We start from the raw sequence: 63,592 nt of genomic DNA, 5'->3' as shown, positions 1-63,592 counted from the left end.
TAAAAGGACAGAAAGAGTCATCGCCCCAAAGTGCAAATACTGTGTATCCTCATCAGTGATATCCAGCCTGTGCCCCCTCAAGCTTTTCAACCCTCCAGGAGGGAAATTCCTGATCAAAGGGGTTTGGGGTTATTTAGAGGGGAAGGGGCTCCCCTGTGTGTGACCTTACATATAATGGCTTTATAGCAAATAGCAGCTGTGATCATCGCACCCTGCCAAACGCCCACTGAGATTAAGGATAATCCCCCCCCACTGCACAGAACATCTGCTCACTGTCATATATCCCCCCCCCCACACACACACACCCTTTACTTCTCTGAACAGCAGACGTGGGTGAGACGGGCTAAAAGAGACAAAAATCCATCCCCGTGTAACACATTCCGTATTAGACTTTACTTGCCTCCTGTTACTCACACAGCACTGCCTCAATACCAACCTCACACTTCAACTCTCACACTGGCCACAGACATGTACCCAAACACTGACCCACTGGGACACATTCTTCCCCACGTTGCCCACTTCTAACATTCACCACCCACCCACCAGAGCACCCTTTTAAACTACTCCTGCCTCCCCTTCCTGTAACTGTACCCCAATACTCACCCATGTGTCTCCAGTGTACCCTTCTCTCTGCCTCCCCTTCCTGTAACTGCACCCCAATACTCACCCATGTGTCTCCAGTGTACCCTCCCATTCCCTTCTCTCTGCCTCCCCTTCCTGTAACTGCACCCCAATACTCACCCATGTGTCTCCAGTGTACCCTCCCATTCCCTTCTCTCTGCCTCCCCTTCCTGTAACTGCGCCCCAATACTCACCCATGTGTCTCCAGTGTACCCTCCTCTACCCTTCTCTCTGCCTCCCCTTCCTGTAACTGCACCCCAATACTCACCCATGTGCCTCCATGTGAGTAGCCGCAATCCTTCAGCTGAGTATTTGTAGAAAGTTGCACACGTCACTCCTATGGTAGAGGGCACGGACATGATTTCCCAACAGTTTGTTACCCCATTGAGGTATCTCCGTGGGCCCCGGTGGAAGCCAGCCCTGGCATACAGTGAGATACTCTGCACCATCACACACAGTTGCTGTTCAACTTCTCTTTATTTACACAATTGTAATTTTATACACATAAAAAAGCAAAGTTGCTGTTCCTGCAATATGTCTACTTACTCTCTAGCCTACAGATATATTGCCTGACCCGACACCCCATTATGTATAACCTTACTGACTCCACTACTTCATTTCACCTACCCCCTTCTTCCCAGCCCAATAAAGTGTAGCCATGCCCGCAGGCCCTGCTCCATATTCTGGAACTACTGCACTCAAAGCTTTGCCAACAGGACCTTTGAAACTCTCTGGGAAGCCAAATGTTTTGGTGGTCCAGGATTTTAGTTTTTTGTCTTGGTACCAGTAGGCTGTTTTCTGCTGTACCAATACCATCCATAACTGGATAAGACTGTACATTATGCTGATTGGTACCAATAAGATTGAACTGGGTCTTTCTGTATAACATACAGAGTGGATTCATTTGGCTGGTTGGATGGAGAATGTTGTCTTTAGTATTGGATATAAAGGTGGCGTGTGTGTGTGTCTGTGTCTATAATAAAGCAACATTACACAGGAGCTATTTGGGGGTTTGAAACTAGCAGACTGGGAGGTACATAAGTCCTGTGTGAGACATAATGCATTTAGGGGAGCGTGCCCTGGGTATGTGAGACTAGCAGACTAGGCCTATATCCACCCTTTGGGATAATACTGATAAATGTTGTAGCATTTACATAGAGACGGTGGGCTTTTGTATTTCCATAGTAACCAGTGTAGACACTGCTTTTACAAAGGAGAGGCCCCCTCGATGCAGATTACATTAAGATCTTGACTTTGCTCCATTCTCCCAATATGGCTTCTTAGCTTGGAACGTTCATTGTCCAGCAGTCCTTATGTTGCCCTAAACCTTCCATATTCTCATGAGTGCCCTCTTGGGTCTGTGTGTAGGGAAGAGAGGCTCTGGTTTTACATGGGTTTAATGCAGCAAGTTTCAAGGAGAGGTTTCTGCTGCCATCATAACAGGTTTCTGGCAGGACTGCTGGTAGACTGAATTTTATGGAGAGGGGAGAGGCAGACTCCTCTGGGAGCCGAGTATATTCTGATTTTCCTTCATGGAGTGTGGCTCCAGGCAAGATGAGACCTGCAATTGTAAGAATGGAAGGAATGATGAAAAACCAACCACTCTCTGGCCCTCAAGGCCATAGTCTAGACCAGAAAGCTCAATGAGGAACTGGAAGCCAGTAAGGGGTTTATGGTGAAAGAGAGACTACAAGCTAAGCAGGAGGGGTTAGCTGTACTTCTAATAAGTCAGGTAGAATTTTAGGAGACCCAAGAAATCAAGGATCCGGTATGCCGATTTGTAGTCAGAAAAGGTAGACTTGCAGAGAAAACCATATTGAGGTGCAAAGAAAGCCAACGTAGAATTCTTTGTGGAGACTCTGCATGTAGAGGAGCAGAAGCTTGAGAATTAGAAAGACATTTTGATGCAAAAGCCCCTCTTGGAGATGAGGACATTTAGGACTGAGAGAACTCACTGTTGTGGAAATATAGATATCAAGTACACTGGAGACACGGAAAGCTCCCACGGGAGCAGATATGGCAAAGTGTACTTCATGGTGAGGGCAAAAGTGTTGCCTGGGGATAGGTACACAGGGGGCTTATGGGTAGTCTGTCCTGCACAGGAGCAAATCTGGGAGTGTATAATATATAACAGGGAGTTTACAAGTCAGAGGGGCAGCTTCTCAAAATCTGTTCTTGGAAATGGGGACACAGGAGCCACTAGGGTTGCCACCTATATATTTATAATTTTTCCCTATTAATAACATTGGGATCAACCATCATTATACCAGCCAGGTGGCAACCCTAGGAGCCACAGGAAGACATCACATGATTTGCACTTTGTGCCGCATATAACGGGATTCAGATGGATGGATTGTGTTGGCTGGCTGTTTCATTACTTGATGCCTATTTTGTATCTGTGTAATTATTGCACATCATTGTCTCAAGAAAATCACTAATCATTTATAGTCCATTTATAACAAAAATATCAGAGGAAAGGCTCAGAGGAAGGGTTGATGGAAAGGAGAGCATATGGAGAACATTCACTCCATCTCCTCGGACTTGGTTTTATAAAAAGACTCATATTGGCACAAATTACTTTCAGTAGCTCAGCCTTTGTTCCTTCCTCTTCTGGCTAATGGTTCTTCTAAACACTTCTGCAAGATGACTGCAGCAGCATCATTGTTACCAGTGGAACTAGAGTGGTGGTTCTTCAGCCATTCTTGTCTGGTTCTTCTGCCTACCTCTGTCCTGAGTTCTGACTCTTACAGCCAGTCCATTGTGCTGATACCATGGTGCCTCCACCAACTCTATGATGATACCATCATGGCAACCAGTCCTCGATCTTGCATTCCACACCCTCTCCTGGGATGCCAACTATCTCATTTACTGGACTGAAAGTTTTTTGTTTTTTTTTCTATTATGAAACATTACGGAGTACTTAATGTACCTCTGAATCCTTAGTTCCATGGTTTGATGTTATCCATACCAGACAGGGGCATGCCTCTTTCATCTTTCCTTAGACATTGTCTCCTGTTTTATTCTGTGCCACCACTTGCCACCCAACTAGTGATCCATTGTACCATTGATGGGTTAGAAGGTATTCTAGGCCTTTGCCATCTTTGGTTACTTTTACATTTGAATCTCCACCTCCAGAACCGTCAAAACACAAGAGGCATTAGATTATAATAAGGTACCTGCAGAATTAAACCTAGTGGGTTTGCTTGGTGTGGAGACCTTGATGTCATAACCACCTCTAGTATGAAACCCCTACCCACACCACCTCTGCTTATGTCAGTAGTTAAAATTTCCTGCTTTGGTTTAGGGAATGTTCGGGTTTGTTCCTACATAGGAATACACCTGAATATATTTCCTGCCTGGTTCAGGTCTCATCTTACATATTGGAAGGTAATTTTGGTTTACTCACTTCCACATCTGGGCTAAACACTACAGATCCCTTGCGTAATTGCCCAGCCGGCCTTGGGGCGGATACAGGAGACTGTGGGGTGACTGAACCACTGACTGATCGCCCAGAAAAGACCAGAGACCCTGAAGGCTGCTGTTGTGGGTGAGCTGAGGGCGATGACAATGATGGCCTGACTAACATTGCAGATACAGAGGGGGTGGATTTATTACTGGCAGCCCCTGCTGCAATTTGGAGCATAGAACCATCCTGCTGGTGGGTGACCTTGTTGGGCAGAGAAGGCTGAGAAGCTGACAGGAGTCGGACATCTTGTGAACGTCTTCCAATAGGAAGTCCCTGTATGCTCCTGTATTTGACCAGTTGCTGAGGGGAACTGGCTGCCTGCTGCATCAGCAGAGAAATATGAGAGCCACTGGCTCTAGACAAACTGTAGTGCAGAGTCCTTCCAGAAAGTGAACCTGGGACTACAGAGGAGCTGGTGGGTCCCACCGCCTGCTGCAGGACAGAGGTGGATGCCGATGCTCCACGTGAACGAGATAACTGCACCTGCGATGGGAGAATAGGTGGCTTTGCTACTGATTGGGGTTCCCCTCTCTGTGACTGGCTCAGCCGTACAGGAATTTGAGGACACTGACCATTAATGCTCTGTTTTTGCACCCCAGAAGGGGAAGATGGAGAAACACCAGCTGGGGTTTGCAGGTGAGACTGAGCCCCTGACGGAGAACTGACAGAGGAGGGATGGGATCCTCGTAGGCTGGGCTGAGACCGCCTGGCTTGGCGACTCATGTAGGCTGTTTCTGGGAGCGATGATGGTGGCAAAAAAACATTGGCTTGATGGTTCTGCTGGTGAGTTAGTGCGATGGCCACACTGGTCGTGGCTGCTGCAGTTTGTAATGGAGCGTGAACAAGTTGCTCCCAGATGAGAGTCTTGTTAGGGTCCCGTGTGGCTGTCAAGGACTTAACATCCTGGATATTGTAAGCCATGTCACGATCATGCTTCACAATCTGCTGAATTATCTCATTGTTCACAGATCCTGTGCTGTTCTCTGCCCTCTTACGTAAAAGGATGGAGTTCTTCCTGCCTGCAAGGGAAGAGCAACAAAGAGAGGAGGTTGATGGGGAGGGTGGAGCATATAGGGCAAGAAGGGGTTACAGAGGCCAAGGTAGTAGAGAGACCCATTGGGACACTATAGGTAGGTCAAGGCAGCAGAGATAGGGAGCAGACATGAAGGTACATATGAATACTTAATGGATACTAGAGGAGGCAACAGGGAAAGTGTGGCTGATGGAGAAGGTAAGTGAAAGATTCTCATTTCTGAGAGAGAGAGACCCACCAATCCTGTCCAGGCGATCCATGGCCACTGTCTCAAATGCGCGCCTCATCATGGGATATTCTTCCAGGACTTCATTAAAATTATCCACAGAGAGAGAATACAAGCGGCAATATGTGTCTGCTCTCACGCTCGCAGTCCGGCGCCCACGGGTAAGGAGGCAGATCTCTGGAACATAGAAGACACGTTGGTGGATTTTGAAAGTTTCAGATTAATGGGTGGAGGCAGGTTGGATATCACTGGCGCAGGGTATCGCATTCTATTTGTTTATGCCCATTTGTAACCCATGAAAATGTGCACCAAGGAAATCCAAGTTGCCAGTTTATCTAATCTAAGGGTTCAACTTTAAAGGTTCACTGGACCCACTATGTGTTCATTCACCCTCTCTCGGGTTCTCACCTCCAAAGTAGGAGCCGTCCGAAAGTTTGGTCTCCTTGCTGCCCCTGGTGAGAATACTGACCACTCCGTGCTGTATGAAATACATCTTTTTACCCACAGTGCCCTCACGAATGATGTAATCCCCAGGTTGGAAGACCTCGAAGCGCAGTTTGGTTAACATGGCCGTCACAAAATTTGGGTCTGCGTTGGCGAAGAGAGGCATGTTTGCAACAAGGTTCCGGCAGTTAAAGTTGACAATCTCCTGTGGGAAGAACATATACCCAGACAGTGCTTAGACTCATTTCAGGTACTATAATAGACTCACTGGGTAATATATAGTGAATTACTGTAAAATATAAAGATATCAGAAACCAACGAGGCATACCATGACCATGGAAATACATATACAGGTTATGGAACTTTGAGGTGACAGTATCCTCAATACTTTACAACAGGGTACATTATTTATTATAATATGCATGTTTCAGGTGGTACGATTGGTACCCCAAACCCAGAACAAAACCCAAAGTCCCAGTCGCAGTTCAGTCTTCCACTTTTAACTGCCACCTTTCACTTCGGGAGGAGCCCTCTGCTACTCGGGTGCTGCCAGGTCTTAGGGGCAAATTCACTAAAGGGCGAAGCGCCTAACGCTAGCGTTAATTCGCTAGTGTCGGGCATTTTCGTTAATTCGCCAATTCACTAACGGACGCTGGCGTAAATTCGCTAGTGTTACTTCGCACCCTTACACCTGGCGAATTTGCGCAATGGACGTAACTACGCAAATTCACTGACGCGCAAATTTTTCTGAACGCTACCTTTTACGCCAGACTTCCTTCGCCACCTCAGACCAGGCGAAGTGCAATAGAGTAGATAGGGATTGCTTCAAATAAGTTACTAATTTTTCTAAGTCCCAAAAAACGCTGGCATTTTTTCTTTTTTAGAAAAAGATCGAAAAAATGTTTGGGGCTCCCCTCCTTCCCCCCTACATTTCCTAACTCATGGCACCTTAACTATACAGTGGGCACATGTGTAGGGCAAAATAAACATTTTATTTGCTGTTTTGAAGGTTTCCCAGGCTTGTGTAGTGATGCTACATATACCTCCATTGTAACTTCAATTTGGCGCCGTATGCAAATTAAGCATCGCTAGCGTAACTTCGATTTGCTTGGCGAATTAACGCTAGTGCAACTTCGCAACCTTACGCTTCCCCTGAGCGCAACTTTGGATTTTAGTGAATTTGCATAGCGCTGGCTAAAATACGCCTGGCGAAGTGCGGCGAAGCGGACGCTGGCACAACTACGCATCTTAGTGAATTTGCCCCTTAGTGTAAGAGGACCAGGGGTAGAGTTCTGGGCAGGCAAGGGAACCGCACATGGTACAAGAATGGAGAACAAGAAGCGTAGTCAAGGGACGGGTCAATACCAAACAGGAGCAGCAGTTCAGATACAGCAGACGGAAGAGTAGTTAAAGTACAAGCAAGGTCAAAACACGGCTTAAACAATTTGGAATAGCCCACAGGAACTAGCAAACAGAACCTATATTGGGCACTGATACAGTGCAAGGCAGGGTCTTTATAGGCAGCCTAATGGCTTACACTGATCACATGGACCAGATCAATAACAGCTGAAGAAGCCAGGGCTTAGCTGTCTGCTCACATAGAGCAGTGGTAACTCAGAAACATCAGGTCCCTGGTCCAACTCCAGGCAGGATATTACATCAGGGAGTCATGTGACAGAAATGACATCACTAAGCACTGATTATAACTGATGACATAACTAAGGGAAGTTTCTAAGGATAAAATGTACAGGATATTGGTGTCTCTTGTGTACTCTATAGAACTAATGTAACTCACCTCGTTCAGGGGCTCACTGAGCTCCCCCAGGATGTTTTCCTCATCAAACATCTTCCCCTGGTAGCGATGCTCATAATACTCATGGATCCTCTGGCGTGTGTCTGGGGGGAGCTTATGGAAGGACATGTACTGCTCCACTTGTTTGTACTGTGGGAAAGAGCAAATGGAACAATTACTTCTCTCCATATGTTCCAGAAGCTGCCCTTGCCATAAAAAGACCGACCCATCTCCAGACCTGCTGTTAAACCATCTCTCAACCACATCTGGCACTGACCCCCATCTCTGCAAAACCTCAGAGTGACACCATTGTCCTTCAGACCTATCACTAATGAACTTCACAGTGACCCGTCTTTTCTTCCTGGACCCCTGTCTTCCCAAAACCTTGAATTGGCCCTCCTTTACTGTCGATCTAGCATTGTCTTCTCCCTCTTTCCACCAAAGCTCATATTGACCCGTGCAAAACCAGAGATTGTCTCCTTCCTTCCCAAGACACCCCCCCAGTGCTCACCTTCTCTTGGTACTGCCGTCGAGAGGAATCCAGAGATTGTATGAGAGCTGTGGCATGGCCAATAAACATGGCGTAGCATGTGGCCCCAACAATCATACTGAGCATGGTGAGCCAAACGTCGGTCATTCCTTCGGGTGCTTGTTGGCCATACCCGATGCAGAGCATGTGACTCATGGCCTTAAACAGAGCATGAGAATATTGCTTTCCCCAGGACTCATTCTGGTGAGGGAGAGACCAGATTAGTGAGAGAAGTGCATTGTGGATCTGTGCACCCCTGCGGTATCTGTTACTCCACTTTCTTTGGCTTCTAACTAGAGGGTTCAAACCTCAACCATATCTCCCACCCAGGCCCTTCTAGTGTTGTGACAAAATACCCTGAAAACAAGTGCCATAATGTCTTACAATGTGCAGGCTCCCAGTGCACTATAGGATTATAGCCTCTCTTTGCATAATGTGTGCATCTCAGCACCTCAGTGCATTGTGGGAAGGCAATTGGATCCTTTTGGAGTTGATATAAATATGGAACAGACCCAACCCTGTCACAGGCAAATACTTATTTCTATATGGAAGATCTAGTGGAACTGAATGGAAGAGCATGATGTTTCTAAGCACATTCCTGGTTCTGTTGCAGCACTGGCCGTTGGGCGTTGGACAGGCTTTTATGCATAGGACACGTGGTCGCCATTAGTGCACATACATTCCCGCAGGCAGATCTAGAGCAGCCAACCTACACCTACAACAGGGGCTCATTACTCACCTATGCGCCAAATTGCACAGGAACAATCCGCAGTTCCCTTTGAACAGTCTACTACACTTTACAAAATAAAAGCAACAATCTCATTGGTTGCTGTAACTAACGGCATTGCTGTAATTTAGCAATTATATTTGTAAATCAACTAATGCACGTAACATACAGTAAGTAGTAACGTTACATATGATATTGTGTGTTCCTGTAGATGTTGCATGAGTATTGTTCTCTGAACGTTTTCCATACTTTATCCTACACATGTTGCATACAGTTAGAATAGTCTGCACATTTCATATGATCCTGTACATGTATCATCACTTATTATAATGTATGATATGCTAAGGGTGTTCCTGCACATGTCGAATCACTTAAGAGTCCTCCTGCACATGATACATACAGTGGATCTGACCAGCCCCTATTTTACATAGGATTCCTGCACACATAAGGCTAAGTGTCTCTGCACATGGCGCATAAGATTAAGTGTTCCTGCACATGCGCATAGGGCTAAGTGTCAGCACATGGCGCATCAGGCTAAGTGTTCCTTCACATGACGCATAAGACTAAGGTTTTCTTCATGTGGTGCATAAGATTGTGTTCCCACCAATGCTGCATGCAGTTCCTGCACATGGTGCATACCATTAGAGCATTCCTGTACATGCTGCATACAGAAGGAACGTTCCTACACATGTTGCATGCAGAAGAGATTCTGGCCCACGCATGCTTTTGGCTGCTTCCTTCAACAAGGCATGCAGCAAGTTTGCCCCTACTATTGGCATGCTAGCCTTCATGGACTCGTCAACCAGGAATCCCTACGGAGAACTTGGCTACAGTACTTGGCTGGACATGTGGCTGCCCCATCCATTCTCCATGTGCAACTGCGGCCGGCTACAAACACGCATGCTGAGTGCAAGAACAAGTCACCATACCTACAGCTGACATGAAATGGGACAAACCTTTGCACCGCTGAGCTCTGAAAAATTCATGTAGTCAATTATCTGGTGAGTCTGTAAGTACCAGAACTATCACATTCTAAGCCTTTCTTATTCTTACAGATAGGAGGAGTTCTGGATATGTGGGTTATACAGTGGAACTATATGGAGAAGCAAGAGGAGTTATAGGTAGTTTGGTTATACAAAGCAATAGGTGGAGGAGATATGTTCTTGTATTAGAGTTAATAGACTTCCCCTGCAATCATCAGAGTGTGTGCAAGGAGGGGGAATGAGCTCTGTATAATGAGCCCCTTAAATGGCCAGGGAATTAGCAGAGTCAGTGTAAGAAGAGATAATAAGCCCCTCCCATGGCCTGGGAATCAGCAGAGTCAGTGTAAGAAGAGATAATAAGCCCCTCCCATGGCCTGGGAATCAGCAGAGTCAGTGTAAGAAGAGATAATAAGCCCCTCCCATGGCCTGGGAATCAGCAGAGTCAGTGTAAGGAGAGATAAAAAGCCCCTCCCATAGCCTGGGAATCAGCAGAGTCAGTGTAAGAAGAGATAATAAGCCCCTCCCATGGCCTGGGAATCAGCAGAGTCAGTGTAAGGAGAGATAAAAAGCCCCTCCCATGGCCTGATCTAGAGAATGTTATAAAGGGTATAAAGACAGAAAGTAAGGATATATATATGAGAAAGAAAGATATAAAGTAAGGATATATATACATATACATATATATATATATATATATATATATATATATATATATATATATATATATATATATATATATATATATATATATATATATATATATGAGAGAGACTGCTATGAAGTAAGGATATATATATATATATATATATATATATATATATATATATATATGAGAGAGAGACAGATAAAGTAAGGATATATACAGTATATAGAGAGAGATACAGTAGAATAAAAAACAACCCCACCCCCAACACAGGTTTTCTTTAAGTAGAAACCATAGACTAACATGGTCCCTTTATAAATGGCCCTTTGTACAGGGAAATAACGGAATATCTGATGGTATCTAAGGGGCACACAAAGGGTGAACTGTGGGAACTTACCGCCATTTGGTTGATGGAGACCCAACAATCCTCTGGGAAGTCTTGCAGCATTGGCACCAGGAATTGCAAACAGCCGTCCCAGTGGCACAGCAATAACATCATTCCGATAAGGTTAAATATTCGCACCACCGCGCTGGCAAGGTCATACGTCATGTGGAAGATCTGACCAATCAGATGGGAAGAAAACCTCATGGAATTACAGCCTGTCTTAATGCTAAAGATGCACCATAACCCAATGCCCCACCTTGTATGAAACGACAATAAAGGGGAAATGACCCTGCCCAGGAGCCTGGCCATTCTTTTCTCTCTATTAGTATGTGATATACTAAACGTTTTTTTCTGCCAAGAGCAACTGAAATGTTCCCTTAATGAACCCTCAGTGGCCAGATAGTATTGGAAAATGGCAGAAGTTATTACATGGTAGAGCCAAGAAAACATTCTAAATGCATTTTCTTTAGGGGATCATGGTCCCCTAGTTCTACTCAAAAGACCTACCCAACCTCTATCTGTAAATACATGGCAGCTCAGTGTAATGCCCCTGGAACTACTAATGTACTATTCTGAGATACAGGACTCACCTCCTCCCATTGGTGGATATAGCGAATCAACCGGGAAAGGCGCAAGAGTCTTAAGAGGCTAAGAATCTTGGTGAACCTCACAATCCGTAGGGCCCGAGCCGTCTTGTATACCTCTGAGTCTACACGTGTCTCCAAATCCACTATAAGAAAGATATAATCCACAGGGATAGAGGACACAAAATCCACCAGAAACCAGCTCTTGAGATACTTCATCTTGATGGTGTGAGGGTCCAGAATAATCTCAGTGTTGTCCTCCACCACTATCCCAGTACGGAAATTCAGCACCAGGTCAGCCAGGAAAAAAGTGTCAGAGAGGACATTGAACACAATCCATGGAGGGGTGTTCTCATCCTTGAAAAAGGTGATTCCAACAGGAAGGATAATCAAGTTGGCGCCCATGAGGAGAAGCATAATCAGGTCCCAGTAGAACCTTCAGGGAGACAAGGAATGAAGGAAACAAGTTCTGAAAAGGATCTTATGCCTGAAAATATCAATAAAGAAAGAGAGATAGGTGGAGAGAGAGAATGGAAGGGATGGAGAGAATAAAAAGTAGATGGGTCCAGAGGATGAGGGGGGCAACTGGAAACTGAAGGTAAAGGCTAGAGAAACTGAAGTAGATAAAGAGGACAGAGAGCAGGATGAAGACATTGACTATATAAACATGACCAAGGCCAACAAGACATTTGGTTGTACAACAACAATAGGGATGTGGAGTGATTCTCTTTCCTTCTGCAGTTGTTGGCTGACTGCACATTTGGTTCTGAATGGTAGAAGCTCTTGTGCCATGAACATGAAGTGTGAAGCAACTACAACTGTATCAAATATATTAAAAGCAATGCAGTCTGTGACGGGGGGAATATACTGCTGATGTGAGGGGTTGAAAGTAAGATACCAGTGGCGTAACTAGATAATACTGAGCCCCACAGCAAATGACATTTTCGGCCCCAAAACATGTTATCTTGACCTACACCCTTGATATTGTCCTAATCCTTTCATACTGCCCTGCTATCTGTCTTGTACCATTGTCTCAATCTTATCCTACTCCCTTTATATTGTCATACTTTTCGTACAGTGTCCTTCTCCCTTCATATTGTGCTTTTGACCATATTTCCCTACTCCTTTCATATTGTTGTACTATCTCCATCTTGTCCTATTGTCTCCATCTTGTCCTACACCCTTTATATTGCCCTACTTTATACATATTGTCCTTCTCCCCTCATAATGTCTCCATCTTGTCCTACTATCACCATCTAGCACTACTCCTTTCATATTGTCCTACTCTTTTCACAATGTCCTACTTTATCTGTCTTGTCCTGTCTTCATCTTGTCCTACACTCTTTCTGCTTTATACATGCTGTCCTCCCTTCATCTTGTCCTGCTATCTCCATCTTGTTCAAATATTTCCATCTTAACCTGTTGTCTTCTCCTTGCCCTACACCCTTCATAATGTCTTACTTCATTCATATTGTCCTTCTTTTTATACTGTCTCTCTCTTGTCCTTGCCCTACAAACCCTCTTTTCCTACACTCCGCCTACCTATGAGTTGTGCTTTGGGGGTGCTGTGTGCATTCTCTCCCTATCTATGCCCTGTTTGTATAGGTGATAGAGTCACTATGTTCTAGTGTCTAATAGGAAATTAAAGTGGAATTCCAGCCCTTCCCTGTCCCAAGGCCAAGCAGTGAACATTGCGAATGTGGAGCTGTGAGCATCAGCACAAATCCTATTATCATGCAATCTTGCTGCTCACTGCTTACTCCCAATGGGATCGAGTATCTCCCACTCCCCGGAATCTCCCTTCTCATACATGTAATTGGTATCACCCCCTGGGCATTTTATTGCTCAAGTTCCATTATCTCTAGGGACAAGAGTCTTAGATTCCAGGTGGAACAAGACTAATAACCATAATGAAGAGTTGCCTGGAGAATGAGCCAGAGCCTCCTCTCTGCACCATTGCTGCTCTGTCTTCTGGGGCAATTCTGCTGTCATAAAAGCACATCACCTGTATCAATGCCCCTAAAGGTGGCCATAGACGTAACAATTACGATCTTTCTTGGAAAAGATGTTTCCAAGAAAGATCGTTTGTTTCAATACACACGTGTAGAGCTGAATGGTCAGATATACAGGTAGATATACTGGAAGAAACAATAGAATTCTACCTGTATCTGATGATTCAGCACCAATGGGCGATGTTTGGGTCCCTTCAAAGGCACCAGATCAAAATTTTCCGTCCAGCCTGATCGACGAGCCGACCGATATCCAAGTCTTCTGCCGATATCGGTCAGCTCTTTTTCCACCATACACGCACCGAATATCAGACGAAAATTTGTTTTGTATGATATTATCTGTGCGTCTATGGCCACCTTTACTCTATATGAGTGGGTGTGGTAAGAAACTTTCCCATATGGCAGCCATCTTACCATTGGAGGTTATTATGCCATTTTGGCCCCAGGGAATGTAGTTAGTTGGTCTGTAATGGGGTTTAATACTTTCAACTCCAGCTGTGGTTGCACAACAGCATTAAGTTCCCCTTTAATAATTCAGATACAGTTAACAAGCCTAAGGCTACCAAGTGTCCCAGTTCCCAGGAAAGTGACATTTTTGGAGCAGAAAATAAGACATTGGAATGGGTGAGTGGGAATGTGTGTTGCAATGCAAGAAGTCTGAATAAAGTCAATGAAAAATGGGGGGTTCTGCTTCCTGTTTAAGAATTGTGGGAGCCCGCACTATCCCCATGACTTTTGCACCCACATAATCCCCATCAATTTAAATTGCACTACACCCACTGTACAGTAGTGATGTGTGGGTCAACAAAAATCCGACCTTGATATGTCCTCTCCCAACCTGCACCCGCCTCAAACCTGGCCAGTGACTCCATTTATAGACCCGTGCCTGACCCATCTATATCTGACATCACAAAAGAGGGGAGGCATGTGCCTAGAAACGGCTATATAATGGCTACCAGAGCCAAAAACCGGTAGAGTAAGGTGATGGATGAGGAGACCTGAAGAAGAGCTCAACCCAAACTAGCCAGCGACCCTTAAAATGTGTGCGGAAGTCAGCCCCCAACCTGCCTGTGGGTTTCAGGACGGCTCACACATCGCTACTGTACAGATATGGTACAGCATTCAGCCCCTGCCCCCACTTTGTGTCTGCCCAACATCGTATGCCCCAGCCATAAAGCAAGATGCTGTAAAGGGCAAGGTTCAATGCATTTTAGCAAAGCTTTGCAGTCTGGTAGTTTGGAGCAAAGGACTTATTTACCCATTTATATTCTTTCCCAAATGATTTTTGGGGTTATCTTACTGTTCGTGGCATTGATTTATACTTTCATACTTCTGCACTTCTGGCTTTATCCTAAAACTATATATTTATATTTATATGTTTATTAATGACCTGGAGGTGGGCATTGAAAGTACTGTTTCTATTTGTGCAGATGAGACTAAATTGTGCAGAACTATAGGTTCCATGCAGGATGCTGCCACTTTGCACAGTGATTTGTCTAAACTGGAAAACTGGGCAGCAAACTGGAAAATGAGGTTCAATGTTGATAAATGCAGGTTATGCACTTTGGCAAAAATAATATAAATGCAAGTTATACACTAAATGGCAGTGTGTTGGGAGTTTCCTTAAATGAGAAGGATCTAGGGGTCTTTGTAGATAACACGTTGTCTAATTCTGGGCAGTGTCATTCTGTGGCTACTAAAGCAAATAAAGTTCTGTCTTGCATAAAAAAGGGCATTAACTCAAGGGATGAAAACATAATTATGCCTCTTTATAGGTCCCTGGTGAGGCCTCATCTGGAGTATGGGGGCAGTTTTGGACTCCAGTCCTTAAGAGGGATATAAATGAGCTGGAGAGAGTGCAGAGACGTGCAACTAAATTGGTTAGAGGGAGGGAAGAGTTAAATTATGAGGGGAGACTGTCAAGGTTGGGGTTGTTTTCTCTGGAAAAAAGGCGCTTGCGAGGGGACATGATTAGACTTTACAAGTACATTAGAGGACATTATAGACAAATGGCAGGGGACCTTTTTACCCATAAAGTGGATCACCGTACCAGAGGCCTCCCCTTCAGACTAGAAGAAAAGAACTTTCATTTGAAGCAACGTAGAGGGTTCTTCACAGTCAGGACAGTGAGGTTGTGGAATGCACTGCCGGGTGATGTTGTGATGGCTGATTCAGTTAATGCCTTTAAGAATGGCTTGGATGATTTTTTGGACAGACATAATATTAAAGGCTATTGTGATACTAAACTCTATAGTTAATATAGGTATGGGTATATAGAATTTTAATTAAAAGTAGGGAGGGGTGTGTGTAGGGATGCTGGGTTTTCATTTGGAGGGGTTGAACTTGATGGACTTTGTCTTTTTTCAACCCAATTTAACTATGTAACTATGTAACTATGTAACTATGTAACTATGTAACTATGTAACTATGTAACTATGTAACATGCCAAGGTGCAAAGGTAGAGGGGCGCCAGGCACGTACCTCTTCTGGCACCTTCCCTAGATGCATCGCTGCATGGGTGCTCTTCTGCACATGCATGAACAAGGAAGGGGAAAGTAGTTGGCCAGGTTGCCTAGGGCCTGGCACTGGTAGAAATTGCTAGAAAATAACATATCTGTATAAAGCCAGTTGCAGCTCATTAGGGATCTACAGTTAACATGTCCGTTACAATCACATGACCATCACAGTTGGTCACCTGACGGTGGTTACAGGGCCCCATTCCCACCACCTGATCATTCCAGTTACACTGCAGGTTCATGTATCCCCTCCCCCAAGCCTAGGGTACATTTGCCTCCCATTTTCTTGCCCCTGAGTACTGACCTGAAGTCGCTGTAAGGGTGAATAATCCAAGATCCAACTGATTTAACTCTTTGCTGTTCAATCTCTACGGCCTTATGGCTTCCAAACATCCGCAAGGAGAACTTGTTGACTGCTGGCTGCAGGAGGGCCCCAAACTGGCGCTGCATGAAATTTCCTGACTCCTCATTGACAGTCTGTTCTGCACCCTCTAATTTAGGAATAAGGGAACTCCGCTCCTGTGCAGGAGATTGGCTGGGGCCTTGGGCAGGAGATTGACTGGATACTTGTACAGGAGACTGGCAGGAACTTTGAGCAGTAGACTGAGCAGGTACTTGGACAGGACACTTATTGGCTACTTGAGCAGGAGAATGACTTGGTTCCTGGGAAGAAGAGTGGATGGATCCTTGGGTAGGAAAATGGCAGGAACCTTGAGAAGGAGATTGACTGAGGCCTTTAGTAAGAGACTGGCTGCACACTAAAGCAGAAGACTGGTGGGGTAATAGAGCAGGAGAATGGGTGGGCATTAGAGCAGGAGACTGATTGGGCACTTGAGCAGGAGACTGACTGGGCACTAGAGCAGGAGACTGGCTGGGCATTACAGCAGGAGACTGACTGGGCATTAGAGCCGGAGACTGACTGGGCATTAGAGCAGGAGACTGACTGGGCACTACAGCAGGAGACTGGTTGGGCACTAGAGTAGGAGACTGACTGGGCATTAGAGCAGGAGACTGATTTGGCACTACAGCAGGAGACTGGCTGGACAATTGAGCAGGAGACTGACTTGGAAGAAGAGCAGGAGACTGGTTGGGCACTACAGCAGGAGACTGGTTGGGCACTAGAGCAGGAGACTGGCTGGGCATTAGAGAAGGAGACTGGTTGGGCACTACAGCAGGAGACTGACTGGACAATTGAGCAGGAGACTGGCTGGGCAATAGAGCAGGAGACTGGTTGGGCAATACAGCAGGATACTGTCTGGGCATTAGAGCAGGAGACTGATTGGGTACTAGAGCAGGAGGCTGGCTGGGCATTAGAATAGGAGACTGGCTGGGCAATTGAGCAGGAGACTGACTGGGCACTACAGGAGGAAACTTGCTGGGCACTAAAGTGGGAGACTGGCTGGGAACTAGAGCAGGAGACTGGCTGGGTACTAGAGCAGGAGACTGGCTGGGTACTAGAGCGGGAGACTGTCTGTGTACTAGAGTAGGAGACTGGCTGGGTACTAGAGTAGGAGACTGGCTGGGTACTAGAGCAGGAGACTGGCTGGGTACTAGAGTAGGAGACTGTCTGTGTACTAGAGTAGGAGACTGGCTGGGTACTAGAGTAGGAGACTGGCTGGGTACTACAGCAGGAGACTGGCTGGGTACTACAGCAGGAGACTGGCTGGGTACTAGAGCAGGAGACTGGCTAAGACCTTGAGAACAAGAGTGTTTACTGTCTTGAGAAAGAGACTGGCCGTGCCCATGGATAGTGGACTGAGTGGATACTTGAGCAGGAGACTTGATAACGCATGAGGAAGTTGACTGGCTTGCCGCTTGGACAGGGGATGAATTGTAGCCTTCCAAAGAACAATGTCTTGGTCCTTGAGTGAGATACTGGTTCAGTTCTTGAACAGGAGGCTGGTTGGGCACATACACAGGAGACTGAATCACTGCCTGAGCAGAAGACTGACTAGGTCCTAGAGCACAAAGCTGAGTGGAGTCTTCGTTGTGGGATTGCCTGGGAACATGGGCAGAAAGATGGCTGTATAACTTGGTAGAAGGCTGGCTGAGTCCATGAACAGAAGCATGGGGTTGGCTGGGTAGTTGGGTGGAAGGTAGGCTGGATAAACAGGCAGAATGTTTGTTCAGTCCTTGGGAAGAAGACTTGCTGGGTATGTGGACAGGTGGCTGATTGAGTCCTTGGGTAGTAAACTGACTGGATACTTGGGCAGGAGACTGGCTGAGTCCTTTGAATGAAAGCTGATTGTGTTCTTGTGCAGGAGATTGGTCAAGTCTTTGGGCGGGATCCCGGTCAAATCCCTGGACATATTTCTTGGGTCCTTGAACATTAATCTGGCCAGATACTTGGGCAGGAGACTGGTCATATCCATGGAGAAAAGGCTGGTTGTATTCAGTAGATCCAGCTGCAACATGTTGGCTGATTCCATAGGCTGGTGGCTGATGTAAGGCGAAAGACTGGGTTGGTCCTGAATCCATAGACTCGCTATTCTGAGGGACAGGAGCAGAAACCTGGATATTCCCAGAGGATGGAGCCTGATTGAGTTCTGGGGCAGGGACTGAAAGCTGATTTGCTCCTTTGAGGGGTAAATTGCAATTTGGTTGGACAATAGGCTGATTAATTGCTAGGGCTAATGGTTGTCTAAGCCTGGGGGCAGCAGGCTGGCTGAGTCTTTGAGTAAAAGGCTGAGTAGGTACAGGGGCAACAAGCTTGCTTGTTCCATATGTGAGAGGCTGGTTGTCTCTCAAATTTAGATGCTGCCTACATGCTACATGCTGAGCAGTGTCCCCTAATTCAGGAAGGATCTTCTCACTGGCTGAGTTGTTCTTGTTGAGTGCATAGGACTCTGAGTACTGATTAGGTCCCACAGCAGGAGGGTCTTGGGTGGATCTCCCCGAAGGAGCATGCTGTTGGTCTGGAGCTGGAGGGTCCTGGATGTATCTCACTGTAGGGCCCCGTGGCTCATCAGGATGGTGCTGAATGGGTCCCAGAACAAGAGGGTTCTGGTTAGCTTTCACTGTAGGCACAGGCTCCTGGCCTGAGTCAGGGGGAGCTGTAGTGGACCCAACTGCTGGAGTTGTATGCCTGGGACTAGTAAGAGAATGCTGTTGGATTGTTGCCACTGTGTCCTGTGCCCGGGGTAGATATGATGCTTGTTGCCTGCCCATCAGGTGGCTACTGGGCAAGTTATCTCCATTTCTGGGCTCCATGGTGCTCAGGAGCTGTTTCCGTGTGATCTTCTTGCCTGGGTCCCCATGTTCTTCCTCACAGTGTGGCTCTGCTGTGCATCCTCCCCATCACTAGAACCGCTCATTCTATCCATGACATCCTATACCAGGAGCTGAGCGAGCTGAGAGCACACACCCAGGTGAGGAGACAGAGAGGGAGGAGGATTCTAGTGAGAGGGGGAGGGAGAGACATACAAGGGAGGAAGGCGAGAGAGTGTGAGGGATGGGTGGAGGGGGAATAGAAGGCCCAGTAGAAAGAAGAGACAGAGTAGTAATGGTGGCAGAGAGACAGACGGGAGAGGATCTGTCTCATCAGCGCTGGTGCCTGGATAACATCCTTTCCTGCTGGTACCTGATCATGAGGAAGAGACGGCAGTTAGTGAGAGACTGCAAGCCTTGTCCAGTAGCTCCCTCTAGTGACTGCCTGTATCCTCACATACACCCTCATATCTCCAGCAGAAAGGTGACCTCTAGGATTTGGGAATGTCCTTCTGAGAGCGCAGGGGGCGCACCGGGTTCTTGTTACCCTGTGATGTGCCCCCCGGTCTTACTGAGGGTGGAAATCATTAAGCTGGTGACTCAGGGCAGTGGGAGGTGTTTGGGTACTGGAGTTATAATGGTTTTGGGGGCATAGGGCAGTGGAAGATGTCATTGGGGGGGTCAGGGCAGGAGGAGATGGATTACTATTGGGGATATCATGTCATTGGGGGCTAAAGGAAGGGCAGAATGGCCACATTTGGGGCATTTAATGACATTTTTGGGCTCAATGTGGGGGGGAAGATGGTTGGATATTGGGGATATAATGACATTGAGGGGCTCAGGGCAGTAGGGTTGCCATCTGAAGGGCTGCCCAGGTCAAAACTGCCTGCCTGGTTTTCTAAATTGGAAAACTGTGCAGGATTTCCTATAATTGACCCGGCAACGGGCCAATCGGCGATCGCTGTGTCATAACCCTGCCCATGGCATCACCATCCCGCCCCTGCCGCATCACAGTCTCGCCCCCTGCCTGGAATCCACTGGCTGAAAAGGTGGCAACCCTAGTGCAGAGGGAGATGTTTGGACATAAGAGATATAAGAATATCGGGGGGGGGCTGCGGGCATATAATGACATTGGGGCCCATGGCAGGAATAGTTGGGTGGACCCTGAAGATATAATGATATTACATACCTCCCAACCGGCCGTTTTTCATGGGACAGTCCCGATTTTGACAGCTCAGCCCACAGTCCCGGATTGTTAATGAAACTTTCTCTTTGATCTCCTGCACTGAACAGCCAGAAATAGATACAGTTTTTAAAACTTAATTGGCTTTTGGCAGAGAGCCCAGAATAGATTCTTAGATACTTTTGTAACAATTTAAGATAAGCAGGTCTCTTGGGGAAACTGTGACAGCTTAAAGGGCAATTCACCTTCATTAGAAAACTGTAATAACATAAAACCCACAGAAATGTGTTCAAATTTTCATAACCTGCCTAATTTTGTAAAATGGACATTAGGGGCTGTGGTCATAAAATGGGAGTGGTCAAACAATTTCACAAAATCTTTTTCTCCCTCCAAAATGTTGGGAGGTATGATACTGGGAGCTAAAGGCAGGGGGATAATATTGAATATTAAGGATATAATGATATTGTGGCTCAGAACAGATATTTAATTCCTGGGGTGGGTGGAAATATGTTGGGTTGGGGGTTCAGTGTACCCTCAGGTTGAAGTACATTAGCTCATAAAACACACACACAAAAGGCTGGCCCTGAGTGAGTCTAAAAGAGGAGGAGGCTGGTAATGGCCCACATAATGCGTTTGTCATTGAACTTCTTGAATTCATTTTGACACATAACTACTAACCTGCAGTGTATATACATGTTTTGAACAAGTCAATAGCTCCCATTTGTTATATTATTCAGGCTGGGAATGACACAGGGAGAGGGATTGTGTCCATGGAGTAGGAGGGGCCTGGTGGTGTGGGGGCAGTGAGTGGAGGCTGAGGAAATGCAGTGGGCGTGTCTTTAGGGGAGGAGCAGAGGCAGATCCAGTGTAATTCCACATGTAACTCATGTCCTTGCACCTAAGTCACTGCATCCTCCTTTATTATCTCTGCCTCCACACGTCTCCACTACTCACCAGCTTTTCTGCCCCATTTGCCACTTGAGGAGTGAGGCTGTTCAGGAGGAGTTGAGGAGTTAAAATGTTTAAGAGGAGTTGAGGAATTAGAATGTTCAGGAGGAGTAAAGAAATGAGAATGTTAAGGAGGAGTTGAGGAGTGAGAATGTTCAGGAGGAGTTGAGGAGTTAAAATGTTTAAGAGGAGTTGAGGAATTAGAATGTTCAGGAGGAGTTGAGAAATGAGAATGTTAAGGAGGAGTTGAGGAGTGAGAATGTTCAGGAGGAGTTAAAATGTTTAAGAGGAGTTGAGGAATTAGAATGTTCAGGAGGAGCTCAGGAGTGAGAATGTTCAGGAGGAGTTGAGGAGTGAGAATGTTCAGGAGGAGTTGAGGAGTGAGAATGTTCAGGAGGAGTTGAGGAGTTAAAATGTTTAAGAGGAGTTGAGGAATTAGAATGTTCAGGAGGAGTTGAGAAATGAGAATATTAAGGAGGAGTTGAGGAGTGAGAATGTTCAGGAGGAGTTGAGGAGTTAAAATGTTTAAGAGGAGTTGAGGAATTAGAATGTTCAGGAGGAGCTCAGGAGTGAGAATGTTCAGAAGGAGTTGAGGAGTGAGAATGTTCAGGAGGAGTTGAGGAGTTAGAATGTTTAAGAGGAGTTGAGGAATTAGAATGTTCAGGAGGAGCTGAGGAGTGAGAATGTTCAGGAGGAGTTGAGGAGTGAGAATATTCAGGAGGAGTTGAGAAATGAGAATGTTCAGGAGCAGCTCAGGAGTGAGAATGTTCAGGAGGAGTTGAGGAGTGAGAATGTTCAGGGGGAGTTGAGGAGTTAGAATGTTTAAGAGGAGTTGAGGAATTAGAATGTTCAGGAGGAGTTGAGAAATGAGTGTTCAGGAGGAGCTCAGGAGTGAGAATGTTCAGGAGGAGTTGAGGAGTGAGAATGTTCAGGAGGAGTTGAGGAGTTAGAATGTTTAAGAGGAGTTGAGGAATTAGAATGTTCAGGAGGAGCTCAGGAGTGAGAATGTTCAGGAGGAGTTGAGGAGTGAGAATGTTCAGGAGGAGTTGAGGAGTGAGAATGTTCAGGAGGAGTTGAGGAGTTAAAATGTTTAAGAGGAGTTGAGGAATTAGAATGTTCAGGAGGAGTTGAGAAATGAGAATATTAAGGAGGAGTTGAGGAGTGAGAATGTTCAGGAGGAGTTGAGGAGTTAAAATGTTTAAGAGGAGTTGAGGAATTAGAATGTTCAGGAGGAGCTCAGGAGTGAGAATGTTCAGAAGGAGTTGAGGAGTGAGAATGTTCAGGAGGAGTTGAGGAGTTAGAATGTTTAAGAGGAGTTGAGGAATTAGAATGTTCAGGAGGAGCTGAGGAGTGAGAATGTTCAGGAGGAGTTGAGGAGTGAGAATATTCAGGAGGAGTTGAGAAATGAGAATGTTCAGGAGCAGCTCAGGAGTGAGAATGTTCAGGAGGAGTTGAGGAGTGAGAATGTTCAGGGGGAGTTGAGGAGTTAGAATGTTTAAGAGGAGTTGAGGAATTAGAATGTTCAGGAGGAGTTGAGAAATGAGTGTTCAGGAGGAGCTCAGGAGTGAGAATGTTCAGGAGGAGTTGAGGAGTGAGAATGTTCAGGAGGAGTTGAGGAGTTAGAATGTTTAAGAGGAGTTGAGGAATTAGAATGTTCAGGAGGAGCTCAGGAGTGAGAATGTTCAGGAGGAGTTGAGGAGTGAGAATGTTCAGGAGGAGTTGAGGAGTTAGAATGTTTAAGAGGAGTTGAGGAATTAGAATGTTCAGGAGGAGCTCAGGAGTGAGAATGTTCAGGAGGAGTTGAGGAGTGAGAATATTCAGGAGGAGTTGAGGAGTTAGAATGTTTAAGAGGAGTTGAGGAATTAGAATGTTCAGGAGGAGTTGAGAAATGAGAATGTTCAGGAGGAGTTGAGGAGTTAGAATGTTCAGGAGGAGTTGAGAAATGAGAATGTTCAGGAGGAGTTGAGGAGTGAGACTGTACAGGAGGAGTTGAGGAGTGAGAATGTTCAGGATGAGTTGAGGAATGAGAATGTTCAGGAGAAGTTGAGGACTGAGACTGTTCAGGGGGAGATGAGGAGTGAGAATGTTCAGGAGTAGTTGAGGAGTAAGACTGTTCAGGAGGAGTTGAGGAATGAGAATGTTCAGGAGGAGTTGAGGCGTGAGAATGTTCAGGAGGAGTTGAAGAATGAAAATGTTCAGGAGGAGTTGAGGAGTGAGAATGTTCAGGAGGAGTTGAGGAGTGAGACTGTTCAGGAGGAGTTGAGGAGTGAGAATGTTCAGGAGGAGTTGAGGAGTGAGAATGTTCAGGAGAAGTTGAGGACTGAGACTGTTCAGGGGGAGATGAGGAGTGAGAATGTTCAGGAGTAGTTGAGGAGTAAGACGGTTCAGGAGGAGTTGAGGAATGAGACTGTTCAGGAGGAGTTGAGGAGTGAGAATGTTCAGGAGAAGTTGAGGACTGAGACTGTTCAGGAGGAGTTGAGGAGTGAGACTGTTCAGGAGGAGTTGAGGAGTGAGAATGTTCAGGAGGAATTGAGGAGTGAGACTGTTCAGGAGGAGTTGAGGAGTGAGACTGTTCAGGAGGAGTTGAGGAGTAAGACGGTTCAGGAGGAGTTGAGGAATGAGAATGTTCAGGAGGAGTTGAGGAATGAGAATGTTCAGGAGGAGTTGAGGAATGAGAATGTTCAGGAGGAGTTGAGGAGTGAGAATGTTCAGGAGGAGTTGAGGAGTGAGACTGTTCAGGAGGAGTTGAGGAGTGAGAATGTTCAGGAGGAATTGAGGAGTGAGACTGTTCAGGAGGATTTGAGGAGTGAGACTGTTCAGGAGGAGTTGAGGAGTGAGACTGTTCAGGAGGAGTGACAATGTTCTGAAGGAGTTGATGGTGTGTACATATATATATGTGTGTGTGTATAACAGTATATCTCCAGTGCCCGTGGATGGGTAATATTGAGGCACTTGCCAAACACAGGAGGAAGCTGCCAGACACCTGTACAATATGGAATATGAGAATGTTAAGGAAGAGTTGAGGAGTGAGAATGTTCAGGAGGAGTTGAGGAGTTAAAATGTTCAAGAGGAGTTGAGTAATTAGAATGTTCAGGAGGAGCTCAGGAGTGAGAATGTTCAGGAGGAGTTGAGGAGTGAGAATGTTCAGGAGGAGTTGAGGAGTTAGAATGTTTAAGAGAAGTTGAGGAATTAGAATGTTCAGGAGGAGCTGAGGAGTGAGAATGTTCAGGAGGAGTTGAGGAGTGAGAATGTTCAGGAGGAGTTGAGGAGTTAGAATGTTTAAGAGGAGTTGAGGAATTAGAATGTTCAGGAGGAGTTGAGAAATGAGTGTTCAGGAGGAGTTGAGGAGTGAGACTGTTCAGGAGGAGTGACAATGTTCTGAAAGAGTTGATGGTGTGTACATATATATATGTGTGTGTGTATAACAGTATATCTCCAGTGCCCGTGGATGGGTAATATTGAGGCACTTGCCAAACACAGGAGGAAGCTGCCAGACAACTGCACAATATGGACTGGTTGTGTAGCACTGACCTGACCTCCATGTGGGACAAGGACATTAACGGGGGAAGATCTTGTGAGTATTGTGAAGCTGAAAATGGGGTGATCCAAGTGCTATGGCAACTGTATGTACAGCACAACTAGAGCCCAATGTGCTGTGGGTTTCAACTCATAGGTTGGACAGATCTCTCTCTAGCAGCTGCTGTACAATGTGGTGCTGGTGTCGGAAGTGTGGGGTCTAGTCGCAAGACTGAGTAGCATCTCCGGAAAATCCCATTCTCATCTAAAGCTGGCCATAGACTCAAAGATCCGATCATACAAATCCTTGATTCGTACGATTTTTGGATCATGTGTGGAGTGTCCCGACATTTATCTTGCGATGCTGATCGGTCGTTCAGTTGATCGGACAGTTCAAAAGATTTCTGTCGGCTGACGATCATATCTTTACATGTATTGCCGATCTGACGATCTTCAGTGGGAATAAAAACAATATATAGCTTACAGGTGCAGCCAATTAAAAATGTCAGTCTCTTAGATAATTTCTTGCCGACCCCTTCACAGTCTCTCAACGGTATATAAGTCCAAAATCAAGCATATATATACTCCCAAAGGAATATGTATAAGAAGAGATCAGCGCCTGTGGCAACAGAAATTAAAAACAAGCATAGCGTAATACGTTCATAATATGTAATGTCACCCCGTGCATACACTAAATATTAAATACGTGTATTCTCCCCTTTTCCCTTCAGGTGACTATTAATGGGGGGGGGGGGGGGGGTAAGTTAGCGATAGAGGTGATGGGAAGACGATGACTTTCCTGTAAACCGAAAATATATTCCAGGGGTGAAGCGCCTCCACCTTCTATATAAAATGCCTACTTACAAACCACTGTCGTGGTATTATGCATATAACGAGAAGCTCTTTCTGGTCCCTCCTTCGGGTTTCGCCGCTCCTTCCAGGTCCCAAGCCAGGGATTAAACCAGTGATAGTGTAATACCGTTTTTTATTTAAAACAAATTAAAATCAATTAAAAATTTTACACTCACATTTACCCTAGCGGGTTTTGCGCATTCAGTCCAATAAAAAGTTCGTATGGGGTCCCAAGGGATAGTTCTGTTCACTCACTCCAGACTCCCTCGTGGTGCCTTACTTCTGGGCTGTGGTGTCCCCCAAATAGTCACCTGAAGGGAAAAGGGGAGAATACACGTATTTAATATTTAGTGTATGCACGGGGTGACATTACATATTATGAACGTATTACGCTATGCTTGTTTTTAATTTCTGTTGCCACAGGCGCTGATCTCTTCTTATACATATCCCTTTGGGAATATATATATGCTTGATTTTGATCTTCAGTGGGAAACTGTCACTGTCAGCTTTGTCGGACATAAACTTTCCTACGACTGCTGTGGGGCAAAACATCGGCTGATCTGTTCTTTACTGCTTTGTTTGATCTGAATGGTTAGTGGCAGGTCGGGAGATGAGAACGTATGATCGTTCGTCCAATATTGCAGGGAAATCTTTGCGTCTATGGCCAACTTAACAAGAATAGTATTATGTGGCTGCACTTGTTCCACTTCATTGGATATTGTCCCAAAATGGCGACTCAAGTCATCCAGTGTGGCCCTGTTGGCAGTAGAGAGGTGCTTAGGAACTAGCTAGTAGTAAATCATTTACAAGGTTAATATAGGTCACACCAACACTTCTATATGTCTGGGAGGTGTCCACCTAGGGACTTTTCCATGTAACTCCCTACTCTGCAGTGTGGTCTTGCTTACAGACATTTATGGACTAAAATATTCTGTTATATGCAAGTCCCAACTGGTAGAAATGAGGTCACTTCAGAACACTGTTCTGTGCTATACAGTATGTAAGGGGGGTAGCTTAGCAGTACTGGCTAGCTCAGATATTGTTGAAGCTCCTTATGCAGCAGGTGAGGAGGGATGGCAAATGCATGTGTGAGGAGCAATTCTTCAGTTAGGGAAGATGAAGGAGCTCCCTGGCATTCTGGAATAATGGTTCTGACTGGTTGAGCAGAGGTCGCATCATCATAAGACTTGTTATCCAACCATAAATGTGGCACCTTTGGTGGCTGTGTTGTCTTCTGTTGCCATAACCAACATGGCGGCTTTGTTCCCCATTGTGACATAAAAGGGTGCCAAGATGGCAGCACGGCCAGCTCAGAAGAGGAGCCACCCATCTAATCACTGGCCCATATCCAGTACCTTACCCAGGTGGTTTCAGTCTTTGGGGAACACACGGCTCTATAGGGATAAGGGTTGCTATTTTGCATGATAGTCATAGAACTGAACCTCCAGCAGTAGGAGTGGGAGGTTCCATGGACAGAATGAGTTGGGGAGTAGTCCTTGTGGTTCCAGGACTCAGCAAGCCTCCAACTGAGCAAATAATAAAATCTAAACTAACTGTAAGTAGCTACTCCAAGGTGGAACAGAAGAGTCAGGGGATGGACGTGGCACCAGCCTATATAGTGGAGGACCAAGTTCTTCTCTCCAGCCTTTCCACCTGGTCTAGTGGTGACAAGCTGCCTAAGCCAGTCTACTGTCCAAGTTATAAGATTACTCATGAAAAATGAATGTACAAACTTACTGCATGATATATTCTTCACTTACAGGAGTTCATTGATTTGGGAGCGACCTATGATGGAGTCTTAGATGTGAAGTGTTGTACCACCTCCCACAAGAGATCCACAAGAGGTTGGACAACCCTCCAGGTAGGTCTGTGGTATGGGGGGTGGAATCACTAACCTGCCTGTTCTGGTTGATTATGGTTTAGTGTTTAAGTTAGAGATACTATCGACATTTAATATTGATAATAATTATATATTAGGAAGTATAGATGTTACCTCACTTTACTCGCTTGTACCCCATGAGGAAGGGCTTGATTCAAATCAATACTCTTTGGAGAACTAGGCAGGATTATTGTGGTTACGATCAAGGCTGCCATCAGGGTGGCACAGGGGGTACTGTTGTACCAGGTCTAAAGGGGGGGTCCTACTTTTTGAAATAGCCGGCCCCCCTTGACAGCACAAAAGTCGTGCCGAACTGCTGTTCCCAAAGAGCCGAAATCCCAAAGAGCAGAAGTCTCGATGTCCCGAAGAGCCGAAATACTGAAAAGCCGAAGTCCCGAAGAGCCAAAATCCCGAAGAGACGAAAAGCCAAAATCCATAAGAGCCAAAATCCTATAGAGCCAAAGTTCTGAAGAGCCGAAATTCTTAAGAGCCGAAGTCCCAAAAAGCCGAAGAACTGAAGTCCCGAAGTCTGAAGAGCCAAAGTCCCGAAGAGCAAAGGTCCCAAAGAGCCAAAATCCTGAAGAGCCGAAGTCCCAAAGGGCCGAAGGCCCCTAAGAGCCAAGGTCCCGAAGAGCCCAGGTCCTGAAGAGCCGAGGTCCCGAAGAGCTGAGGTCCCGAAGAGCAGAAGTCTCGAAGAGCCGAGGTCCAGAAGAGCCGAAGTCCCGAAGAGCTGAGGTCCTGAAGAGACAAGGCCACGAAGAGCAAGGGCCCAGAGGAGCTGAAGTCCTGAAGAGCCAAGGCCCTGAAGAGCCAAAGTCCCGAAGAGCCAAAGTCCTGAAGAGCCGAAGCCCCGAAAAGCTGAAGCCCCGAACAGCCGAAGCCCAGAAGAACTGAAGTCCTGAAGAGCAAAGGTCCCGAAGAGCCGAAGTCCTGAAGAGCCAAGGCCCCGAGGTTCCGAAGAGCCAAAGTCCTGAAGTCCCAAAGAGCCGAGGTCCCAAAGAGCCGAAGTCTGGAAGAGCTGAAGTCCTGAAGCCTCAAAAAGAGCCAAAGTTGAAGTCCTAAAGGGGCAAAAAGAGCAGAAGCCTGGAGTTCAGTTCAACTGACAATAATGGATTTTATTTTATTAAACCCCTGGCCACCAGTGTATTATTTTATTAGTCTATAGACCCTGCCAACAATGTTTTTTATTTAACTTCTAGGGCTGCCCTGGTCACAGTTATTTTAAGCCCTGTCTGACCTCCACTGTCACAGGTTCCTCAGGTCCTGCCTGGGCTGCTTATTATCAGTTATCATGAGGAGGCTACTGAGTGTCTATACTTTACTATAGGAAGACTTGACAACCTGCCCTCGTGCAAAATGGCTGCCGCTGGCGCAATCACGTGACATCAAAGAAGCGGAGCCATAAGGAGTGGAGCGAAGCGCGTATCAGCTGACTGGTGGGCGGAGCCGTATGCGCTGGTGGCTGCTGGGTAGGCGTGCGTGAGCGAGCACAGCTCTGAGAGAGAAACAGACGGAGGTAGCGGCGGGCAGGAGCCCGTATACACGCACCGCAATCACGGACTTTTTGTGGGACAAGAGAACCGGCCTGGCTGCGAGAGCGGTGAGAGAAAGGGACCGCAGCAGGGTCACACTATGGAGGTGGGGTCCCTGAGGGGAGTTTGTGAGAGAAAACATCAACAGTAGCGGCTCAAGATGGCGACGGAACCCAACCGCTGAGAGACAAAATGGCGGCTGCAATGGGCCTCTTTGTGTGTCTTGTCTCTCTCACAACTGTCTCTATACCCCTGTATTAGGAACAACTGTCTCTCTCACAACTGTCTCTATACCCCTGTATTAGGAACAACTGTCTCTCTCACAACTGTCTCTATACCCCTGTATTAGCAACAACTGTCTCTATACCCCTGTATTAGGAACAACTGTCTATATACCCCTGTATTAGGAACAACTGTCTCTATACCCCTGTATTAGGAACAACTGTCTCTATACCCCTGTATTAGGAACAACTGTCTCTATACCCCTGTATTAGGAACAACTGTCTCTATACCCCTGTATTAGGAACAACTGTCTCTATACCCCTGTATTAGGAACAACTGTCTCTATACCCCTGTATTAGGAACAACTGTCTCTATTCTCATCCCCAACTGTCTATATATCCCAGTATTGTTACCTCTCTCTCTGTGACACACAACTGTCTCTATTCTTATCCCTATATACCCCAGTATTGTTACCTGTCTCTTTACTCTCGCCTCCCAGCCTTGACTCGCTCCATGTTTCTGTTTACAAGTTAAAGGAAAACTATAGCCCCAAAATGAATACTTAAGCAACAGATAGTTTATATCAAATTGAATGACATATTAAAGAATCTTACCAAACTGGAATATATATTTACATAAATATTGCCCTTTTACATCTCTTGCCTTGAACCACCATTTCGTGACTCTATCTGTGCTGCCTCAGAGATCACCTGACCAGAAATACTACAACACTAACTGTAACAGGAAGAAGTGAGGAAGCAAAAGGCAGAACTCTGTCTTTTAATTGGCTCATGTGACCTTACATGTGGTTTGTATGTGTACACAGTGAATCTTACGATCTCAGGGGGCGGCCCTTATTTTTTAAAATGGCAATTTTCTATTTATGATTACCCAATGGCACATACTACTAAAAAAGTATATTATTATGATAATGGTTCATTTACATGAAGCAGGGTTTTACATATGAGCTGTTTTACTCAGTATCTTTTAACAGAGACCTACATTGTTTGGGGGGTATAGTTTTCCTTTAATTCCCAGGGACAGGGACTTCTCTTTTCCATTGAGCCCAATGTCTGTAAATCCCCCGTCTGCCCCTGTCATTGTCTTTATACCCCTCCTGATCCAGTGCTCTGCTTCCACTACTACTGTCTCTCCTTGTGTATATACTGCAGGCCACACGTTGTTTATTCACTGTCATCTGCTTTATATTGACTATGAACAGTCATTTATTATCATTATTGTGTGTTAAGTACAAATAAGCTATACCCTCATACTGTACTGTCTAAGGGAATCAATATGGCACCTCCTCCTCCCATATGTATAAATACAAATATACAGAGAAGGAATGTTCTGGGCACACAATAAGCTATACCCTCATACTGTACTGTCTAAGGGAATCAATATGGCACCTCCCTCCTCCCATATGTATAAATACAAATATACAGAGAAGGAATGTTCTGGGCACACAATAAGCTATACCCTCATACTGTACTGTCTAAGGGAATCAATATGGCACCTCCTCCTCCCATATGTATAAATACAAATATACAGAGAAGGAATGTTCTGGGCACACAATAAGCTATACCCTCATACTGTACTGTCTAAGGAAATCAATATGGCACCTCCCTCCTCCCATATGTATAAATACAAATATACAGAGAAGGAATGTTCTGGGCACACAATAAGCTATACCCTCATACTGTACTGTCTAAGGGAATCAATATGGCACCTCCTCCTCCCATATGTATAAATACAAATATACAGAGAAGGAATATTCTGGGCACACAATAAGCTATACCCTCATACTGTACTGTCTAAGGAAATCAATATGGCACCTCCTCCTCCCATATGTATAAATACAAATATACAGAGAAGGAATGTTCTGGGCACACAATAAGCTATACCCTCATACTGTACTGTCTAAGGGAATCAATATGGCACCTCCCTCCTCCCATATGTATAAATACAAATATACAGAGAAGGAATGTTCTGGGCACACAATAAGCTATACCCTCATACTGTACTGTCTAAGGAAATCAATATGGCACCTCCCTCCTCCCATATGTATAAATACAAATATACAGAGAAGGAATGTTCTGGGCACACAATAAGCTATACCCTCATACTGTACTGTCTAAGGGAATCAATATGGCACCTCCTCCTCCCATATGTATAAATACAAATATACAGAGAAGGAATATTCTGGGCACACAATAAGCTATACCCTCATACTGTACTGTCTAAGGAAATCAATATGGCACCTCCTCCTCCCATATGTATAAATACAAATATACAGAGAAGGAATGTTCTGGGCACACAATCATTATTGTATTTATACATATGGGAGGAGGAGGTGCCATATTGATTCCCTTAGACAGTACAGTATGAGGGTATAGCTTATTGTGTGACCAGAACATTCCTTCTCTGTATATTTGTATTTATACATATGGGAGGAGGAGGTGCCATATTGATTCCCTTAGACAGTACAGTATGAGGGTATAGCTTATTGTGTGCCCAGAACATTCCTTCTCTGTATATTTGTATTTATACATATGGGAGGAGGAGGTGCCATATTGATTCCCTTAGACAGTACAGTATGAGGGTATAGCTTATTGTGTGCCCAGAACATTCCTTCTCTGTATATTAGTATTTATACATATGGGAGGAGGAGGTGCCATATTGATTCCCTTAGACAGTACAGTATGAGGGTATAGCTTATTGTGTGCCCAGAACATTCCTTCTCTGTATATTTGTATTTATACATATGGGAGGAGGAGGTGCCATATTGATTCCCTTAGACAGTACAGTATGAGGGTATAGCTTATTGTGTGCCCAGAACATTCCTTCTCTGTATATTTGTATTTATACATATGGGAGGAGGGAGGTGCCATATTGATTCCCTTAGACAGTACAGTATGAGGGTATAGCTTATTGTGTGCCCAGAACATTCCTTCTCTGTATATTTGTATTTATACATATGGGAGGAGGAGGTACCATTGGGCAGTGTATGCTGCTGATAAGAGTAGGTGTTTGTGGCATGAGGTATGTGTGTGAATTGGGTAAGTAATAATATTTGCCCTTTGCTTTAGATGCCTCACTCCAGACGTTACGGTTCGTCAGAGAGGGGCAGTTACAGAAGTCGCAAGCACAGGAGGAGAAGGAGCAGGTCACGGAGCAGCAGTAGTAGTAGTGACAGAGGCCGTGAGCGCAGGCACAAGCACGGTGACGGTTACCATGAGAGGTCTCGCAGGTAATGCTGCTGCCATGTCTCGTTGTTTCCCTCCAGCTCTCTACATGTGGCTGATTAGGTTGGGGCAGAAGCCTATTTATTGCCCTTATAGCCCCTCTGCAGCCTAGATCAGGTGCTCCCATGAGCTGTATGTGCTAGTAATGTCTGTAATGTGCCACTGAATGTTCTGTATGTTCATCTGCACCTCTCTCACCCTCAGTTATGAAGAGCGCTCGTCAGACAGAAGAGCTTATGATCGGCGTTACTGTGACAGCTACAGAAGGAACGACTACAGCAGGGACAGAGGGGACGTGTACTACGAGACAGACTATGACTACAAGCACTCTCGGGACGACAGCTACAGGAGCACTCGCCGCAAACAGAAGCGGAGGAATCGCAGAACCAGGTCTTATAGCCAGTCCTCATCGGTGAGTAGCCCCCCGTCCTTCCTTTAATGCCCACCCCCTCCTTTCTTTTTAAGATGATTAGAAGATGTGGTAAGTAGTCTTTCCCCTCCTGTGTATTTACTTGTGTTTATACATCTAGTGATGTCCCATTTGGCTACCTATATTATGTGAGTGTGAGTCCCAGAGCATTATGGGAGACTGTATATTAATATACATATGTCTCTTGTAAATACACCGGTCTCTGCAGGGCCACAAGCACGTAGTCTACTAAGCTGCGTTTAACCCTTTGCTTGTGTGTTATATTGGGGGGGAGGGGGCTGTTCAGACCTTTGTGGCAGTTTCACACAGGGATTGGGACCAGTACTGACCTTATGTAAAAACCTAAGCTAATAATACGTGCACCCTTCTACTTGACTTCAATTTGTGCGCCCCCCACCGGAACATAAAATGTGCCCCCATTACTGCGCTAAACCTACATTTCTTTTTAGCTCTCTGCTCTTCTGCCTCTTTTAAATGCCACTTCTGCTGTGTATAGTTGGACTATTTCGGCACAAGTTGCAGTGAACCTGTGGGGGCCTCTGGGACCCCCAATCACATCTTTTCCCAGCCGCTGAGCATTGCAAGGCACAAAGTGACATCCTATGACACTATAATGGGAACCTTCACCTTGGTTATAAAGTCATTAAAGGGCTGCTTCACCTTTAATATGTTATAGAATGGCTCATTCTAAGCAACTTTTCAGTTGGTCCACTTTTTTCCTTCTTATAGTTGTTTTTTTTTTTTTTTTTTTTTAATTATTTTCATTCTTCTGATTCTTTCCAGTTTTCAAATGGGATGGGGGGGGCCCCCCCCCGGCCCCCCCCCCTGACCCCATCTAAAAAAACAAATGCTCTGTAAGGCTGCAGGTTATATCACTCCAAGATGCACAACCCCTTGAACACCCATCCAGCTGTGGGGCTACAATAAGAATTGCTTCTGTGCTGCCCATTGGCTGGTTCTGCTCAATACTGCTCCTGTGCTTCCAATAATATGGATATGCATGGGGCTGCTCTTGATACTGCTCCTGTGTTCTATTCCCATTTAGTCTCACTTAGCTGGGTATTTGCCTAAACCTATTGTTATATTTCATATCATTTCTGACCCAGACAGGAGTGTAATGTGCTGTCAGACCATTTTGTACAAGGCATACTTGTTTCATGGCCTGTAAATGGTTACAAGAACTGTCATTCTATTAAATGGGACTGCCCTTCAATTCCACCATGTGGCATCACTTTCTGCTTCATCCTAATCCATTCCTACAGGCACCCGCACATGAGCCTTTGTTTCATTAATCATTATTATCTCTGCTTCTGTGCTTTGTATGGCCTTTTTACTCTGGACTGGGAATATATGGTGACTTTTGTGTTCCCTGTTGGGAATGTATAGAAGTCTGTCAACTCTGCAAACTGGAGCTGGGAAACCAAGCAGGCTTGCAGCTCAGTGCTGAGTATATGAACAGATAACTATGGTAGGAATATACAGTCAGAGCTCAGTATATAAAGGAACTATATGGCTGCATCTATATTGGGAATATACAGTCAGGGCTGAATATATAAAGGAACTAGGGTTGTATCCATGGTAGGAATATACAGTCAGGGCTGAGTATATAAAGGAGTTGGGATGGGAACATACAGAAGGCTATGAGTATAGTGCATGGAATATAATGGGAGGGTTTGGGGTATTTGGTGATGTGAGGGCAGTGCGGAGAGTGTGAGTAGCTTGGGGTGTTTGCTGGTAATATATTGATGGAATATATATGTGTATTTAGATCCTCCTCACTGACCCCAGTAGCATGAAGACTGTATTTGGATATTTTCTGGCATTTGGGGGGGGGGGGGGTCCTCACAGTGTTCTCTCTGTTCCTATTTTTTTCCTTCTCTTGCACCGATGAAACAAAGCAGAATGTTTTTTTTTTTTTTCTTTTTTGATTTCTGAGTTAGTGTGTTTGTATCTTGACCTGTTCCCTTGCAATATCCCTATCGTTATATATTCCTATGTGCCGTATGAATTGGCTGGGAATCTACTGCTCACCCTCCTACCTCAAAACAACCTTGTGAATTTCCAAACCAACCTACCAATGTGCCGCTGGTTTGAAAATCTGATTGGCTGGCGAATGGTGATGTTTGGCTGGGGATGACGGGCTAACAGAGGAGTCGCCAGAGCAGCCGGCGGGCAAAGAGTGTTGAAGACGACGTGGAGGGCCACCTGATCTATCACAGCGGCGACTGGCTACAAGAAAGATGTACAGCCAAATCGTAACATAATTTAGCTCTCTAGTTCTAAGACCCCCTCCCCCAGAGACGCTGCACACCTGTCTTTTGTTTATTTTTATTTGTTTTTTACTTAAATTAATAAGAGAAACAAACGCCCTTTCCTCCTCCTTCTTAACTCCTTTATTACTTTATAAATCTGCCACATCCATTTTCCAGTATGTTTCTGGCTAGGAAGCTAGTATAGACTTCTCTATGTAGAGATATAAGCAACGTGTTGGTGGCTCACGCCTCAGCCTGACATTGATACACTGAATATTGTTGTGAGCTTTCCCAGCACCGGCCAGTGCACCCACTCTTTTCTGCTTCCCACACAGATGAGATTGTGAGCACACTTGGGGAAGGAACGTTTGGCCGAGTTGTTCAGTGCAAAGATCACAGGAGGTAAGTGTGTCTTGTGCTACACATGGATACAACTCATTCTGCCTTTACTGCTTTTATATTCCATTTCACCATAGCAATCTGCACATGGTCAAAGGTTCAGGCAAAGTTTGAGTGTTAATGTTATTCAAACGGGTCCCACACACGGACAAATCTGGGGCCACAAACTGGCTTGTACAATGTAGCTGTATGCTCAGGAGCCTGTGAGCCATGCATGTGGCCAGATTACACTGCAACCAATGGAAGGGGTTAGGGCACCTTAAGGAATTTAACGATGGCATGTGACAGCATTTTGTAATGATCTTTGGCATTGCTTTAATCTCTCTCCCTCCTGCGTGTGTGGCTTTAGGGGAGGATCCAGAGTGGCATTAAAAATCATCAAAAACGTGGAGAAATACAAAGAGGCGGCTCGTCTGGAGATCAACGTATTAGAAAAGATCAACGAGAAGGATCCGGAGAACAAACAGTAAGTTCCTACTGTGAGACAAGTGGTAGGTTATGTGAGAGTGCTGCCCTTTGTGTAACATGTTGCAGGCAGTCTCACATGAAATGCTAATTTAGTGCACAGAACAAATGTATCCAAAAAACAGAAATAGCCATAACAAAAGGACAGAGGAACCTCAGTGCTCCACAGTCCCTGAGCTTCTCCCTCTTAATGTCTTTTAGGGTAGAATAAATCTTATTGGTTTGTGCGACACTGCCTACTACTTGTATTGCTTATATTGTTTATCTTTACATATGTATCAGCTGCCTCCCTTTCATCAGTATTTAAAGGGGAACTATCGTGAAAATGTATTATAAGCTTCAGCATACTGAAATAAGAAACTTTCTAAATACAATCAAATATTTGGTACTGTTTCTGAAATAAGAAAGTTAGTCTTCCCTATATTAGATCTAACTGTCAATGATTATCTGACACCCAACTGCTGAATGAAGAGAGAATGAAAAGAAACAAATGATAGAGGGATAGTAAAGATAAACTTGATTATTTCAGAAACTGTACAGAATATTTGATTGTATTTAGAACGTTTCTTATTTGAGTATGAGGAAGCTTATATTAAATTTTCATTTTCGCGATAGTTCCCCCTTTAATAATTGTCTCTCTTTGAGAAACCCGTCTATGCAGTGTTGCAGAACCCCTTAATCCCTGCCTATGCTGTGTAACAGAATACTGTGTGAGAGATATATCTGAGTGTGTGTGTGTGTGTAAGAGAGATATATCTGAGTGTGTGGGAGAGAAGAGCAGTGTAAGGGAGATCTGATCTTTGTGCACTCACTTGCACCCCCGTTCTCCCCAGCCTGTGTGTGCAGATGTTTGACTGGTTCGACTATCACGGACACATGTGCATCTCCTTCGAGCTGCTTGGTCTCAGCACATTTGACTTCCTGAAAGAGAACAACTACTTCCCGTACCCTATCCACCAAGTCCGACACATGGCCCTGCAGTTGTGCCAAGCTATGAAATGTAAGTGAGCACCCTGGAAGAGTGGGTTTGAGAATGGGGAAAGGCTGGGGCTGGAGAGTGAGGTGCGATGGTACAGCAGTGAGCTGGGAGGATATGTGTTGCTATATAGTAGTAGCAAGCACACCATGGGCTCATGTGTTGGGGAACATTTAGACACAAGCTGTGTATATTTGTAACACTGATCTTTCATTCCAGTTCTACATGACAACAAACTGACTCACACTGACCTCAAGCCAGAAAATATCCTATTTGTCAGTTCTGACTATGAGCTGAGGTACAACATGGAGAAGGTGAGTAATGTTGCTGTACCTTATCAGTGTTAGTACTCCCTTGTGTACCCAAGCATTAGACAAGGGCAGTAAGAATGGCTGCGGATACTAACAACCCTCTTTTTCTTCCCCCGGAACCTGATTGCATGAAGAAACGAGACGAGAGATGCGTCAAGAGCACAGACATCAGGGTTGTGGACTTTGGCAGCGCCACATTTGATCACGAGCATCACAGCACCATTGTTTCCACACGCCATTACCGGGCACCAGAGGTTCTACTGGGTAAGCTTTCCCATTGCCAGAGTACAGTGAATGTCCCCACTCTTTTGTATTATACTTGCTGTCTCAATGGAGTCAATTCTTGTTATTTGCTGAGGGTTCTGCCATATATCTGCTCCTCTCTGCACTGTATTGATACTATGCTTAACAGAACCTTTGTTTTCCCTCACAGAGCTGGGCTGGAACCAACCCTGTGATGTCTGGAGCGTTGGCTGCATTATATTTGAGTACTACGTGGGGTTCACCCTCTTCCAGGTAAGTCATGTGGCTCTGCTGTTATTGGGAACCATAGTGCTAATCACATTTCATCAAGCCACCAACCCCTTGTTCTGTTTTCCTGCAGACCCATGATAACCGTGAGCATTTAGCCATGATGGAGAGAATACTCGGCCCCATCCCCTCACGGATGATTAGAAAAACCAGGTGAGCCAAATCTCCTGCCCCCCCCAAATCTTCTCTTGCCCTGGGGCTCAGGTCAGGGGGGCTTGGTGATTATACCCCAGGTAGGGTATTTCTCTGCTTAAAGGGATTCTGTCATGACTTTTATGGTGTAGTTTTTATTTCTAAATTACCCTGTTTTCACTGCAAATAATTGACTGTACAATATAAAATGTCATTCCTGAAGCAGCAAGTGTATTTAGTTGTAATATTGGTGTGTAGGTGCATCTCAGCTCATTTTGCCTGGTCATGTGATTTCAGAAAGAGCCTGCACTTTAGGATGGAACTGCTTTCTGGCAGCCTGTGGTTTCTCCTACTCAATTTAACTGAATGTGTCTCAGTAGGACCTGGATTTTACTATTGAGTGTTGTTCTTAGATCTACCAGGCAGCTGTTATCTTGTGTTAGGGAGCTGCTATCTGGTTACCTTCCCATTGTTGTTTGGCTGCTGGGGGGGAGGGGCTGATTTCACTTCAACTTGCATAAAGAGTGACTGAAGTTTATCAGAGCACAGAGTCACATGACTGGGGGCAGTTGAGAAACCGACAATATGTCTCACCCCATGTCAGATTTCTAAATTTAATATAAATAAATCAGTTTGCTCTTTTGAGAAACGGTTTTTGCTGCAGAATTCTGCTGGAGCAGCAATATTAACTGATGTGCTTTGAAAAAAAAAAAAAAATTCCCATGACCGTATCCCTTTAATCTTTTCTCAATTCTCTGTCCCAACAGGAAGCAGAAGTATTTCTACCATGGACGCCTTGACTGGGATGATAACACATCAGCAGGTCGATATGTGCGAGAGAATTGCAAGCCCCTAAGGGTAAGACCCCCCCCCATGTGCTGTCCTCTGTCTGTGGTGTAAGTGTGCATAGGTGTAACACTTCCCTGTATTCCTTTCTGGCAGAGGTACATGATGATGGAGACTGAGGAACACCACCAGCTCTTTAATCTGATTGAGGGATTACTGGGATATGAACCCTCCAAGCGCATGACACTGGCAGCGGCTCTCAAGCACCCTTTTTTCAACCCGTTGAAGGGAGACCCAACACTTAAGCACTGGGACACTGGCCGGGACATAAGCCGATGATTGGAGTGCATTCATGAGCACTAGCACCTGCACTCCCATACCTTCCCAAGCTTGTCATGATGAATTGACAGCCGGAACCAACGGTGCTCTTTCCTTTTATACCTGAATGGACTGAACCTTTCTTACATGTAAATCTGTGTTAATATGTAAGATACTCTAATTATATGCCGATATATATATCACACAGGCTGTCCTGTAAATAATACCTGCCTGTAACTGCCCCTGGGGGTGCTTAGCTGCCCACTTTAATTTATGTCAATGTTAGGGAGGAGGGCAGCAAGCTTCTCAGATGTGATGTCAGCGAGCATCATCCTGTTTTTATAAGCTTTTGTATAGTGTTTGTGAGAAATAAACTCAATATGTTTGTATTTGGGATGCCCAAAGTGTGCCCCCCTTACTTTCAACTGCCATGTACTCGCTGTGTACAGTAAATTATAAGAACCACTCTGCAGCCATTTTCTCCCAGCCATCTTGTATTGGCTCATCATGAATGCTCTGTTATACAGATAGCTAGAATCTCAGCTGCCATAAAGCAGGACAGGACTGCTGCTTACAATGGGATCAGATAGGATCTGTGCAGCCACTGGGACAGAATGTTCTGTTATACAGATAGCTAGAATCTCAGCTGCCATAAAGCAGGACAGGACTGCTGCTTACAATGGGGATCAGATAGGATCTGTGCAGCCACTGGGACAGAATGTTCTGTTATACAGATAGCTAGAATCTCAGCTGCCATAAAGCAGGACAGGACTGCTGCTTACAATGGGGATCAGATAGGATCTGTGCAGCCACTGGGACAGAATGTTCTGTTATACAGATAGCTAGAATCTCAGCTGCCATAAAGCAGGACAGGACTGCTGCTTACAATGGGGATCAGATAGGATCTGTGCAGCCACTGGGACAGAATGTTCTGTTATACAGATAGCTAGAATCTCAGCTGCCATAAAGCAGGACAGGAGTGCTGCTTACAATGGGGATCAGATAGGATCTGTGCAGCCACTGGGACAGAATGTTCTGTTATACAGATAGCTAGAATCTCAGCTGCCATAAAGCAGGACAGGACTGCTGCTTACAATGGGGATCAGATAGGATCTGTGCAGCCACTGGGACAGAATGTTCTGTTATACAGATAGCTAGAATCTCAGCTGCCATAAAGCAGGACAGGACTGTTGCTTACAATGGGGATCAGATAGGATCTGTGCAGCCACTGGGACAGAATGTTCTGTTATACAGATAGCTAGAATCTCAGCTGCCATAAAGCAGGACAGGACTGTTGCTTACAATGGGGATCAGATAGGAAATTTTTTTTATTAGTGAAAACTTAAAGCGTAATACAATATTCCTTTCAATTCAGAAAGAAACTAAATATTCAGACAAAAAAAAAACATCACCAGTTAACAGGTAAAAAGTTCATCATTTTTCAGTTTGCAAGAGGTTTCCCATCATACAAACCTTCTGTCCATGAAAAAGATGCTCAAGCCGGTCACAAAGTCCCAAGTCGGACTTGCTATTATTAGGCCTCCCAGCAGCCTCCTCCCTTTCAGCTCCATATACAAAGGTTTGCTTTCACACAGACTAACATATGGGGAAATGCCTGAACTGGTGATGTTTGTTTTTCTCTCTGTACACTTATGTATTGACTTTTCCTGTACTTCACATGGCAGTGGGTACTAATGGGGTTAATCCCTGGTCACATGACTTGCAGGAAATAGAATAAATTTGAATTCCAGCCCCACAATCCATCCTTCTTTTCCTGTGCGTGAGCTCTTCCCAATACAGCAGGGTCTCTGGCCTGTGACTGCTGAAGCTCCAGGGTTTAATAAATGTATCCTGTGAGGGTCTTATCCAGACCATGGTCTTCCTTTGCCCGTACATCACAGTAAGCCGCATGCTGGTTGAACTGGCGCAGTAAGTCGATGGTTATATTCCAAATGATTTAAGAATATAAACAAGGGCAAGGTCTCTCCTCGTGTTCACTCTGTTTAATAGCTTGAAGCCTCCTATGTAATTACAGTGTGTATTTAACATCCATAAGGCCCGGCTAATCAAGTGTGGCGTGGTCGGGCCCCCCTTACCCTCGGGGGCCCCCTACAACTCTCCCCCCTGTCTCCCCCTGGTGGCTGCCCTGTAGGTACTACCAACAAAAAGCCAATAAGGTCAGTCAGAGATTCACACATCTCCATTTGGATGCATTCAAATAGCTTTGCTTGTTGTCTCTTTCCTTCAGGAAACCCAAATCGCTCACCACAGACCTCACTATCTGATCAATAATAACATCTTCTTGGCTAATTGACCTTCTACAGCGGGATTTGCACAGATTTTACCTCATCACTGATATTAATAGGTACATGGTCCCTCTATCCAAGCGAGTTGGGCAGACACAATACCGTAGGCTGCATCATCATAACATACTTGTTTGATGGAAGGAACTTTGAGGGACAACTGTGATTGCACAGTTTTTGTCACAGGACAATCCACAAGAAACTGTTCTTGGGTCTCATCAGTAGGACAACTCCACGGGCACACCTTTTCTGCAATATTAATAAGTAACACAGATTGCCCCTGAAGGGAGAGCCAATTCAGATCAAAATATTTGGGAGGCAGCCTTCTGTCATTGAGCAACCAGAGGCTCTGAGAAAACATGTCCCCCACGCAGTCCGTCAAGGCCAAGGGGACAATGAAATAAGTTCCCAGGATTCTGTGATAAATTTGCTTCCTCGCAACAGAACTTAGTTCTCCAATTCCTATGTCCCACTTCCTCAAAAGTTTCACTCCCTGCTCAAGATGTGGTTGGAGATGCCATCCACGCACTCGGACTTTCTTCACGCTACTGCCAAGTACCCAATCTCCCACCAGAGGCGATTCCTGATGCAACTCTCCCACAGGGAATCAGTTCTTTGGCCCAGGATCCCCAAGTTAAACTTCAGGAAGATGGATCCAAAGAAAGCCACTGGACATAACATGCCCAACCCTCCCTCTTTCCTCTGCAGGTAAGTAATGCCCCTTTTTACAGGATTCAGCCTGTTTCCCCAGATTAACTGGAAGAACAGACTGTGGATCCGAGCATAGAGAGCTTCTGGCAGCGGATACACGTAGGAAACAAACAAAAAGATAGGGACCAGGTAAGTCTTCACGAGCTTCACCCTTTCTCTGTAGGACAGCTTCCATCCCTTCCATCGCTGTACCTTTGCATTTCTGGCATCCAACTTTTCTTCCCAGTTTTGCCTGCCATCATCTCCCTTCCCTAAGATTCTAATCTAGTTGGGGCTGTTGAAAAATCCTGGAGAGGAAAGGCCAGCTCCTCATTTAATGACCAAAAAGCTTGAGACTTAACCATGTTGACCCGAGGCCTCTGAGTAACTTCTGACGATTTTGGACAACACTCTCGCATCTACCTGACAAGAGACTGTTACCGTGACATCATCAGCATAGGCTACTGACCTGAGGGGCTGGCTATGGGGAACAGAGAGACCCTCAATTCCACTAGCCTGCAAATGCCTTAAAAAAGGATTGATCGCAAAAACATAAAGCAGAGGGCTTAAGGGACACCCCTGTCTCACTCTGGCCCCGACCTCAAAGTTTTCACCGCGCCACCCATTGATAAGTGGAAAACTTACTGCCCCTTTGTACAAAGCTGAGAGCCATCTAATGAATGTTCCCGGGATGCCATACTTTGCCAAAATGGCCCACAGATACTCATGATCCACTCGATCAAAGGCCTGGAGCCTTCTTTTTGGTGAGGCAGTCGATGGCAGCTTTGACTTCATCCTCCATGATCTCAGCTGTCAAAGGCTCAAAGTCCAAATTAGTTACATCAGGCCCTGGGGTTGCCTCCAGGAAGGATGAAGTCCTCCCCTTATCCAAAGCCTTAGCCCGGAACAGAGAAGCGTAATAGTCTTTCACTATCCCAAGGATGCCCTCCCTTGATGTTTGTAACTCATCCTTGGGATCGATCAGACCGGTGACAAGTTCCCGCCCAACATTCTCTTTGCAGTTTAAAAAGGGGTCCGGCGAGTGAAAACTCCTGTAGTCCCTTTCCTGCACAAGAGATTTGTACCGGCTGAACTGACATTCCATGATCTGGGCCTTCAGCTGGGCAATTTTTGACCCCTCCACTCCAGAGGACTCCAACTTCTTTAAGAAAGTTAAGTACTTTTTATATTTGCTACCCTCCCTACGTACAGATAGCCTATGGAAGAAAGCCCGGAATGAACTTTTTACGCTTTCCCACCATGATGACAATGTCATAAAAATCAACTCTCCCAAATTGGTGCTGAAGAAGTGCCTCAAAAGACGTTTGAACAGACTCGCCCTCCAAAGAATCCACAGTAAGCCTCCAAAGACCATTACCCCTTGCCGGAATAGATGAGGTCCCAACTGTAAAAGTTTCTGATGGTCAGAGTATTCTACCCCTCCTCTCACATCAGTGAATTCTTCGCCTGCCTTGACAAAAGCCATATCCAGACGGCTACTCCTTTGTGCACATCTGTAGTTATGTATCAACCTCCAACCACCCCCATGGGCTACATCAACCAGGCCAGCCTGCTGAATAAGCATGTTCAAATAATAGCTTTCAGATGTCCTCATTCTTCCAGACCGATCTTCTGGTCTAATAACCTGGTTGAAATCACCGGCCAGAATGACCGGGAGCGATGTGTGCAGAAAAGGTCTGATCTCAGCCAGTAATGCCCTCCTACCTGATATAGACTGTGGCCCATAAATGTTTATGAGACAAAATCATCTTCCATTTAAGGTGACATCCAACAATAAACAACGGCCAACCTGGATCTTGAGTAGTCGATGTACTTTAATATTGAGACAATATCCCTACAGAAACCTAGACCTCTGGACTTTAACGCTACAAACATTTGAGGTAAGAAGAGCAAAATGTTCAAAAGTACCAAATTGGCTGGCAGTGAAAGGGTTAATTACAAGTAGAAATGATGAGTAAAATGTGTACTGCCCACCAGCAGCCACCAGAGGGCATCAGCCCTTTCCCCTTCACTATACAGAGAAAATGCCAAGACTGAGTGAAGAGCGGTGCCCACAGGCAGCAGTGACTTGTATGAACAAATATGAGCTCTCTGATTAACAGCAGGACACGCATGATTGTCAGCTCCTTGTGTACGGAGCATCTGTATCCTGACGTGATGGCACAATGGGCATGTTTAATAGAAATATATATTGGCACATTTTGCACCATGATGTGATTATTTGGGCTCATACAGATCACAGTATGGGACATTGTCTTCAGCAAAGCAAGAGTAACAAGTTCAACTCATTTACTTATAATGTGTCTAAACAAGTGACAACAACAACAACAAATGAATAAATCAAATATATATTGTATTCAGTAAAGACACAGAAAAAAAGTAGGGCACCAATGGTCATTAGAAGTATATGAAATCCATTCATTTAGTCCAAACAAGCCGAGGGTGTATTTGTGAATCTGAACTCCCTTTGCAGTAGCGCCTCTCATGGCCAATCACCATGCACAGTGCTTGTACAATGTACCCCATGCACCAACAATTCTATAGACCTGGCTAATGGATTGAATAGACCTGAAAAGTCCAGAACTCAACACCATTTCATGTTTAGTCTTATTAAATGTGCTTTGCTAGGGCCCCAAACAAAAATATATTTGCCCTTCAAAATCTATTGTTTATGGAAAATCCTGACTTGGTGAGTATTGATCTCATATCGCTGAAAGGTTGGTCTCCTGTTTGGAAAGGAATCTGTTGCCTGTTAAATGGTGGAATTCCTTACAAAGCCCTGTAGCACCTACTCAGTCTGAGGACTGGAGACTTCAGCACTTGCTCCATTTAGCTTATAGGAAATTGTATAATAATAATAATATTGTATATGTTTTTATTGCCCAAAGTCCATCTCTGTCACAACTTATAGGATTGTCCTGGAACCCACAAGGTCTGGTGAAGTCTACAGAGGTTTCTCCATGGTAAACCAAGGATTGAAATGATCTCCGACATTAGCTTTGCTCAGTCCTGGTTTTCTTGAGGGGCAACTGAAGTCTTGTATTAATGCCCTTTCTTTTCTTATTTCATTACTCACTGCAGCTACTAAACATCCTTATTTCTATTCTGGTTGTGGGAAAACTCTCCTTCTAGAAAAGACATTATTTCTCAATGAGAGAACCTTTGTAGGTGGGAAGCAAATAGGGTGAAAAACAGCTGAACTCCATTTGAAATAAGTTTTTGTGGACATTTAATCCATTTCCTTGGACTGAGTTGACACTAGTTAGAAATCCTGAATTATTCCACCTGTTCCAGTGACGTGACTAGTGTAGGTTGGGCCCCCATGCAACAAATTCTTCCAAGGGGCCGAGTGCACTTCAATACCTTCCCGACCCCCTGCCTCTCCCACCAGCACCTCCAGGCCACCTATGTCCTCCCTTTCATCTCACAGTGATTGGAAGGTGGGTCCTCTATAGTTATTCCACTGACTCATTCTATAGTGGTGGAACCCAAATGTTCATTCAACCTACTCTCGTTATTTCTTGTAGACTTTTGTTATCTTTTCATTATAACGTCAATGTCAAGCTTCAATCTCAATGTCAAGCTTCAATGTCAAGCTTCAATCTCAATGTCAAGCTTCAATGTCAAGCTTCAATCTCAATGTCAAGCTTCAATGTCAAGCTTCAGTGTCAATGTTTCGGTTTTTGTTCATTAATCTGCATTTTTGGTTCCTGTTAGAAATTCCTGTGAAACTGAATCAACATATTTGGAAAAGAGGATAAAATATCAAAAGAAAACACCAGACATCAGCTGAAAATCCAATGGCAGGTCATTTTATCAACTGAACTGTTTAATCAAGGTATTTGTATTTTTGGCTCATCTTTATTTGTGTATTTTATTTAGAAACTACCAGAAAACTGGAGAGTTTACCAAAAAATGTGTAAATGTGTAAATATTGTCTTTTCGTAAATATCTTCAAAATCATCTCAAGCCAATTCACTCGTATGATACAAAAGTTTCATTTTCAGTCATTTTCTTGTGCACATTTTCTTTTTGAATCTGTTAATGGAAAACTACAATATTTGCTCCATTTTACATTCTGTAAAAATTTCGATGATTTTCTTGTTGTCTGTGTGACATTCCCTGGTATCCTAGATAAGTGCCGAACACTAGAACAACTCTCTCCAGCAAAAAAACCCCCAAATAATAACAATCTATCAATTATTATTAACATGTATTTATATAGCGCCAACATATTGCGTAGCACTGTAAAGTAACTGTGATTATACAACTACATCACATGAATTATATACATAGAATATATGGAGTTACATACATCACAATCAATACAGGTACAAAAGGTGAGGAAGGCCCTATGCAAAAGAGCTTACAGTCTAAAGGGAGGGGAGTAATACACAAGGTGTGGGAGTGGGCAAGATGGAATTAAGTGGGTGAGAAATGTGGTACTGTATGTGGTGTTGCGTTTGGTAGTTAAGCAGAGTGAGGGGAGGCTTCTCGAAAGAAGTGCGTTTTCAGAGATTTCTTGAAAGTAGAAAGGTTGGGAGAAAGTGGGACAGACGGTGGGAGAGAGTTCCAGAGGAGGGGTGCAGCCCTTGCAAAGTCTTGAATGTGAGCATGTGAGGAGGTAATGAGAGAAGAGTTGAGGAGCAGGTCAGTAGAGGAGAGTAGTAAGCGAGTGGGTGAGTATATAGAGATGAGTTCAGAGATGTAGGGTGGGGCAGAGTTATGAAGTGCTTTGAAAGTCAGGGTCATTAATTTGAATTTGATTCTGAAAGGTAACGGAAGCCAGTGCAGGGATTGACAGAATGGCGAGGCAGAGGAGGAGCGGTTGCTGAGGTGTATGAGCCTCGCAGCAGTGTTCATTATGGACTGGAGAGCTGACAGTCTCTGGAGGGGAAGGCCAATTAAAAGAGAGTTACAGTAGTCTAGACGTGATATGATGAGAGAGTGAATAAGAATTTTAGCAGCATCTTGGGTGATAAATGATGGTATTTTGGATATGTTCCTTAGGTGGAAGTGACATGATTTAATAAGTGACTGGATATGAGGAGTGAATGACAGGGCAGAATCTAGGATAACCCCAAGGCACCGGGCCTGGGGAGAGGGGGTGATAGTGGAATTGTTAACTATGATGGATACTTCGGGGATGCTACTGGTGTTAGTTGGAGGAAAGAGAACCATTTCAGTTTTAGAGAGGTTTAATTTAAGGTAGCGTTGCGACATCCAGGTAGAGATAGAGGACAGACAGGAGGAGACGCGAGTTAGGAGTTCTGGGTTGAGATCAGGAGATGAGAGATAGATCTGAGTATCGTCAGCATAGAGGTGGTAGTGGAAACCATACGAGTTGATTAATTTGCTGAGGGAGGAAGTATAGAGGGAGAATAGTAATGGTCCCAGGACAGAGCCTTGAGGAACTCCAACAGAAAGAGGTAGGGGAGAAGATGCTACTCCATTGTAGGAGACACTGAAGGAACGATTGGTGATGTAAGAAGAGAACCAGGACAGGGCTGTGTCACGAAGGCCAAGCGAATGGAGGGACTGGAGGAGGAGAGGGTGATCTACAGTGTCAAATGTGGCTGAGAGATCAAGCAGTATTAGTAGTGAGAAATGATTGTTGGTTTTAGCGGTTAAAAGGTCATTAGTTAGTCGAGTCAGGGCAGTTTCAGTGGAGTGTTGTGGCATAAAACCAGATTGTAGGGGGTCCAGCAGGTTATTGTCAGAGAGAAATGAGGTAAGTCGGTTGTAGACTAGGTGCTCAAGTAGTTTAGAGATGAAAGGTAGCAGAGAGATAGGTCGGAGGTTGTCAAGATTGGAGGGATCAAGAGAGGGTTTTTCAGAATGGGGGTGACAAGAGCATGTTTTAGTTGAGAAGGAAACAGTCCAGTTGAGAGGGAAAGATTAAATAGGTGAGTTAAGGCTTTGATTAGACAAGGATTGGTATTGCGGAGAAGTTTTGAGGGAATTGGATCAAGCGGCAGGTGGTAAGGTGAGAAGAGGCCAGAAGCTTTGAGATTCCTCATCAGTGACAGGGGTGAAGGAGCACAGGAGAGACTGGGGAGTGTGGAGGGAGGGGGGTGGAGGTCTAGGGGGGTTGAGTAGTGGAATGTCCCTTCTGATAGTGTCAATTTTGTTTTTGAAGTGCTCAGCAATATCTTGAGCAGAGACAGATGTGCATGGAGGGGGTGGAGAAGGGGAAAGGAGAGGGTTAAAGGTGGAGAAAAGTTGTGCTGGTTTTTTAGAAAGGGAGTTAATGAGTGAAGTAAAGTAAGTTTGTTTGGCTTGGAAGAGGCTGGTGTTAAAGGAGCGCAGGGCAGATTTGTAGCTCCAAAAGTCTCATTCTGAACGGGATTTGCGCCAGCGACGCTCAAGTGCACGTGAATGTCTTTGGAGCTTGTGTATGAGCAGTATGTCAAGGTTGAAGTGGTTTGGGTCTAGAACGTTTAGTTTTTATAGGAGCAGCTCATTTAGGGCAGTGGTGAGAGGACTATAGTAGTAGCCACATTAGGACAAGAGATGGCCGAGATATTAGAGTGAAGAGAGTGAAAGGAAGAAGAGAGATGAGACTACAGCTTGCAAGTCACGGTAAGTACGTGTTTGGGGAATAGCAGGGGGTGAGGAGGGAGTTAGTGAGAGTTGAAATGTGACCATATTGTGATCAGAGAGGGGAAATGGGGAGTTAGTAAAATTGGTGGTTGAACAGAGTCTGGTAAATATGAGATCCAGAGCATTACCATTGGAGTGAGAGGGGGAGTCTGAGCACAAAGATAAGCCTAGGGAGGAGGTTAGTGAGAGAAGTTTAGAGACAGAAGAGTTGTTAATGTTGTTAACGGGTATATTAAAGTCACCTAATATGATGGATGGTATGTTAGATGAAAGAAAGTAAGGAAGCCAGGCAGCAAAGTTGTCCAGAAATTGTGCAGTTGGTCCTGGTGGTGGATATATAAGAGCAATGCAGAGTGAAACAGGAGAAAAGAGCCTAATGAGACTCAAATGAGGAGAATGATAGAGAGGGAACAGGTGGAAGAACTATAAAAGTAGAGCGGGGAGAGAGAAGCAAACGTACCCCACCTCCAGGTCTGTTAGCAGGTGTGGGAGTATGAGTAAGTATGAGTAAGTAAGTATGAGTAAGTAAGTATGAGTAAGTATGAGTAAGTATGAGTAAGGTGTAGCCCCCATAGGACAGGGCAGCGGGTGAAGTAGAGTCAGTAGCAGAAAGACAGGTTTCAGTAAGTGCGAGTAGGTTAAAGGAATTGGCAATTAAATAGTCTTGTATAGCGGTGAGTTTGTTGCAGACAGAGCTGACATTCCAGAGAGCACAGGAAAGATTAACTGGGTTTTGGGTATAGGAGTAAGTGTTCTGTACTGTTGGAATTTGCTCCGGAGAGAAGGAGCTCGTGGCCGTGATATAACTGGGATGGGGTAAGGGCCAGGGTTTGGGGAAATGTCCCCAGCTGCCAGTAATAGAAAGGAAAGAAAGACTAAGTGACAGTGGGATTTGTAAGTTCTTGGTTTGTATGAAAAAGAGGAGTTTTGTGGAATAGCTAAACAGAGTACTTTATATACTTCATGTGAGGAGAGGGAAGGAGAGGTAAGTAGATTTCTATAGATTTGTGACTTGATGGGGGAGGTGGTGAAAATGTTTTATGAAACATGAGAGTGAGAGGAGGAGAAATACAGGATAAAACATTTTTGGAGTAAGAAGTTACAAACTGACAGGTACAAACAAGTCTGTTTTCTTCTTATCCCAGATGCTTCGCTGTTGATTGCAGGGGAATCCGGTTCCTTTTGCCTTGTCAATGCCTTGTCCAACTGTCTTGTTTAACTGTCATTTCTAAGCACTTGTGAAATGTTAGCACTCGTGCCATGCCCCAGACACGAGATACCTGATTGGCTGGGACTGTCCTTTGGGTGTGGCTCCCCTGGGGAAAGGGTAGTACAAGTATGGGATCCGTTATCCAAAAACCCATTTTCCAAGAAGCTACAAATTACAGGAAAGCCGTCTCCCATAGACTCAAATAATGCAAAATGTTTAAAACCGATTTCCTTTTTCTGTGTAATAATAAAACAGTCGCTTATACTTGATCCCAACTAAGATATAATTAATCCTTATTGGAGGCAAAACCAGTCTAATGAGTTTATTTCATGTTTACATTATTGTTTAGTAGACTAAAAGTATGAAGATCTATGTGATAGAAAACCCTAAGTCCCGAGCATTGTAGATAACAGGGAACATAGCTGTATGTGTAATGCTTGTTTGAATGTCCTTATGTATAAATACTGTTAGTTGGGCACGTTCCTCTCCCTTTTTTTCCCCCCTCCATCTTATTTAGTTCCCCTTTTCTTCTACCCTTTATTATTGTATAAATAAATAAATATATCATATATAATAAATCAGGCTCAAGTCACCAGCTTGGCACCCCAAAATCCCCTGTGAGTAGGGAGTGGAGCAGGTATATAATGGACATAACTCCTTATAGAACTCCTTCCTGACCTCTTTGTTGAAATTTTCAAAGTTTTTGAATTTAGAGAATGTATCTTCAAATGACTTTTATGTAACACAATGATTGATGCAGTTATGAATTTATATTAGCAAAGAACTTTTTTCATGGATTTGATACATATTTTATTAATGATACATTTATAACTGTGAATGGATTTGAGTAGAATTCATTAACATGATAATAAACACTGAAGGAGATCTGACACTGCCCAACGCCTCCCCTGATCTTCCTCCACCATTACCTGACAGTGTGTAAGACTACAGGCTTGATAAAGGGACACTTTTGTCTACTTCATAAATTGAACCAATAAATCACATTGCTGAAAAATCACTTCACTTGACAGTGTGTTACAGTTACTGGACTTTTCATAGTACTATTCTGACCCGTGGATTAAGCCCCTGATCCCAAGAGTTTATGCACAAGGTTTGAGAGCTCCATTATTGTGTGGAATAATAACTCCTTATAGGAGAGAAATGATATTCATTGGTTATGGTTTTTCCTACTGGTTCCAATATTGTGTGACCTGCCCCTGCCCACATATTCACATCTGATAAACCCAATACCAAGGCCAGTACCAAGACCAGTCATGTTTGGACTCATTTGACAGTCAATGTTGTTTTGAACCCATAAAACCTAGAAGCAGTTTTTATACAGTTGGTACAAGAGGCGTGGATTCTGTGTTTGAGTTACATTATTATATATGAGAGATCTTGATGAAAACTCAAGTCACATCTACGTGGGCTTTCATCCCCCACATGGCATGGCTCTTATGGGCTTATAGTTGAGCATCACAGGCTGTGACCCCTTTACACCTGACTGATTCCAGACCTTAGTGAACAGAGGCCTGTTAGGTCAGTATGTTCCTGATGTTTCCTTCTTGGTCAGTCAACTCTTACATGTAGGCAATAAACAGTGGGGCAGAAATGGAACAGAGCTGTATTCCTTTAAATAGATGTCCCCAGTCACAATTCGGATGTACGGAAGTACAAACCTCACAGCCCCAATATGAAATGGTCTCCTGCCCTAACCAAGCCAACGTCCACATTATATAAAGTTTTATATGCAAGACAGCATATCAAAAATGGTTAATGGACATCCCAGGCCTCACTGAAGAGGAGTGGGATGAGGCAATAGATAAAAGCTATTGTTATTTATATTCCATACGGGACACATTAAATAAATTTGAATGGCTTCATCAGCTCTATCTCACCCCTGTGTGACTAATAGCAATGGGGCTCAATCCCAATGCAAAGTGTCATAGATGTGGGGCTGAGGGTGCACATGGCTTGGTCCTGCCCACTGCTAGTAAACTGCTGACACCACAGGTGTGCATACTATCAATATTAGACAAAGTGATAAATATTAATCACGCCAGAATTAGATACTGGATAACATTAGTAAATCAGAATCTGCCACTTATCAAACTCACCTTTCTAACCAGAGGTTCATTGAAAAGATTTGAAAATATCTGTAGCCCACGGTGGGAGGCGGGACTGGGTTCATGGATCTCTAACATAAACTAAAATGTGTGCAGAACAAAATGTGAAAATCTGTTGACCTTATATAGATGAAGGTTTAGTTAGTCCTAATTGTCAATAGGAGTCGGGGAAGTAAAACTTCCCATTAGGTGAATGAATACTGGAAGAACACTATAGATGATGAATACACTGACTACACTACTAAACAACGTATGTAAATCTAACAGAAACATAATTACCTTTATGGCATGTGTCAATGTCAATGTGTTTTTCTTTTCTTTCAATTTTGTTTGATGTGTTATATATATCATCATCATCATTTATTTATATAGCGCTGTCAAGATACGCAGTGCTTTACTGCAGTTATAGCAAACAGGGAATAAATGGTGGATAACAGACAAGGATTACAGATACAATAGGGTTAGAAGGACCTAGAGATTAGAGTTTACAAACTGAAAGGTTAGGGTACAATTGAGACATTAGGATTATATAAACACTGTCATTTTTGCAATGATTAATTAAGGTACATCGAATAGGCCTCTTTAAACAGATGGGTCTTTAAGGAGCGCTTGAAAGTTTGGAAGGAAGGAGAAAGTCTGACAGCTTGTGGCAGAGAGTTCCAGAGAAAAGCAGAAGCCTGAGAGAAGTCTTGTAGGTGAGAATGGGCAGAAGTGACCAGAGGAGAAGTGAGGGAAGATCAGAAGCAGAGCGTAGGTTTCGTGAAGGAGTGTATTTGGAGATCAGAGATGAACTATAGGGAGGGGTTTCATTATTAAGGGCCTTGAATGTGAGTGTAAGTAATTTGAATTTGATTCTAGAAGAGATTGGGAGCCAGTGAAGGGACATACAAATGGGAGCAGCTGATGTTGAGCGGTGACATAGATGAATGAGTCTAGCGGCCGCGTTTAGAATAGATTGGAGTTGTGAAAGGTGACTTGTTGGAATACCTGTGAGGAGTAAGTTGCAGTAATCAAGGCGGGAGATGATGAGAGACTGAATCAGTGTTTTAGTTGAATCTGAACTGAGATAGGGTCGTATTGGGGCAATGTTGCGCAGTTGACAAGACTTTGCTAGTGTTTGAATGTGTAGTGAAAAAGACAGATGAGAGTCTAAGATGACTCCTAGGCAGCCTGTGTGGTGGAATGAAAGGTGGTGTTGTTTACGGTGATGATATCTGAGAGACAGGGGAAGATCTTGGAGGAAATATAATGAGTTCTGTTTTAGAAAGGTTCAGTTTCAGGGGGAGCTGAGACATCCAGGAGGAGACAGCAGAGAGACAGTCTGTGACTTGGGAAAGGACAGAATTAGAAAGATCAGGAGTAGACAAGTAGAGTTGGGTGTCATCAGCATAAAGGTGATACTGAAGTCCAAATGACTGAATGAGTTTTCCTAGTGAAGTTGTATAGAGCGAGAACAGCAGGGGGCCAAGAACAGAGCCTTGAGGAACTCCAACAGAGAGTGGGAAAGTAGTAGAAGTAGAGTTAGAGAAGGAAACTTTAAAGGAACGGTCAGACAGATAAGATGTAAACCATGAAAGAGCAGTGAATGCCAGATGAGTGTAGAATGTCAAGTAGGAGTGAGTGGTCAACTGTGTCAAAGGCTGCAGAGAGATCTAGAAGGATTAGAATGGAATAATGACCTTTAGACTTTGCCAATAGAAGATCATTGGTTACTTTGGTGAGGGCAGTTTCAGTCGAGTGTGATGGGTGGAAGCCAGATTGCAAGGGGTCGAGGAGGGAGTTGTGAGTGAGATGCTGGATCAGGCGTTTGTAAACAAGCCTTTCTAGTAATTTGGATGCGAATGGAAGAAGGGAGACCGGTCGATAGTTAGTGGGAGAGCTGGGATCAAGGGAAGGTTTTTGAGGATAGGAGTGATTAGTGCTTGTTAGTATAATGATGGAAAGGTACCAGTAGAGAGTGAAAGATTGAATAGGTGGGTAAGTGCAGGAGAGAGTGTATCAGAGATTGGGTGGAGAAGGCGAGAGGGTATGGGGTCAAGGGAGCAGGTGGTGGGTTTTGAGCTGGCTAGAAGTTTGCTAACTTCATCTAGAGTTGCAGGGGTGAAGGAGTGCAAAGTAGATGTGAGTGGACTGCACGTTGGTCTGAGATTGTATATATAAATGCCCCCATGCATCACGGGGTTAAGGGCAGATGTGGGGCATAACTGGCACGATGAAGGTATGACTGTGTGTGGTTTGGTGTAATATATTGGTGTTACACAAGTGTGGACAAAATCCTGACAGAACCAGAAAGTCGGAAGCTTTGGCAGAACCCTAACTGGTGATTCTGACCCAAGAACCCAATACACAGAATGTAACATGAAGGGGCTCAGTGAATGTGGCAGTGAAGGTGTGTAAGTGTCTGATTGGCTCACTCAGCTCATAAAAGGACAGACGTCCGGCCTCATAGTCCAATGAGATCCTGATTCTCCCGCAGGAAGGTACGTTTGGTAAATTGGTTCTTCTCCTATAATGTATCACTGAATATTTATTTCCCCATCTGCCCAAACACCAGGACTTGTTATTATCCCCAATCCAGGACCAATCCCCTCCCCTCTCTATACTGGGATAGGCCACCCCTACCCTCCAGTTCCCTGATTCACTGACCTCCACTTCCCAGTAATGTCGCCCTGAGGGGAAACTCCTGCTGCTTAAAACCTGAGGATAATCCTGAAATCTCTCTGGGGATTGTAGGTAATACTTCTTTTCTAGTGAGTAGGAAGCAGATTTCCTGTCCCCTGATACAGATACATGATTATGAGCCGTGTTTATATCCAGTATAAGGTCTGTAGCCTCCTGCCCATAGATCCTTCCCTTTACCCCAGTCCCAATGGCAGCTAAGCCTGTGAGTAATGTCTCTGAGATCAGATCCACATCCAGATCCCCTACAGCAGGGACCTTTATATCATGTCTCTCTCTGCCCCCCTCATTATCTGCAGCTCCATGTGATTCCGGTTCCTGTAGGACAGTGAGTGGATCTGCCATGTTGCACAGCTCCTCAATGTGACGGATCTTCCTGGACAGCTCGTCCTTCTTTATTTCCAGCTGTTGGATCAGATCATGGAGTTGGAGGGAAACCTTCTCTTCTTCCCTGGAGATGTCCCTCAGGAGTCGCTTCTCTAGGGCTTCCAGCTGTTCCCTGATGTCTCTAAACAGGGCAGTGACTGTCTCTGTCTCACCGGCTGCTTTTTCTGCCACTTCTCTCCTGCGCTCCTGCAGTCTCTGGATTTGCTCCTCAATCTCCTCTCTCTCTGGCCTCAGTTTCTCCACAACTTTTCTTAGTTTCTCTTTCTTCTTCTCAGAGACCTCACTCAGCAGCTCCACCCTGTGGCCCCTGTGCTCTCCAGCAAGACAGCAGGACTCACAGATACAGACAGAGTCCTCACAGCAGTAATACTCCAGGAGCTTTTTGTGTGAGGAGCATTTTATATGATCAGGAAGGAATTGCTCTGCTATGTTCCTCAGCCTCAGGTTCTTTTCCAGTTCAGGTTGGTTTCTATATGTCCTTCTACATTCAGGACAAGAAGGATCTTCCTCTATACTCCTCTGCCAGTCCCATGTTCTCTCAATACAGATGAGACAGAAGTTATGGCCACACGGTAGAGTTACAGGGTTGGTATAAATCTCCCGGCACACGGAGCAGGTCAGTTCAGCTCTCAGATCAGCAGCCGCTGCCATGAGTAGAATCAGGAAGAAGAAATGAACAGTCTTCTCACTCAGACATGGGAGTGGCAAGTTTAGAGTTTAAACTTCAGATTCCTTTTAACCGTTTCCATTCCTGTTATTTTATCTCCAGTTACAATATAGGGAAAAGACTCACTGGATGTGGCTCTCTGATAGGAACCAATTGCAACACATTTCATTTTATGCTTCGAAGAACATTTATAAAACCACCTGGACATTTCAGCTTTGATACTTCGTTTCATTCCTTCCCTACAGAGATCCATCCACTGCACAGGCTACAGCTCATTAGAGACAGTCAGGGTTCCATGATGACTTTTACTTGTTGCACATAATGGTGGTGGGTCTCCTCTAATGACTTATCATCCTCCCCAGGGGTCCCTTGTAGCCACAGGGACTGTTAGCTGGCCCTTAAACACTTGCCTGCCTTGTCAGGTCTGTGTAACCAGAGAGTTAGTAGAAATGTTCCAGTGACTCTCTTGCTGACACCTAATTACTCTGAGATTTATAATCTATAAAGCAGGATTGGAAATGGGGGCAGGTAGAAGAGCCACATAAAGCCACCCCAGCACATGTATAATAATGATAAAATGTCCTAGACCCTGTATTTACTTAGAGCAGGGCTCCCCAACCTTTTTAACCCGTGAGCCACATTCAAATGTAAAAATAGTTGGGGAGCAACACAAGCATGAAAAAGTCCCTCGGGGTGCCAAATAAGGGCTATGATTGGCTATTTGGTAGCCCTATTTGGACTGGCAGCCTACAAGAGGCTCTACTTGGGACTATAATTAGTTTTTATGCAATTAAAACTTCATTTCAAGCTTGAAATTCAAAAATAAGCCCCTTTTTTGAGGACCCTGAGAGCAACATACAAGGGATTGGAGAGCAACATGTTGCTCACGAGCTACTGGTTGGGGATCACTGACTTAGAGCAACACCATGACAACATTTATCATCACACCCCAAAACATTGTCGTTTTGTGGTAAACACATGGGCTATGCCCTTTTTGGCTTTATTATACATGTGCTGGGGTGACTTTGTGTTACTTTTTGTGGGGTGCTGTCCTCCTTTATTCCTAAGCATTTGAGCTTTTGGAGAGGCCAGATGTGCGTGTGAATATTTTGGATGACTATGTAGGCAGAAGACGCAAGTGGTTTGCTCCAGCTGTAAAGTATTTCAGATGTCCCAACTCTCCCCTTGTCACCAGCACCTTGTGTAAGAGTTCACTTCCCATGTTGTGTAACTGGTACCTTTGCCCTGTGGGAGGGGTGTGTTCCTATTGGGGTGCAGTTCATTATTGCTATAGAAATGAAGGAGCAGGAATGTTCTTCATCGTTAGAAGGTGGAAGATGCCGGTGGAGACTTGAGACCTCAGTGAAGCAGAAGCTCCATGAGATATGGGGGACCCCTTTGGTGGAAGTTGAGGAAAGGGGCTAAACACATGGGCTATGCCCTTTTTGGCTTTGTTATACATGTGCTGGGGTGACTTTGTGTGTTACTTTTTCAATTTTGGGAACCCTATCTAATGGCCAAACTCTTAAAGGGGTTGTTCATCTTTGAGTTAACTGTTAGGGGCAGATTTACATATGGTCGAATATCGAGGGTTAATTAACCCTTGATATTCGACTGCCGAATGTAAATCCTTCGACTTCAAATATCGAAGTCAAAGGATTTACCGCAAATAGTTTGATCGAACGAAAAGGATCTTAATCCATTGATCAAACGATTTTTCTTCGACCAAAAAATTGTTAGAAAGCCTATGGGGACCTTCCTCATAGGCTAACATTGCACCTCGGTAGGTTTTAGGTGGCGAAGTAGGGGGTTGAAGTTTTTTTTAAAGAGACTGTACTTCGAATGGTCGAATAGTTGAATGATTTTTAGTTCGAATCGTTCGATTCGAAGTCGAAGTCGTAGTCGAAGTAGCCAATTCGATGGTCGAAGTAGCCAAAAAAAACATTCGAAATTCAAAAATTTTTTTATTCTATTCCTTCACTCGAGCAAAGTAAATGTGCCCCTAAGTGTGACGTAGAGAGGGATATTCTGAGACAAGTTGCAATTGGTTTTCATTTTTTATTATTTGTGGTTTTTTGATTGATTTGAATAAGATTCTGGAATAAGAATAGGAGAAGCCTGAATAGAAAGATGAGGACTGGTGTGGCCGAAACATGGCTGAATGAGTCACATGACTGGGCAGTTAAAGGAAAACTATACCCCCCAAACAATGTATTTCTCTATAAAAAGATATTGCATAAAACAGCTCATACGTAAAACCCTACTTCATGTAAATAAACCATTTTCATAATAATATACTTTACTAGTAGTAGGTAATCATAAATAGAAAACTGACATTTTAAAAAATAAGGGCTGCCCCCTGGGATCATACAATTTACTGTGCACACAAACAAACCAAACAAACCATACAGACAGAGTTGTGTCTTTTGCTTCAACACTTCCTCCTGTTACAGTTAGAGCTGCAGTATTTCTGGTCAGGTGATCTCTTCCTGTTACAGTTAGAGCTGCAGTATTTCTGGTCAGGTGATCTCTTCCTGTTACAGTTAGAGCTGCAGTATTTCTGGTCAGCTGATCTCTTCCTGTTACAGTTAGAGCTGCAGTATTTCTGGTCAGGTGATCTCTTCCTGTTACAGTTAGAGCTGCCGTATTTCTGGTCAGGTGATCTCTTCCTGTTACAGTTAGAGCTGCAGTATTTCTGGTCAGGTGATCTCTTCCTGTTACAGTTAGAGCTGCAGTATTTCTGGTCAGCTGATCTCTTCCTGTTACAGTTAGAGCTGCAGTATTTCTGGTCAGGTGATCTCTTCCTGTTACAGTTAGAGCTACAGTATTTCTGGTCAGGTGATCTCTTCCTGTTACAGTAAGAGCTGCAGTATTTCTGGTCAGGTGATCTCTTCCTGTTACAGTTAGAGCTGCAGTATTTCTGGTCAGCTGATCTCTTCCTGTTACAGTTAGAGCTGCAGTATTTCTGGTCAGGTGATCTCTTCCTGTTACAGTTAGAGCTGCAGTATTTCTGGTCAGGTGATCTCTTCCTGTTACAGTTAGAGCTGCAGTATTTCTGGTCAGGTGATCTCTTCCTGTTACAGTTAGAGCTGCAGTATTTCTGGTCAGGTGATCTCTTCCTGTTACAGTTAGAGCTGCAGTATTTCTGGTCAGGTGATCTCTTCCTGTTACAGTAAGAGCTGCAGTATTTCTGGTCAGGTGATCTCTTCCTGTTACAGTAAGAGCTGCAGTATTTCTGGTCAGGTGATCTCTTCCTGTTACAGTGAGAGCTGCAGTATTTCTGGTCATTTCTGGAGTAATGACTGATGCAGCAGTTTCATGAGGTGACTGCACATATACAGTATATTATAAACTGGTATAGAAAACAGGGTCAGACAGAAACCATAATGATTTATATTTATAACGTATATATAAACAGATAGATGGCAGCACCCTTCATTAGATGAACAAACCAAAAAAGAAAAAATATTTAACCGATAAACTTGCACCACCCCCACATCGTTAGTCCGTGATACTTCCCATGTAATATAATGTTAAAACGTAACCTTTAATTGGCAGAAGATAAACGTTAGGAGTCCAGAACCCACTAAATTAAAAATATCATTAGGGGAGTAGATCTGAGCTGACTCAGAAAGTCATCGGCTCATAGACGGGTATCAGAGGTTTAATAGTGGTGACTGGTATAATTCATGTGATGTTGGACTTATAAAGATTTATATAGAAAAACACATCATATATCGCAACCACTAATGGAAATGAATTACAGTAATATTATATTATAGTATAGACAGAGTCCTGTCCTCTGTGCACAGTGAGTCGTATATGAACAGTGTTGTGAGTCACTGATAACTTGTGTCTCCTTTATTGTCTCCTTTATGTGGATAACTTGTGACTGTGCAGAGATTAACTGTCTATTCCACCCGCACAGTATAACTGCCTATAAGGGACACCTCAGATGCCATACCTGTTATTAAATGAAATGAGTCTGTATTTAGCTGTGGAATCTCAGATGCTGTGTAAACAGTTAACTGACTTCTATTTGCCGCATGAACTCTCCAATCAACTCCAATTGTCATAGAGATTAGACACAACCACCTTTCCACCCTTCACCATACTCTGCCTAATGTTTTATATAATAGCCGCGCCTGACGCGCGTTTCACTCGCTAACTGCCAGCTTTGTCAAAGGCCATATTTATAAAGCAGGGCTGGAGATAATTAATACCTACCAATGACTGGATGGGGTAGAATAACTGCACATGATCTTATCTCAGCTGTGAAGAGTATAAAGATGGCAGCTAGACTGATCATTCCCTGGGATTCTGAAAGCAATACACATAAGCCATCAATTAAACCAGTAAGTGGTGCTATACAAGTAATCAAGCAATGCTGGAGGTATGACATTAGTAATGTGTATGATTGGCCCAGAGGCTGATGACCACTTCCTGTCACACTTCAGTATAGTGCTGGGCAGAGGGTGGAGCTTCCTCTTTCCCCTGCTGCTCCAGGAGGGAGTGGATGTACTGGGAGACGGGGATTTAGGCCTCAGTAAAGGGAAGACTTTGATGAACTGGGGGATACAGGGACCCCTTGAATGAGAAGTCAGGACAGAGGAGTTGTTTGTAGGAAAGTGAAGCAGATAGAAGTAGTTTAGCAAGAGCAGCCTGTGCTCCAACAAGGCTTGATAGCGTGGGGGTCGCTCTCCCCTCAGACAAGACTGTAGTGTAGGGGTCACTCAGCTGAATAGGGATTAAGGTTTAGTACTGAGGCTACAGAGATGCTGAGGTGCAACTATCCATGGGGGGGCGCTATCTCTACAGGCGTTTAACAAGGAGTTCAACATGGAATGTAACAGGGTAGTCAGACTGGTCCACCTGGCTAATAGAAATAATCCAGTGGCCCCGATTGTATGGCTGCCCTTACCCACTGCACTTTTCTCCCCATTTAGCCATTGGAAAGGAGAGGGGGAAAGGTGAGAATGGGTGTGGGTTCAACTGTGCAACGTGGCCACATCTTAGATTCAGTTTCCAGGCAAAGGGAATGAGAGAGACCCACAGTGTTCGGAGCCCTGGTGAAGTGACGGGTGAGGTTATGCTTTCCCTGGGGCCCTAAGGTTCCATATTATCTTAAGCCTCCTTTGTTGTTCATTTTATCAGTCTTGTTCATGTGTGTAGCACAGCAAGTGTGGGTATATTTTCCAAGTTACATAGTTATATAATGACATCCATCAAGTTCAACCCCCCCCCCCCAAATGAAACCCAGCATCCAAACTCACACTCAAACTGATCCCTCCAAACATTCACATACATATACCCCCCTCACTCTGACCCCAACCTTGTCAGTCTCCCCTCATAATTTAACTCTTCCCTCCCTCTAACCAGTTTAGTTGCACTTAGTCTCTGCACTCTCTCCAGCTCATTTATATCCCTCTTAAGGACTGGAGTCCAAAACTGCCCCCATACTCCAGATGAGGCCTCACCAGGGACCTATAAAGAGACACAATTATGTTTCATCCCTTGAGTTAATGCCCTTTTTTATGCAAGAACTTTATTTGCTTTAGTAGCCACAGAATGACACTGCCCAGAATTAGACAACTTGTTATCTACAAAGACCCCAAGATCCTTCTCATTTAAGGAAACTCCCAACACACTGCCATTTAGTGTAGAACTTGCATTTATATTATTTTTGCCAAAGTGCATAACCTGCATTTATCAACATTGAACCTCATTTTCCAGTTTGCTGCCCAGTTTTCCAGTTTAGACAAATCACTGTGCAAAGTGGCAGCATCCTGCATGGAACCTATAGTTCTGCACAATTTAGTCTCATCTGCACAAATAGAAACAGTACTTTCAATGGCACCTCCAGGTCATTAATAAACAAGTTGAAAAGCAAGGGACCTAGTACAGAGCCCTGCGGTACTCCACTAACAACACTGGTCCAATTAGAAAATGTTCCATTTACCACCACTCTTTGTAGTCTATCTTTTAGCCAGTTCTCTATCCAGGTACAAATACTATGTTCCAGGCCAACATTCCTTCATTTAACCAGTAACCTTCTGTGTGGCACTGTATCAAATGCTTTAGCAAAGTCTAAGTAAATCACATCCACTGCCATCCCAGAATCAAGGTCTCTACTTACATTCTCATAAAAAGAAATTAAGTTAGTCTGGCAAGATCTATTACACATAAAACCATGCTGGCACAAACTCATAGTATTATGATTTGCTATGAAGTCCAGTATCTTATCCTTTATTAACCCTTCGAAAAGCTTTCCTACCACTGACGTCAGACTAACTGGCCTATAATTTTGAGACTGAGAACAGGATCCTTTTGAAAAGCGGCACCACATTAGCAATTCATCAGTCTCTTTGCACCATGTCAGACCACCAATGAATGAAAAATGAAGTAAAGAGCTAAGCTCGCTAATTACCCTGGGATGAATACCATCCGGCCCCAGACCTTTGTTTATCTTAACATGTTCTAGTCTCTTTTTAATTTAATTTTGCTTCATTAGTTGTATTACTAGAATTGGGACTATTAAGAAGAAAAAAATAACAGTTCAGAATCTCAGCTTTTTCTTTGTTCTCATCAACCAACTGACCCCCCTCTGATATTAAGGGACCCACCCCTTCCTGCTTCATTTTTGTACTGTTTACATATTTAAAAAATAATTTTGGATTCTTTTTATTGCTTGCTGTAATACCCTTTTCCATTTTAGCTTGTCTGATAGCTTTTTTTGGCTGTCCAGTGCTTAAATTACAGTGAAAACAGTGGAGGAATGCTCTGTGTGGTGAGCATAGCATGGCGTGCTTGAACAAGCCCCTCCCACAACCATAAGCCACACCCATCATTATAATAAGCCCCACACACCAATACCTTCTGCTTTCACCCAGTTTAAAGCAAAGCCACTTAGCTATTTCCTTTTTGGTTTTTCCTTCTAATGTACAGTTTAATGGTCAGTATGTATAGATTTATGTATGTGACCTGTAGGGACCCCAAAATAACAATTATACATATAATGCAAACACAGCTCATTGCCTGTATTTTGTGTATCATAACAACCCCATCATATTCTATATTATCCAAGATGATTTCATATATATCATTCTCTCACTATTTCTCCATCTGCTGCTGATTATTCCTTCATTTTCTCTTTTTGTTTCCCCTGTTTTTTTCTTCTCTCCTTTTCTCTATAACCTGCTCTGATGCCTCCACCTTGTTTATCTGTTTAACACTCCTCTCTCTTTTCTTATTCTCTCCCACCAATCTTTTCTCTCCTTATATCCCCTATATATTTAACTGTATTATATTTAACCTCTACATTTTATTTGCACGCAGAAGTGGAGAGGAGCAAAAGAAACTTCTGGGATTCAACACTCTTGTGTCCGCACTGAGGGGCTGATATTATTAGGGTTAATATTTCACAGAGATAAAGAAGTGAAGTGATGGATCCTTGTGTATCCCTCCCAAATTCCAGGTCTGCGGCTGTACCAGATAACTTAAAAGCTTTAAAAGCAGATCTTTTTACCCACCTCAACACCAACACTTCTATTGAACCAAAAAGGTTTTGCTTTGCAACGACGTTCCTTGCTTACAAGTGGAATATACTGACAAGTAGATTTATTATAAAGACTTCCCATTTTCTGTGTTTAACACTGTGAAAAGCATTTCCCACTTAATATGTCACAGAGATGCCCTTATACTGTCACAGTTTGCACGTCTGAAATGTAGTGTTTTAGTTGGTCCCTTATAGAATTGCTTCTGCAA

General features: G+C 44.3%; 4 protein-coding genes across 8 annotated transcripts; 1 reads left to right on the top strand and 3 right to left on the bottom strand.

The window, feature by feature from the left end:
- Nucleotides 1–3,533: 3,533 nt before the first annotated feature.
- Nucleotides 3,534–17,156, bottom strand: LOC108700447 (potassium/sodium hyperpolarization-activated cyclic nucleotide-gated channel 3). 2 transcript variants are annotated; one of them, XM_041574631.1, is made up of 8 exons: nt 16,263–17,156; nt 11,440–11,869; nt 10,862–11,023; nt 8,094–8,312; nt 7,586–7,732; nt 5,755–5,995; nt 5,359–5,523; nt 3,534–5,106 (listed from the first exon to the last, which is right to left on the bottom strand). In XM_041574631.1, the coding sequence occupies exons 1-8, from the start codon at nt 17,099–17,101 to the stop codon at nt 3,995–3,997; spliced, it is 3,315 nt and encodes a 1,104-aa protein (XP_041430565.1). In that variant the 5' UTR covers nt 17,102–17,156; the 3' UTR covers nt 3,534–3,994. The 2 variants fall into 2 exon arrangements, with proteins under 2 accessions (XP_041430565.1, XP_018089131.1); XM_018233642.2 differs by lacking the exon at nt 16,263–17,156 and adding an exon at nt 15,924–16,029.
- Nucleotides 17,157–19,249: 2,093 nt separating this feature from the next.
- Nucleotides 19,250–39,536, top strand: clk2.S (CDC like kinase 2 S homeolog). Of its 4 annotated transcripts, XM_041574085.1 has the most exons (14): nt 19,250–19,326; nt 27,427–27,525; nt 32,387–32,547; nt 32,747–32,954; nt 35,121–35,214; nt 35,560–35,626; nt 35,973–36,089; nt 36,922–37,088; nt 37,284–37,378; nt 37,510–37,639; nt 37,809–37,891; nt 37,980–38,059; nt 38,806–38,896; nt 38,981–39,536. In XM_041574085.1, the coding sequence occupies exons 3-14, from the start codon at nt 32,387–32,389 to the stop codon at nt 39,161–39,163; spliced, it is 1,476 nt and encodes a 491-aa protein (XP_041430019.1). In that variant the 5' UTR covers nt 19,250–19,326; nt 27,427–27,525; the 3' UTR covers nt 39,164–39,536.
- LOC108700622 (coagulation factor V) lies at nt 22,709–26,935 on the bottom strand. Its single transcript, XM_018233815.2, has 3 exons — nt 26,878–26,935; nt 25,945–25,975; nt 22,709–24,108 (listed from the first exon to the last, which is right to left on the bottom strand). Exons 1-3 carry the CDS (start codon nt 26,933–26,935, stop codon nt 22,722–22,724), a joined length of 1,476 nt encoding a protein of 491 aa, XP_018089304.2. The 3' UTR covers nt 22,709–22,721.
- A 14,651-nt stretch (nt 39,537–54,187) lies between the features above and the next one.
- LOC108700696 (E3 ubiquitin-protein ligase TRIM39) lies at nt 54,188–55,812 on the bottom strand. The gene has a single exon (XM_018233864.2). It carries the CDS (start codon nt 55,810–55,812, stop codon nt 54,409–54,411), a length of 1,404 nt encoding a protein of 467 aa, XP_018089353.1. The 3' UTR covers nt 54,188–54,408.
- Nucleotides 55,813–63,592: the final 7,780 nt, after the last annotated feature.

The sequence above is a fragment of the Xenopus laevis genome, chromosome 8S (genome assembly GCF_017654675.1).
Source record: "Xenopus laevis strain J_2021 chromosome 8S, Xenopus_laevis_v10.1, whole genome shotgun sequence".
NCBI classification, from domain to species: domain Eukaryota; kingdom Metazoa; phylum Chordata; class Amphibia; order Anura; family Pipidae; genus Xenopus; species Xenopus laevis.
Note: the sequence above shows the minus strand (reverse complement) of the source record. Positions and strands in the feature narration are given on the sequence as shown.

Coding starts and splice junctions, on each gene's coding strand:
- LOC108700622 (XM_018233815.2), bottom strand. CDS start 26,935: ATGGGGAACAAAGCCGCCATGTTGGTTATGGCAACAGAAGACAACACA. Junction 25,976..26,877: donor AGACAACACAGCCACCAAAG/GTGCCACATTTA, acceptor TTTTCCCTTCAG/GTGACTATTTGGGGGACACC. Junction 24,109..25,944: donor GGGGACACCACAGCCCAGAA/GTAAGGCACCAC, acceptor CCTCCTGAACAG/TCTCACTCCTCAAATCCTCC.
- clk2.S (XM_018231853.2), top strand. Junction 32,955..35,120: donor CTTATAGCCAGTCCTCATCG/GTGAGTAGCCCC, acceptor ACGGGCTAACAG/AGGAGTCGCCAGAGCAGCCG. Junction 36,090..36,921: donor AAGGATCCGGAGAACAAACA/GTAAGTTCCTAC, acceptor CGTTCTCCCCAG/CCTGTGTGTGCAGATGTTTG.
- LOC108700696 (XM_018233864.2), bottom strand. CDS start 55,812: ATGGCAGCGGCTGCTGATCTGAGAGCTGAACTGACCTGCTCCGTGTGC.
- LOC108700447 (XM_041574631.1), bottom strand. CDS start 17,101: ATGCCCAGCCAGTCTCCTGCTCTAGTGCCCAACCAGTCTCCTGCTGTA. Junction 11,024..11,439: donor ATATCCACCAATGGGAGGAG/GTGAGTCCTGTA, acceptor CTGATTGGTCAG/ATCTTCCACATGACGTATGA. Junction 5,996..7,585: donor TCAGTGAGCCCCTGAACGAG/GTGAGTTACATT, acceptor TTCTTCCCACAG/GAGATTGTCAACTTTAACTG.